This window comes from Salvelinus sp. IW2-2015, linkage group LG1 (genome assembly GCF_002910315.2).
Source record: "Salvelinus sp. IW2-2015 linkage group LG1, ASM291031v2, whole genome shotgun sequence".
NCBI classification, from domain to species: domain Eukaryota; kingdom Metazoa; phylum Chordata; class Actinopteri; order Salmoniformes; family Salmonidae; genus Salvelinus; species Salvelinus sp. IW2-2015.
The window spans coordinates 13,161,817-13,233,905 of NC_036838.1; the positions used below are offsets into that span (position 1 = coordinate 13,161,817).

A 72,089-nucleotide genomic window follows, 5' to 3' on the forward strand; every position below is an offset into this window, starting at 1 on the left:
TGAGACTGAATTGAGTTAAAGGGACAGTTCACCCAAATTACCCTGTAGGCAGTCTATGGATAAGGTAAGACAGCAAGGTAAAGAAAACCAAAGCATAGATTGCTGTCTTACCATGTCCATAGACTGCTTGCAGAGTAAGGAAACTTTGTCATTTTGTAATTTGGGTGAACTATTCCTTTAAGATTGGTTTAACCTCTCTAGGGTACGTGAGACAGTAGCGTCCCACCTCTTCAACAGCCAGTGAAACTGCAGGGCGCCAAATTCAAAACAACAGAAATCCCATAATTAAAATTCCTCAAACATACATGTATTTTACACCATTTTAAAGATACACTTATTGTAAATCCAGCCACAGTGTCCAATTTCAAAAAGGCTTTACGACGAAAGCAAACCAAACGATTATGTTAGGTGAGCGCCTATTCACAGAATAACACAGCCATTTTTCCAGCCAAAGAGAGGAGTCACAAAAAGCAGAAATAGAGATAAAATTAATCACTAACCTTTGATGATCTTCATCAGATGACACTCATAGGACTTCATGTTACACAATACATGTATGTTTTGTTCAGTAAAGTTCATACTTATATCCAAAAATCTGAGTTTACATTGGCGCCTTACGTTCAGAAGTTCCAAAACATCCTTTGATTTTGCAGAGAGCCACATCAATTTACAGGAATACTCATAATAAACATTGCTAAAAAATACAACTGTTGTGCATGGAATTTTAGATGCACTTCTCCTTAATGCAAGTGCTGTGTCAGATTTCAAAAAATCTTTACGGACAAAGCAAACCATGCAATAATCTGAGTCGGCGTTCAGAGCCCAATCAAGACACAAATATATCCGCCATATTGTGCAGTCAACATAAGTCAGAAATAACATTATAAACATTCACTTACCTTTGATGATCTTCATCAGAATGCACTCCCAGGAATCCCAGTTCCACAATAAATGTTTGTTTTGTTCGATAATGTCCATCATTTATGTCCAAATTCCTCCTTGTTGTTCTAGCGTTCAGTACACTTTCCAAACTCACGACGCGCGGGCAAGTCCAGGCGAAAGTACGGATGAAAAGTTCCAAAAGTTATATTACAGTCCGTAAAAACATGACAAACGAAGTATAGAATCAATCTTTAGGATGTTTTTAACATAATTCTTCAATAATGTTCCAACCGGAGAATTCCTTTGTCTTCAGAAAAGCAAATGGAACAGGAGCTAACTCTCWTGTGAAKGCGCATGGTCAGCTCGTGGCTGCTGGCAGACCTCTGACTCATTCCCCWCTCATTRGRCCCCACRTCACAHTAGAAGCATCAGACAAGGTTCTAAAGACTGTTGACATCTAGTGGAAGCCTTAGGAAGTGCAACATTACCAATATCCCACTGTATCTTCAATAGGAGCTGAGTTGAAAATCGACCAACCTCAGATTTCCCACTTCCTGGTTGGATTTTTTCTCAGGTTTTTGCCTGCCATATGAGTTCTGTTATACTCACAGACATCATTCAAACCGTTTTAGAAACTTCAGAGTGTTTTCTATCCAAATATACTAATAATATGCATATTCTAGCTTTTATGGCTTTGTAGCAGGCCGTTTACTCTGGGCATGCTTTTCATCCGGACGTGAAAATACTGCCCCCTACCCCAAAGAAGTTAACAGTCATTCATAAAGTAGAATTTGAAAGGTCTTGATTGTCGAATGTGATTTTTTTGTCTTGGAAACTGAATGGTAAATTATTTAAAGAGTGATTGAGTAGCTTTTTCAGGCCATTATGTATTACATAACTCAGTGGGCCTGATAATGAACAAGCATTGGAAACTGTGGTTGATGTTTCCAGAAAGCCAGAGAAGATCATTGACATATCTATAATGGAATTGACATTTTTGTCATAGCTTTCCAAGTTACGATGACTACTGCAATAGGTACTACAGGCCTGGTAAAAGCAAGCTTCGAAAATCAATATTTAGAAAAAGACAGAAAAATGCATGTTCATATTCACTCAATCATAATTGGCATGCTTTATACTTAGCATCATTTCGGAGGTCGAATGATGTCACAACCCCACCCCAGATGCCTAAGACAAATTGTCTATAAATGGAGAAATTTCAGCACTGTTGCTACTCTCCCTAGGAATGGCCGTCCTGCAAAGATGACTGCAAGAGCACAGCGCAGAATGCTCAATGAGGCTTAAGAAGAATCCTAGAGTGTCAGCTAAAGATTTACAGAAATCTCTGTTGACAAGTCTACAATAAGTAAAACACAAAACAAGAATTGTGTTCATGGGAGAACACCATGGGAGAACACCATGGAAGAAGCCACTGCTGTCCAAAAAAAACATTGTTGCATGTCTGAAGTTTGCAAAAGAGCACCTGGATGTTCCACAGCGCTACTGACAAAATATTCTGTGGACAGATGAAACTAAAGCTGTGTTGTTTGGAAGGAACACACAACACTGTGTGGAGAAAAAAAGCACAGCACACCAACATCAAAACCTCATCCCAACTGTAAACTATGGTGAAGGGAGAATCATGGTTTGGGGCTGCTTTGCTGCCTCAGGGCCTGGACAGCTTGCTATCATCGACGGAAAAATGAATTCCCAAGTTTATCAAGACATTTTGCTGCAGAATGTAAGGCTATCTGTCCACCAGTAGAAGCTCAATAGAAGTTAGGTGATGCAACAGGACAACAACCCAAAAGACAGAAGTAAATCAACAACAGAATGGCTTGAACATAAGAAAATACGCCTTGGAGTAGCCCAGTCAGTCCTTTCCTCAACCCGATTGAGATGCTGTGGCATGAACCTCAAGAGACATCCCAAGAGACACCAGACATCCCAAGAAGATTGTGAAACTGAAACAGTTTTGTAAAGAGGAATGGTCCAAAATTTCTCCTGGCCATTGTGCAGGTCTGATCCACAACTACAGAAAACGTTTGGTTGAGGTTCTTGCTGCCAAAGGAGAGTCAACCTGTTATTAAATTCACCTGTTCACATACTTTTTTCAAATTGCACTGTGAATGTTTACATGGTGTGTTCAATAAAGACATGAACAATGTATAATTGTTTGTGTGTTATTAGTTTAACTTTTACTTGGTACTCATCCCGGATCCGGGAGCACCCCCCACAGTAAAAAAGCTGACTAGCATAGCCTAGCATAGCGTCACAAGTAAATACAAGCATCTAAATATCATAAATCACAAGTCCAAGACACCAGATGAAAGATACAGATCTTGTGAATCCAGCCTCATTTCTGATTTTTTAAATGTTTTACAGGGAAGACACAATATGTAAATCTATTAGCTAACCACGTTAGCAAAAGACACCACTTTTTTACTCCACCAGTTTTTTACTCCATCAGTAGCTATCACTATTCGACTAAATAAAGATATATATAGCCACTAACAAGAAACAACTTCATAAGATGACAGTCTGATAACATATTTATGGTATAGGATATGTTTTTTTAGAAAATTGTGAATTTTTCAGGTATAAATCACAGTTGTACATTGCAGCTGCAATCTGAAATAGCGTTGGAAGCAGCCGGAATAATTACAGAGACCGACGTCAATTACCAAAATACTCATCCTAAAACATTTCTGAAAATACACAGCCTACAGCAATCGAAAGACACAGATCTTGTGAATCCAGACAATATTTCAGATTTTCTAAGTGTTTTACAGCGAAAACACAATATATCGTTATATTAGCATACCACATGAGCTAACATGACACCAGCATTAAATCAAGGCAAAAGGGCGATAACGTTATCGCACCAAAATAATATAAATTTTTTCACTAACCTTCTCAGAATTCTTCAGATGACAGTCCTGTAACATCATATTACACAATGCATATAGAGTTTGTTCGAAATGTGCATATTTAGCATCACAAATCGTTGGTTATGCAATGTAATCTGTCAAAACATGGCATGCATTCGGGCCGGCGCCATCTTGGAAAGGCACCTATGTTTACGATTATTTATCGATTAGATTGACAAAAAAAATACAGGTTGGACAGCTAATGAAAGATGCATTGGTTATTAATGCAACCGCTGATTTAGATTTTAAAATTTACGTTACTAGACATACATTGTGAGTTACAGCCAGACTAGTGCCGCAAAAAATGTCTGACAACTGCGTTTACATTTTTCCACATAAATACGGATAAAATCATAAATAACTCTTACTTTGGACGAGCTCCATCGTCCTGGCAAGCGTCGGAAAGAAGGGACATCTCACTCCATCCCTTTTAAAAACTCTGACAAACACGTAGAGACACCATTCCACTTCTCATTGGTTACTGACATCCAGGGGAAGGCGGGTGCAGTTCATGTCAAGCCATAGGGCACATACAGAGTTTTAAACTGATCCGAGATCAGATACTATTTTTCAGAGTTCGCATGTCATCTGAGTTTCGCTGTAGAAAGATTCTGGTTCACCCACAGACATAATTCAAACGGTTTTAGAAACTAGAGATTGTTTTCTATCCAATAGTAATAATAATATGCATATTGTACGAGCAAGAATTGAGTACGAGGCAATTTAATTTGTTGAAATGTAAAAAAAAAAAAAAAATGCTAACAGCTCCCCCTATTGACAAAAGGTTTTAAGCAGACTGTGTTTGTCTATTGTTGTGACTTAGATGAAGATCAGATAAAATGTTATGACCAATGTATGCAAAAATCCAGGTAATTCTAAAGGGTTCACATACTTTTTCTTCCCACTGTTTGTGTAGGTAATCCTTTCTAACACGGCTAAACAAAATACTCTATGCAAGTAACCATTTCAATAGGATTTTCTTGATATCACTGCGACAACGGTCGATAGATGTAGCTGGTATATTTGCTCTCGCTATCTACTCCGATTTTCAAAGCACTCTCGTCTGAGTGTACTAGAGCGCAGAATAACTGACAAATGTACAAACGTCAACACCCGTTGAATATGGCCGGTGTCAGTAAACATTGGCAAAAATGTTGAATTAAAGTTTTTCCAGCAGCACAGTTGCGGTCACCAACGCTCTGGATAACATAAAAACTGCCTAACCAGCTCTGCTAGGGCGTGTATAATGGTCAGAGTGAGCAGTTCTCTCATTTGTGTCTGGAAGTACACTACCGGTCAAAAGTTTTATAACACCTACTCATTCAAGGGTTTTTCTTTATTTAAACTTTTTTCTACATTGTAGAATAATAGTGAAGACATCAAACTATGAAATAACACATATGCAATCATGTAGTAACCAAAAAAGTGTTAAACAAATCAAAATATATTTAATATTTGAGGTTCTTCAAATAACCACCCTTTGCCCTGATGACAGCTTTGCATAAATAACTAAATTAACGAAAGAGGGGGACCTGTTTCATTGATAACCGCGCAACACAGAATAGCCGAATGTGCACACTCTCTCAAATCGTTTGGAGAAAATATCCTATTTTATTAAACTATGTTCAATTGAATTGTTCATAATATAAAATAATATAAAATATGGCCACGGAATTCTAAGCAAATCTTGTCTGCTAAATGAACTAGTGTAGTCTACTAGTGTAGATCAGGGCCTAAAATAAGGACAACTGGAGAGTGCTATTCTGTTCTTCTGAAATAGACTATATTTTATTCATATCATGTACGAAAATGTATGCATTCACTACTGTAAGTTGCTCTGGATAAGAGCGTGTGCTAAAAATGATTTATTTTTATTTTTATTGTGATGGTGTCGGCTATATTACATGGATTTATTAGACTTTTAAAATGTAGATGTTCCAAAGGTCATAATTGTCATAATTGTTCCAAAACATCTATTTTATTGACAATTATAGTCGTTTATGTGACAGAATTTCAAAAGTATTCCACAAATCCATCCAACCTCAGCCACCTCAACAGTGGTGTTTATAAGTAAAACCAAATGTGTCATTGTGGCTTCGCTGCTCTCATTTGGATCATTACTCTCTGTCTTCATCACCTTCATTTGTCTTTGCGTCTGTCTGTGCCAGCCGACCCATTGTCTCTGGTGGCAGTTTGTGTTAGCGAGGGCTCTCCTCATTAGTAACCTTAGTAGCGGATAGGAGAGTCCTGGCTTTATGGGATCTAATTACCTTGCCTCTTCCCCTCAGTCTCCACGTTGACAGCTTTGAGCTCCCCTTTAGCCCTTTAACACAATCAGGTCTTCCAGTCTTGGATGACTTCCCCTGGATAAGGAGTCAGCCAATCTGTCTAAATTAATCTACCGGTTCAAGGTTGCAAGAGGTTTCCCTGATGATGGAACTAGGAAGTATTATTTGGTGATGGTGCCTTGTGGTTTTCTAAATAAAATAAGAAATTGTATGCTGAACAGTTGAGGAAAAACAAAGAGACAATATCCCCATGATAATTGTCCAATAAAGCAAGTCGGAGGAGACATTCAGCAAATCAGAGCGGTGAGTTATTTATTATATGACAAACAAATGACTGAGGAAAAGGCCAAAAGGCTCAAAAGTCACTACTCCCTCTTCAAGATAATTAGCTTTGAATTGAAATGGACAAATTCACCCACATACTGTATTATATAATATTACAAGTACAGTTAGTATCATAAGTAGGGAAGTGGATGCCTAGTCAGCTGCAAAAGTGAATGCATTCAACCAAAATGTGTCTTTCACATTTAACCCAATCCCTCTGAATCAGAGAGGAGCTGGGGGCTGCCTTAGTCGACATCCACGTCATCCACGTCATCGGTGCCCAAGGAGCGGTTGTTGTTGGGGGTTAACTGGCTTGCTCAACGGTATATTTTTCCACCTTGCCGGCTCGGGGATTTGAACCAGTGACCTTTCAGTTAATTGCCCAACGCTCTTTAACTGCTAGGCTACCTCACCTCTTTAACTGCTAGGCTACCTCACCCCCCTTGAATTCACATTTCGTAGATTTTTTTTGTCATTGATCTACACAAAATACTCCATAATGTCAAAGTGAAAAGAAAATTCCACAAATGTTTACTAATTTATACAAATGAAATATACTAATTTCATAACTACTGAAATAAATTAGTTCAGGAGTAACATTTTGCATAACAAATCAAGTTACATGGACTCACTCTGTGTGAAATAATATGAGTCAACACGATTTTTGAATGACTACCCCTTCCTCTGTCCCCCATACCTTCAACATCTGTTAGGTCCCTCATTCAAATATTGCATTTCAAGCACAATTTCAACTGCAAAGACCAGGAAGCTTTTTGCAAGCCTCATAAAGAAAGGCAGTGATTGGTAGATAAGTCATAATAACAAATCAGACATTGAATATCTATTTAAGCATGGCCAAGTTAATAATATGCTGTGGATGATGTATTAAACCACCCAGACACATCAAAGATACAGTTGTCCTTTGGAATTGAGATGCAGGACAGGAAGGAAACTGCTCAGGTATGTCGCCATGAGGCCTTGGTGAGGATGGATCAACCACATTGTAGTGACTCCACAATAATGACCTAAATGAAAAGACATGCATCAGGCACTAAAGTAACACTGCAAAAACACAGCAAAATTACAATTAAATCCTTTTTGATCCAACTTCGTGACACAATAAAATGTGAAGAAATCCAAGGTGGTTGAATACATACCACTGTATATTGTTTTGCTTAACTATTTCAACCAAGCTGATTCAAACAGACTGTCGGTCTGGCCTAGCACAGGACATAAATATCAAATGAAGCCTTATTTTGGTCTCCACATTACCTATAATGTGTGCAATACTGTGTGTTAACACACATGCTCTCTTTTCCTTTCAAATCAAAACTGGTAATTGCTGAGTAATACCTTACATATTCTTAACATATTTGTGCGGATTTGCTTTATTGATCAATGAGTTAGAATTGTTACCAACTAATTAAAGTAAATGCTAATTTAATCTCGGCAACCAAACCAAAATCTTGCAAAAAGACCAGCTTCTCAATTAGGTTCTGCGGGGAGAGGTATGAGATATGAAACTAGGGCTACTGGTGGTACCGGAGTGTATCCTCTTTGGTAGCTCCACCCACTTTTCTCTGCAGGTCTAATGGGCCAAGTGTCCCCTCCCCTTCCAATATTCAAAATATGCCAGGTAAAATAGTTATTTGTAACACAAAACCAGAACAATTATTCCTTGTTATTCGTTGCATCTCACAGTCCTGGGACAGACAATTGTACTTGAATTACTTTCTTCTGGTCCAGTTGTAGAACAAAATTTCCCAGGGGTACCTTGGTCTTATTTTCAGCTAAGGAAATGACCATGCACCTCCAGTCAGACAAACAACGAGTCAGTTTCCACAGGTACTAGAAACAATAACTAAAGTATCTTTGTGTAATGACAAAAAGGCCGATTTTGTCGCATTACGCCAACAAAAATACCAGAAAGTGAGAATGCACACATCATACCAACTGAGGAAAACACCCTACACACTATGATTTCATAAGGACATATACAGAAAAAGTTACCATTTGGGGAGAACTCTTAATTTACCAGATTTTAAGTTGGTGGTTATACTTTCATTTTCTAGATTTGTTATTTATTTAAATGTATTGAGGTACATATTCCCATTCTAAATCAACTAATATGGCATCTTAATGACTTTAAATAATTTTTACCATTATGATAACATTGTGTCACCAGCATGAGTAGTAACGCCAATGACAGCAACTAACAGCAACGATACATGTTTGGTAAATGAGGATTTTCTGAAATGGAGGCCACAGATGCTCAAATCTAAGGTCATTAACCCTTTAAATTAATAATTTAGCTGACAATGTAATTTCCCTTTAAATTTAATAACACCGAAGTGACACTTAGGATTTAAACCCCAAATTATCAATGGAATCCTCAAAAATTATGTTATGATTAGCTAATCAAATTCTTTAAGGGTCCAATGCAGCCTTTAAAAAAAATAATTTATGGGTAACAATTAAATACCTTACTTTAATTGTTTTTATTAGCAAACAGCCATTTCTCAAGCAAGACTTTTGCTAGGACTGTCTGAGTGTGGAGAAGAAAACGGAAAACTAGCTGTTATTGGCAGAGAGGTTTTGAACTCGCTTTCTTATTGGTCACCAGGCAGGCCAAAACTCCAAATACACTGAGTGTACCAAACATTAAGCATTAAGAACACCCTCCTAACATAGAGATTTTAGATTTGTGTGTATTGTGTGTATTGTTGTGAAATTGTCAGATGTTACTGCACTGTTGGAGCTAGAAACAAGCATTTCGCCACACCCACAATAACATCTGCTAAACCAATAAAATTAGATTTGATTTTAGTTGCACCCCCCTCCCCTTTTTGCTCTCAGAGCAGCCTCAATTCGTCAGGGCATGGAGTCTACAAGGTGTCGAAAGTGTTCCACAGGGATGCTGGCCCATGTTGACACTAATGCTTCCCACAGTTGTATCAAGTTGTCTAGATGTCCTTTGGGTGGTGGACCATTCTCAATACACACGGGAAACTGTTCAACATGAAAAACCCAGCAGCGTTGAAGTTCTTGACACAAACTGGTGTGCCTGGAACTTGCTACCATACCGCGTTCAAAGGCACTTAAATATTTTGTCTTACCCATGACCCTTAAAAATAGCTTAATCCTTCTTTAACCTGTTTCATTCCCTTCATCTAAACTAATTGAAGTGGATTTAACAAGTGAAATCAATAAGAGATCATAACTTTCACCTGGTCTATGCAGTAAGTCATGTAAAGAGCAGGTGTTCTTAATGTTTTGTACAATCAGTGAATATATAAAACATAGGAAAATCTAGTTTTGGACTGCACTGGGTCTTTAATATAGACCCCTCCCACAATAACAGTTTGGCAAAGGAGGGAATGCTCAAGGTCCTTGCATATCTTTGCAATGAGTAATTTTCAAGGCGTTAACATCAATTACATTAAACTTAGGAACACACATTATACTAGTCAAATACAGGTATTTTAATAGCCTTCTTTGTTTTTATTGATCTATATCAGTGGTTCCCAAACTTTTTATAGTTCCATACTCCTTAAAACATTCAACCTCCAGCTGCGTACCCCCTCTAGCACCAGGGTCAGCGCACTCTCAAATGTTGTCACACACACACTATACGATACATTTATTAAACATAAGAATGAGTGAGTTTTTGTCACAACCCGGCTTGTGGGTCCTCTTTAGGACCAGGGCACAAAAAATTATTTAATAATAATCAAGAATTTTGCTCTTTATTTAGCCATCTTACATATAAAACTTTATTTGTTCATCGAAAATTGTGAATAACTCACCACAGGTTAATGAGTGCTTGAAAAGATTCACATACCTCTGCAATGTTGGGTTGTATTGGAGAGAGTCTCAGTCTTAAATCATTTCCCACACACAGTCTGTGCCTGTATTTAGTTTTCATGCTAGTGACGGCCGAGAATCTACTCTCACATAGGTATGTGGTTGCAAAAGGCATCACTGTCTTAACAGTGTGATTTGCCAGGGTAGGATACTCTGAGCGCAGCCCAATCCAGACATCTGGCAGTGGCTTCTGATTAAATTAAATTTTCACAGAACCGCTTGTTGCAATTTCAATGAGGCTCTCTTGTTCAGATATCGGTAAGTGGGCTGGAGGCAGGGCATGAAAGGGATAACGAATCAAGTTGTTTGTGTCATCCGTTTCAGGAAAGTACCTGCGTAGTTGCGCACCCAACTCACTCAGGTGCTTCGCTATATCACATTTGACATTGTCCGTAAGCTTGAGTTCATTTGCACACAAAAAAATCATACAATGATGGAAAGACCTGTGTGTTGTCCTTGTTAATGCAGACAGAGAAGAGCTCCAACTTCTTAATCATAGCCTCAATTCTGTCCCGCACATTGAATATAGTTGCGGAGAGTCTCTGTAATCCTAGATTCAGATCATTCAGGCGAGAAACTCATCATTATGCAAGCGGTCAGACAAGTGAAAATGATGGTCAGTAAAGAAAACTTTCAGCTCATCTCTCAATTCAAAAAAACGTGTCAATAATTTGCTCCTTGATAACCAGCACACTTCTGTATGTTGTAAAAGCGTTACATGGTCGCTGCCCATATCATTGCATAGTGCAGAAAATACACAAGAGTTCAGGGGCCTTGCTTTAACAAAGTTAACCATTTTCACTGTAGTGTCCAAAACGTCTTTCAAGCTGTCAGGCATTCCTTTGGCAGCAAGAGTCTCTCAGTGGATGCTGCAGTGTACCCAAGTGGCGTCGGGAGCAACTGCTTGCACGCGCGTTACCACTCCACTATGTCTCCCTGTCATGGCTTTTGCGCCATCAGTACAGATACCAACACATCTTGACCACCAAAGTCCATTTGATGTCACAAAGCTGTCCAGTACTTTAAAAATATCCTCTCCTGTTGTCCTGGTTTCCAGTGGTTTGCAGAAGAATATGTCTTCCTTAATTGACCCCCCCCATAAAGGTAATGGACATATACCAGGAGCTGTGCCAGGCCCGCCACGTCTGTTGACTCATCCAGTTGTAACGCATAGAATTTACTGGCTTGTATGCGGAGCAGTAAATGTTTCAAAACATCTCCTGCCATGTCACTGATGCGTTGTGAAATAGTGTTGTTTGATGAAGGCATTGTCTGTATAGTTTTTTGGGGCCTTTTCCCCCAGCATTGTCCTAGCCATATCCGTGGCAGCAGGAAGAATTAAGTCCTCCACAATAGTATGGGACTTGCCGGTCCTAGCCACTCGGTAGCTCACTATATAAGACGGTATCTGTTGCTTTTATACATGTCTTACTACTCGAAAGTCATCTTAATTCTCGCTCAAAAAAACGTGGCTTATTTTTCAAATTGGCATGTTTTGTTTCTAAATGTCTGCGCAAGAGTGAAGGTTTCATCAAGTTGTGAGATAGTACTTTTGCACATACAACACACTGTGACTGAGGAAAGGCACTACTCCCAATATAAGTGAACCCAAATCAATGTAGTTCTCATCATATTTGCGCCTCTTCGATGGTCCAACGTCCCTGTCTGTTGTTCGGTGCTTTCCCGGGTAAGGGGGCATTAGCTCTTCGGCTGCATCAGATTCACAACTGTCAGTGTCCATGCTAGCTGGGCTAACAACAAATGTAGAATTACTGATCCTGGCATTGGATGTGCTTGTGGAGGCAGAACAACTTGTGTCGTCAACAGGTGCAGGTGTAGTATTGCTGGTAGTAGCAGTACTACCAGTAGAGCTGGTACTGTATGTGTCTCTATGGACACGGGCCTTACTTTTTTTTAACCATTTGTCAATTTTCGAGCAAACGGAATGAGCAGCAGCTATGTTTGGCTACATTCGGACCGTTAGTGGAATTCCCGCAAGAGAGTAACGGTTAATGTGATAGGATGTTAATTATTTGACTAGGCTACCTGTATTTGACATTGTGTTATTTCGCTGAACACTAGATGGTTTCATTTTATTTTTGGCAGTGAAACGAGGCTACTCAGGCGAGAAAAAATGTGAATCACAGTTTTATTTGGCGTACCCCCGACGGAATTGCGCATATCCGTACCCCAGTTTGCGAATACCTGATCTATATAATACAGTGGAGGCTGCTGGGGGGAGGACGGCTCATAATAATGACTGGAATGGCGCAAATGGAATGGCATCAAAGACATGGAAACCATGTGAAACCATGATATCATTCAGCGGCAGTCAGTGCTGTTTAAGATGTGGGAGGACAATAATGGCCTTATTTCTATTACAGCATATTGGATGACTGTCATTCATATTTCACTCACCCAGTTCAATGTAACAGTGATAGGTTTACTACCACTTTCCCTACACCCATCATGAGATTGCTACAACATAGGTGCACACAGATCGAGAGTAAAATACCGCCTTGCACACTCTTGCCTGCATCTAGCTGATATAGGGTGTAATCATTAAACCAACAGTTGAAAACAAGTTTCCACTGGACAAATTGTTCCGTTTCCTTCCGTTTAAGAAATGTTTTTCAAGAATACACCCCTGATCACGGGTAAACACAGTTCACTTTCATAGCAGCTACGCTGTATTTCTTCTCGCATCTATGCGCTCTCTGCCGCTCACCTTTTTCCTTCTCTTGTGGACTTCAATCCACAACGAATCAGCTGTCTGTGACCAGGCAAAAAAAAACTTTCCAAGCCAAACCATATCATAACCGCTACACAGCCCACATAGTTGTCACCATACTAGCTAAAGTAACGTCATAGTAAACAAAGCTAATAAAACTAACATGCTAGTAAACTGCTACAATCATGCAGTAATGTTAGTGTACAGTCAGTAAACAGTTTAGCACTTACACCGGCAGGTGTACAATACATTTGTAAGACCAAAAGCGTAACTTGACTTGGAAGAGTTCCAGTGTTGTGTTGGATAGTCATAGCCAGCGAGCTTAGCATCCCTCTGTTTGACCCAGGTGTTTGAGTAGGCTGAACTAGCTGGCTGCATTTGCTAGCTAAGTAAGTGAAACTGAAAGTGAAAAAAATGACACTTGCTTCTCCTTCATTTCAGAATAAATTAATTTGTTAAAAACTATTCAACTATTGTTTTTCTCTTTGAGCCAACTACTCAGCATATTTTATGCACTGCAGTTCTAGCTAGCTGTAGCTTATGCTTTCACTACTAGCTTCACTCTGAGCCTTTGATTGGATGGACCACACGTCAGTTCATGCTGCAAGAGTGCTTTCACTACTAGCTTCACTCTGATCCTTTGATTGGATGGACCACACGTCAGTTCATGCTGCAAGAGCTCTGATAGATTGGAGGATGTCCTCGGGAGTTTGTCATAATTACTGTGTAATTCTATGGAAGCGGGTGAGAACCATGAGCCTTTTAGATTTTGTATTGAAGTCAATGTATCCAGAGGAGGACGGAAGCTAGCTGTCCTCCAGCTACACCATGGTGCTACCCTACAGAGTGCTGTTGAGGCTACGGATCTATCATAGTAATTGGTGGTGAATGTTCTCTGTCTTAACAATAGTCATAATGTTAGTCTTCTGTAGCTCAGCTGGTAAAGCATGGCACTTGCAACACCAGGATAGTGGGTTCAATTCCTGAGACCACCCATATGTAAAGAAAAGTATGCATGCACAGCTAAATTGCTTTGGATTAAAGTTTCTGCTAAATGTCATATATTATTTATACCCTAATAGTATATCATCCATTTAGGCAAATATCCTTTGTTTTTATGTAGACAAATATGGATTGTACTGACCATTTCAACATTCCAGACATGGGTCTTTTGGGAAATTTAGGAACACCTAAGGAGGATGCATCAATCCACTGTTTGGCAGTCAGTCCAGATAAAAGAAATACACAAGGGGATATAAGGTGAGACTTCTCCTTTGACTATTTCTTTGGATAGCCTACATTCCCTGTCAAAATGCACTACCCCATAATTCTCGTCTTTCACAACAATTACTGGTACAGAAAAAGTACGTGTTACCAGAAGCGATTGGGGGTTTTCAGGGTACAAATGATGATGATAATGATGATGATGTGGGGGACCTTTGTACTCCTCAGAAGTCATAAGCCATACAGAACCCAGAGCATTTGTCATTGAATGTTGAAGCCTTTCCTGAAACTTTTTGTGTGGCCTATTTTGCGCATGATCTTTAACACTGTGCAGGGAAATCTACTTCTGAGGAGAAGCTATTTCACAGAGGATGTGATGAACAGCTGCCATGACATAAAAGTGTGTCTTTTTTTAGGTTGGCCACGTCTCAGATATTATTTTGTATTTACTTATTTTTATGAAATTCAATTCAAATATCAAATAACAGACAATATAGGACATAATATGCAGTACACAAACACACTTTTATTTTAAGCATCAGTAGGGGTACTAACTGACAATAACATGACAAGTATCAACAAACATCAAACCTGTAAAAGAAAGTAATTTTTCTAATACATACCACAACCCAAATCCACTGCTGAAGGCTTTATTCCCAAGGGTGCATGGCATTCTCTAACCAATTCCATAGGGACACACCACACTCTAGCCATGGCAGTAAGCTGTCAAGTATTCTGTTCCAATCACCTCTTCCCGTCTCTACAAATGAGAACAAACATACTATATTAATGGCAAGACTTGGTCCCTACATTGCATTGGGAAATAACAAAAAATGCACCTCATCATTATTAAGATGGATGAGTATATCTGTTGCCATCAGGAAAGCATGTGTAGGCTATACTAAAGTTGCTGTATGTACATAACCACTGTGATCAGTGTATTTATTTAGTATGCTATCCATATTACTTATCAGTCCAACAACTGGATATAACAGTCTATTGCCCTTTCATTGGGTTTTAATTCAATGGCTAATATTTAGTGTGAAGAGTGCTTTTCAATGCGTGAAAGTGTGATAAGAGTGCAGGAACATCTCGTATTTCATTTGTAGAAGTAAAATACATGAAAACCAAGACTTGCTGGTCATGAAATGTTGTCAGCCGGTGTTTATCAAGCAAATAACTGCCAGTCTCACGGTAATTGATTATTAATTAACATAAAAACGTTTAGCATCTCCTGGCTTCCACGCATAGGCTACAAGCCACTGATGCAAACCTTTGGAACATCACATTTTAAAAAGTCAAAGAAATCAATGTAAAATAGCCTACACCACCACAATCAATCCATTATTTATTTTAGACATGTCTAAAGAAACATGATATGAAGAAAATGTAGTCTATTTCAAAAGAACAGAATAGTATGCTCTGAGTTGTCTTTATGTTAGGCCCTGATATGGCTATGCCATATGGCTGTGGGCTACACTAGTTCATTTAGCAGACACGATTTGCTTAGAATTCCGTGGCATTAATTTTTTATTATTTTATAGTATAAAGAATACAATTGCACATAGCTGAATAAATAGAAAGGATATTTTCTCCAAATGATTTCCAAGGAAGTGCGCACTATTCTGTGTTGAGCGGTTAACAACAAAATAGGTCCTCCTATATGCTTAATTTAGAGTTATTTATGTAACTTTAGTTGTGATACAAACGTTGGGCTTTATGTTTAGATTTTTAATACATTTAAGGCTGCATGATGCGACTCTAATGATGAGAGGCTCCGGACTAGAGGGCGTCGCTGGAGGCTCCGGACTAGAGGGCGTCGCTGGAGGCCTCGTGCCATAACTCCTCACTGGAGGCTTCGTGCCCTGGATCTTCACTGGAGGCTTTGTGCCATGGATCATCACTGGAGGCTTCTTACCATGGATCATCACTGGAGGCTTGCCGTGCCTGTGGGATATCACTGGAGGCTTCGTGCCATGGATCATCACTGGAGGCTTCGTGCATGGATCATCACTGGAGGCTTCTTGCCATGGATCATTCCACTGGAGGCTTCTTTGCCATGGATCATCACTGGAGGCTTCGTGCCATGGATCATCACTGGAGGCTTCGTGCCATGGATCACCACTGGAGGCTTCTTGCCATGGATCATCACTGGAGGCTTCGTGCCATGGATCATCACTGGAGGCTTGGCTCTGGGAGAAGGCACATGACTCACCAGGCTGGGGAGACATGCAGGAGGCCTTGTCCTTGGCCGAGGCACCGGATACACTGGGCCTTGGAGGCGCACTGGAGGTCTCGAGAAAAAAAGCCTGCACAACCCGTCCTGGCTGTATGGTGATTTTGGCCCTGCACCTGCGGGGCGCAGGCACATATGCTGCTCACCTGTCCAGGAGTCCCTTTCACCACGCTGCTTGGTCCTTTGGTGGTGGGTGGTTCTGTAACGACTGTCGTCGGGAGAAAGAGAAGAGGACCAAGGTGCAGCGTGGTAAGTGTCCAAAAAGATTCCAAGATGGCGTAGGAGTCGGACGTGTGTTTGTCTTGTCCCGTGTAAATAGTCCTCGTTTTTTTTCCGTATGCATTTCGTATATATTTTAATTTCACTTTCCATTTAGGAACTGAATATACATTCCGCCTCACCCAATGTGGTACGGATCTGCTATTTCTTTTATACTTTAGAACCGTAACCCAATCAGAAGCTAGCCAGATAACTAGCTACTAGCTAGTAGTCAGTTAGCCACTGCTGCGGTCTTCACCCTTAACTCGGACACCAGCCAGCTTCAGCTCGGGCCAATACCTGCCAGTCTGCAAGCGCGATATCAACCCAGAGCATATAGGACTGCTTTTTCACTACCAATCACCGGATTTTTTTTCTTCTATTCATCCCCGGATTTCAGCCGCAGGCTCTGGACATTTCACCTTGATTTCGCAGCTAGCTAGCTGCAAACCGTGTGTCTATTGGCTTACGTGATCCCGGAGCAAACGTAATTTATTCCGGAGCTAGCTGAGGAGCTCCATCAGCCATTCCTGGGCTACAGTCACCTATCCGGACCCGTTTTTTTGTTTTTTTTTGTTGTTGCTGCAGATACGGAGCCCCACCGGGCCTTCACGACTGACTGCCGACGTATCTGCCCGAGGGAGTTATCCAACTGGCACCCCGTCCCGACGTTACCTGAACGCTCATCTGGGGCCCGCTATCGTTAGCTGTCTTATCGGCTGCTATCTGAATAAGTATATCGGACAATTATTATTATTATTATTATTATTTTTTTTTTTTCTTGGGCCACTATATCTATTTTGCCAATTTGGATTGATCCCCTCTACCACACGGAACCCACTAACCTACCGACGGAAACGCACGAGGTATCTACAATTAGACCTCCATCCTATGCTATCTTGCTAGATAGCCTCTACCCGGCTACTGTCTGGATCGCCGTGACCCCAACCAACCTCTACTCACTGGACCCTTATTGATCACTCGATTAAGCATGCCTCTCCTTAATGTAAATATGCCTTGTCCATTGTTGTTCTGGTTAGTGTTTATTGGCTTATTTCACTGTAGAGACTCTAGCCCTGCTCACTATACCATATCCAACCTCTCAGTTCCACCACCCACATATGCGATGACATCACCTGGTTTCAATGATGTTTCTAGAGACAATATCTCTCTCATCATCACTCAATACCTAGGTTTACCTCCACTGTATTCACATCCTACCATACCTTTGTCTGTACATTATTCCTTTAAGCTATTTTATCGCCCCAGAAACTTCCTTTTACTCTCTGCTCTAGTAGCTCTAGACGACCAATTCTCATAGCTTTTAGCCGTACCCTTATCCTACTCCTCCTCTGTTCCTCTGGGATGTAGAGGTGAATCCAGGCCCTGCAGTACCTAGCTCCACTCCTATTCCCCAGGCGCTCTCTTTTGATGACTTCTGTAACCGTATAGCCTTGGCTTCATGCATGTTAACATTAGAAGCCTCCTCCCTAAGTTTGTTTTGTTCACTGCTTTAGCACCCTCTGCCAACCCGGATGTTTTAGCCGTGTCTGAATCCTGGCTTAGAAAGACCACCAAAAATTCAGACATTTTCATCCCCAATTACAAGATTTTCAGACAAGATAGAACGGCCAAGGGGCGGTGTTGCAATCTACTGCAAAGATTGCCTGCAGAGTTCTGTTTTACTATCCAGGTCTGTTCCCAAAACATTTGAACTTCTACTTTTAAAAATCCACCTCTCTAAAAACAAGTCTCTCACCGTTGCCGCCTGCTATAGACCACCCTCTGCCCCCAGCTGTGCTCTGGACACTATATGTGAACTGATTGCCCCCATCTATCTTCAGAGCTCGTGCTGCTAGGCGACCTAAATTTGAACATGCTCAAACACCCAGCCACCCTACAATCTAAGCTTGATGCCTCAATCTCACACAAATTATCAATGAACCTACAGGTACCACCCCAATTCCGTAAATACGGGTACCCTCATAGATATCATCCTAACAAACTTGCCCTCCAAATACACCTCTGCTGTTTTCAACCAAGATCTCAGCGATCATGCCTCATTGCCTGCATCCGTAATGGTGTCAGCGGTCAAAGACCTCCACTCATCACTGTCAAACGCTCCCTGAAACACTTCAGCGAGCAGGCCTTTCTAATCGACCTGGCCGGGGTATCCTGGAAGGATATTGATCTCATCCCGTCAGTAGAGGATGCCTGACATTTTTTTTAAATGCCTTCCTCACCATCTTGAATAAGCATGCCCCATTCAAGAATTTAGAACCAGGAACAGATATAGCCCTTGGTTCTCTCCTGACCTGACTGCCCTTAACCAACAGAAAAACATCCTATGGCGTTCTGCATTGCATCGAACAGCCCCCGTGATATGCAACTTTTCAGGGAAGCCAGAAACCAATATACACAGGCAGTTAGAACAGCCAAGGCTAGCTTTTTCAAGCAGAAATTTGCTTCCTGCAACACAAATTCAAAAAAGTTCTGGGACACCGTAAAGTCCATGGAGAATAAGAACACCTCCTCCAGCTTCCAACCGCTCTGAAGATAGGAAACACTGTCACCACCGACAAATCCACTATAATTGAGAATTTCATAAGCATTTTTTCTACGGCTGGCCATGCTTTCCACCTGGCTACCCTACCCCGGACAACAGCACTGCCCTCCCCTCTGCTACTCGCCAAGCCTTCCCCATTTCTCTTTTCCCAAATACAGCCAGCTGATGTTCTAAAAGAGCTGCAAAATCTGGCCTTACAAATCAGCCGGGCTAGATAATCTGGACCCTTTCTTTCTAAACTATCTGCTGAAATTGTGGCCACCCTATTACTAGCTCTCCACCTCTCTTTCGTGTCGTCTGAGATTCCCAAAGATTGGAAAGCAGCTGCGGTTATCCCTCTTCAAAGGGGGGGAGCACTCTTGACCCTAACAGCTACAGACCTATATCTATCCTACCCTGCCTTTCTAAGGTCTTCGAAAGCCAAGTCAACAAACAGATTACCGACCATTTCGAATCCCACCATACCTTCTCCCGCTATGCAATCTGGTTTCAGAGCTGGTCATGGGTGCACTCAGCCACGCTCAAGGTCATAAACGATATCTTAACCGCCATCGATAGGAAACAATACTGTGCAGCGTATTCATTGACCTGGCCAAGGCTTTTGACTCTGTCAATCACCACATCTCTCATCGGCAGACTCGACAGCCTTGGTTCCTCTAATGATTGCCTCGCCTGGTTCACCAACTACTTCTCTGATCGAGTTCAGTGTGTCAAATCGGAGGTCTGTTGTCCGGCCTCTGGCAGTCTCTATGGGGGTGCCACAGGGTTCAATTCTTGGACCGACTCTCTTCTCTGTATACATCAATGATGTTGCCTTGCTGCTGGTGATTCTCTGATCCACCTCTACGCAACGACACTATTCTGTATACTTCTGGCCCTTCTTTTGACACTGTGTTAACAACCCTCCAGGCGAGCTTCAATGCCATACAACTCTCCTTCCGTGGCCTCCAATTGCTCTTAAATAAAGTAAAACTAAATGCATGCTCTTCAACCGATCGCTGCCTGCACCTGCCGCCTGTCCAACATCACTACTCTGGACGGCTCTGACTTAGAATATGTGGACAACTACAAATACCTAGGTGTCTGGTTAGCCTGTAAACTCTCCTTCCAGACTCACATCAAACATCTCCAATCCAAAGTCAAATCTAGAATTGGCTTCTATTCCGCACAAAAGCATCCTTTACTCATGCTGCCAAACATACCCCTTGTAAAACTGACCATCCTACCAATCCTCGACTTCGGTGATGTCATTTACAAAATAGCCTCCAAAACCCTACTCAATAAATTGGATGCAGTCTATCACAGTGCCATCCGTTTTGTCACAAAGCCCCATATACTACCCACCACTGCGACCTGTACACTCTCGTTGGCTGGCCCTCGCTTCATACTCGTCGCCAAACCCACTGGTTCCAGGTCATCTACAGACCCTGCTAGGTAAAGTCCCCCTTATCTCAGCTCGCTGGTCACCATAGCAGCACCTACCTGTAGCACGCGCTCCAGCAGGTATATCTCTCTAGTCACCCCCAAAACCAATTCTTCCTTTGGACGCCTCTCCTTCCAGTTCTCTGCTGCCAATGACTGGAACGAACTACAAAAATCTCTGAAACTGGAACACACTTATCTCCCTCACTAGCTTTAAGCACCAGCTGTCAGAGCAGCTCATAGATTACTGCACCTGTACATAGCCCATCTATAATTTAGCCCAAACAACTACCTCTTTACCTACTGTATTTATTTATTTATTTATTTATTTTGCTCCTTTGCACCCCATTATTTCTGTCTCTACCTTTGCGCTTTCTTCCACTGCAAACCAACCATTCCAGTGTTTTTAGTTTTTATTTTACTTGCTGTGTTGTATTCACTTCGCCTCCATGGCCTTTTTATATTTTTAATTTATTTATACATATATTTGTTTGCCTTCACCTCCCTTATCTCACCTCACTTGCTCACATTGTATATAGACTTATTTTTTTCACTGTATTATTGACTATATGTTTGTTTTACTCCATGTGTAACTATGTGTTGTTGTATGTGTCGAACTGCTTTGCTTTATCTTGGCCAGGTCGCAATTGTAAATGAGAACGTGTTCTCAATTTGCCTACCTGGTTAAATAAAGGTTAAATAAATAAAAATAAAAAAATGAATAATTTAATCAAAACTGACCATATTAATAATTTAATCAAAACTGAACACTAAACAAAATAACAACGAGGAAAAAACGAAAACGAAACAGTTCTGCAAGGTGGCATACAGTAAACAGAAAACAACTACCCACAAACACTGGTTGGAACAGGATACCTAAGTATGGCTCCCAATCAGAGACAACGATAGACAGCTGCCTCTGATTGGGAACCACACCAGGCCAAACACATAGAAACACAACAACATAGAAAAAAGAACATAGACTGCCCACCCTAGTCACACCCTGGCCTAACCAAAATAGAGAATAAAAAGCCTCTCTATAGCCAGGGCATGGCATTCTTGACAGTGTCATAAAGTGTATTATTCTTAGTCCAAGTAAGGTGACACAGGATGGTCTTAATGCTTCATGACAGTGTCATAAAGTGTATATTCTACAAGTTTTTAAAAAATGTGATGAAAACACATGACTGTAAAGAATTCATTACAGCAACAATAAAGGATTTAAGAAACAAACCTTCAAACGAAAGGACATTTCTTGGTAGGGAAAAAAACTAACTTGAATAAATTTGGGTTTTGACACACTTTTTGTCGGTGATCAGGCCTACCACTGTTGTATCGTCAGCAAACTTAATGATGGTGTTGGAGTTGCGCATGGCCACACAGTCGTGGGTGAACAGGGAGTGCAGTAGGGGACTAAGCACACACCCCTAACGGGCCCCTGTGTTGAGGATCAGTGTGGCAGATGTGTTGTTGCCTACCCTTACCACCTGGGGGTGGCCCGTCAGGAAGTCCAGGATCCAGTTGCAGAAGGAGGTGTTTCGTCCCAGGGTCCTTAGTGATGAGCTTTGTGGGCATGATAGTGTTGAATGCTGAGCTGTAGTCAATGAACAGCATTCTCACATAGGTGTTCCTTTTGTCCAGGTGGGAAAGGGCTGTGTGGATTGCATTTGAGATTGTGTCATCTGTGGATCTGTTGCGGCGATATGCGAATTGGAGAAGGTCTAGGGTTTCCGGGATGATTGTTTTGATGTGAGCCATGACCAGCTTGTCAAAGCACTTCATGGCTACAGACGTGAGTGCTACGGGTCGGTAGTCATTTGAATATGACCGTGTCATATGACACTGAGTGTCAAGTAAAGTGTTACCGAAATGGTAAAAGATTAGAATACAAACATAGTGTTGATTGGTGACAGAATGCGGTCAGACCAACAGATAATTGGCATGTACATTACTCTTACTCAGTTTCTACATGGGTGAGGATATTGGAAATATAATCAATCTCTATTGGGTGATGTTTTTAACAAGTACAGAGGAATTTATATCTGAATTTTTCCGACATAACATAGGTACAGCAGATCCCCTTATTGTATGGGACACTTTTAAATGTGCCTTTAGAGGCCATGCAAGTCAGCTCTAAAAAGAATTGGGCCAAAATAGTCCAAATTAACAAAGGACAAAAAAGGTCTAACAGAACAGATAGATAGCAATAAAAACTGTACCATAGAGGCTCAGAATAAGTTAGAGGAAAAACAAAAATAAATGAAGGAACTTATTCAAGTTATTGTCACGCCCTGACCTTAGAGAGCCTTTTTATTTCTCTATTTGGTTAGGTCAGGGTGTGATTTGGCTGGGCATTCTAGTTTTTCTATTTCTTTGTTGGCCGGGTATGGTTCCCAATCAGAGGCAGCTGTCTATCGTTGTCTATGATTGGGGATCATACTTTTGCCACCTTTATTTTGTGGGATCTTGTTTTTTGGTTAGTTGCCTGTGTGCACGTCATTAGTTTCACGTTTCGTTTGTGCTTGATTGTTTTGTTTGGTGAGTTTCGATTAATTAAAAGATGTGGAACTCTACGCACGCTGCGCCTTGGTCCATTCATTTCGACGAGCGTGACAGTTATACAAATAAAGCAAACTCGATGAGAACATAGAAATGCAACCAAAAATAGTCACCCATAATTCATCCAATTATATGTTTTCGTTTCAGTCTCCTACATCTCCTCTAACCGAAGCTAATTGATTGGAATTCTTTTCTGTTAACAATAGGGGGGCGCCATTTCGACTTTGTAAAAATTTGTTCCCAAATTAAACTGCCTCGTACTCAATTCTTGCTCGTACAATATGCATATTATTATTACTATTGGATAGAAAACACTCTCTAGTTTCTAAAACCGTTTGAATTATATCTGTGAGTAAAACAGAACTCAAGTTGCAGCTAACTTCCTGTCAGGAAGTGAGAAATCTGAAATCGATGCTCTGTTCCAGGGTCAGTTTATTAAATTGCTAATTTATTAAGCTAATATAATGCTAAATTGTGTTTTCGCTGTAAAACACTTAAAGAATCTGAAATTTTGGCTGGATTCACAAGATCTTTGTCTTTCATTTGCTGTACGCTGTGTATTTTTCATAAATGTTTTATGATGAGTATTTAGGTAATTCACGTTGCTCTCTGTAGTTATTCTAGTTGCTTTGGTGAGAGTTGTGATGGTGGCTGCAATGTAAAACTATGATTTATACCTGAAATATGCACATTTTTCGAACAAAACATATACTATACGATAAATATGTTATCAGACTGTCATCTGATGAAGTTGTTTCTTGGTTAGTGACTATTTATATCTTTATTTGGTCGAATTTGTGATAGCTACCTATGCAGGAAAAAAATGGTGGGAAACAAAAGTTGTGTCTTTTGCTATGGTGGTTAGCTAATAGAAATACATATTGTGTCTTCCCTGTAAAACATTTTAAAAATCAGAAATGATGGCTGGATTCACAAGATGTGTATCTTTCATTTGGTGTCTTGGACTTGTGATTTCATGAACATTTTATTATATGATATCCCTGTGGCTTTAGGCTAGGCTATGCTAGTCAGCTTTTTTGATGGGGGGGATCCCGGATCCGGGTTTGTGACTCGTTAGAGGTTAATAATGTAAAATGAACAGCTGTACAGAAAGACTCATGTGAAGGTGAAATTACAAAGGAGGAACTTCTTGATGCAATTAAAGCCTTTAAGTCCAGGAAAACCCCAGGGCTGGATGGCATACCAGTTGAGGTATACCAAACCTTTTTTGATATACTCAGAGGACCGTTATTAGCATGTTTTAACCACTCCTATGTAAATGGTAGATTATCAGATACTCAACAAGAAGGTCTGATTTCATTATTACTGAAACAGGATACAAGTGAGAAATATAAAGATTCAGTCCATTTAATAAATTGGAGGCACCTTACACAGTGTTGCAATGAAAAAATTATAGAAAAATGAATAGCGCATAGAATTAAAAAGGTATTGTCGGGCATTATTAATTCTAATCAGACAGGGTTTTACATGGAGATAATATAAGGCAAGTACTGGAAACAATGGAACAGCATGAAAAATCTGGGAAACAAGGCCTGCTATTCATAGCTGACTTTGAAAAGGCTTTTGATAAAGTGTAAAGGGAATTTTAATGTTTGCGCTTTTCTTATAACTAATGTCTGTGTTCTGTTTATGCGCTGTTCTAATAACCAATTTCTGTGTTCATACAAGTGACTGATTTAATGAATCCTTACTTATCAGTAGCTGCAATTTGGCAGTACGCCCAGACCTTGTTTTGAGAACGAACGAAAGATATCAGTTTCAAGGTCTGTTTAGAGAGAAGAAGCCTCGTGATGTATTGGTTTGTCACATGTTATGAACCAGTATTGGTCGGTCACATCAATGAAACAAGATGGTATTGATTAATTAATTATGCTAAATCATGCAAATATAAATTGTCTGTGTATCGCCGTATATAAGACAACTGCTGGGACTGCCCAGGGGGAGGTCCTGATTGACATGTGTACTATGGTGCTTTGAATAGGTTGGGACCTCTCCAGAGCACTGACAAATAAACAATGATTCCTTTAAGATTGACTTGTGTCCCTGCACAAGAATATCCATGACAAAAGTACGACTGGAGTTTATATATTTTGGGGAATCTCTTATAAATTGGTTAAAATAATGTATAGAAACCCTAGGTGTAAAATAGTAAATAATGGCTACTTCTCAGAAAGTTTTAAACTGTCAAGAGGAGTAAAACAAGGTTGTCCACTATCGGCATATCTATTTATTATGGCCATCGAAATGTTAGCTATTAAAATCAGATCCAACAATAATGTCAAGGGATTAGAAATACAGGCCTTAAAAACAAAGGTGACATTGTATGCTGATGATTCAGGTTTTCTTTTAAATCCACAACTTGGGTCCCTTCACAGCCTCATAGAGGATCTAGCAAATTTTTGTAACCTCTCTGGATTACAACCAAATTATTACAAGTGTACTACATTACATATTGGATCACACAAAAATGGTCTGATGGGGATGTTTATATACTCGGTATACAGCGTACTGCAGCACAGCTTGTGTGGTGCCGCAGAATTCTATGGCACTTTATTTAAGTGCCAACCACTGGTACCATTAATGCTAGTTAGTGCTAGTTTGACCACCAGAGGGCATCTTTGAGAAGCATTTGATAGCCTTCAATAGTGGCTGTACTAGAGAATTTAAAACATTTTTTTGCAAGAACATAGTATATGGGATTGATTTTAAGAAATGTTGCTTAATTAAGTTGCTTAATATTATGGTGTTTCTATTTCAAGAAAAACATGGTGCTGTACAACATGGCAGTTGGGAGTAGGCTACAGTGCTGGGCAATTTAGCTAAAGAATTCCTGTGTCGCGCGGGCACGCGGGAGACCGGGGTTGAATTCGCCAATGGGGAGGAAGGAGTAGGCTGTCCTTGTAAATAAGAATTTGTTCTTAATTGATTCCATACGTGTTATTTCATAGTAGTGATGTATTCACTATTCTGCAATGTAGAACATAGTAAACATTTTTTTAAACCCTGGAATGAGTAGGCGTGTCCAAACTTTTGACTGGTACTTGCTTAATTAATTTGATTCATATTATGGTGTTTCTACTCCAATAAAAACGAAAAACCCTCTGTGTTTCTGTTAGGATGGAACGGAAAATATGGCGCTGTACAACGTGACGGTCGGGAGTAGGCTACAGTGCTGGGCTATTTAGCTAAATAATGCCAGTTTCGTGCGCTGCGGCCAGTCGTGTATAGTCGTAACATAAATTTTGGTTACCTTATTTGACCGTTTCTGCTGTTTTTGAGACACAGGCGATCCCTCCTTGGGGCACTACTTGATTGAGTAAATAAAACAATCACAATACATTTACATTTACATTTAAGTCATTTAGCAGACGCTCTTATCCAGAGCGACTTACAAATTGGTGCATTCACCTTATGATATCCAGTGGAACAACCATTTACAATAGTGCATCTAACTCTTTTAAGGGGGGGGGGGGTTAGAAGGATTACTTTATCCTATCCTAGGTATTCCTTAAAGAGGTGGGGTTTCAGGTGTCTCCGGAAGGTGTGATTGACTCCGCTGACCTGGCGTCGTGAGGGAGTTTGTTCCACCATTGGGGTGCCAGAGCAGCGAACAGTTTTGACTGGGCTGAGCGGCAACTGTACTTCCTCAGAGGTAGGGAGGCGAGCAGGCCAGAGGTGGATGAACGCAGTGCCCTTGTTTGGGTGTAGGGCCTGATCAGAGCCTGAAGGTACGGAGGTGCCGTTCCCCTCACAGCTCCGTAGGCAAGCACCATYGTCTTGTAGCGGATGCGAGCTTCAACTGGAAGCCAATCATACAACTAAATAGACTGAATGACTGTAGATTCAATCAGATCAAGCGTTAACCGGCGATTGCCGACACCCGCATAGCTGATGTTTTGGTGGTGTCTGAGGTGTAACTGTGTTGGATCTGTCAAATCGGTAAGCAGCAGCTCTTGATCATTGTCACAAAACTACACCCGTCCTACTCGCGTTACAAGTTCAGAACGAGAAAGTGTAGGTTATATAGAAATAATGACGCTCAAATTCAAAATCATTAAACTAAATAATGAGGATTTCTATCAGCCTACTCGAGGTGTAGATTACATCTCAAATTCCAGTGTTCTAACTTGTAAACAGGGCTGCATGAGATTTCTGTTAAAACGACTCAGTTTCTTCCAATGGCAATGTCCGCTTTAGGTGTAATGCCAGGAGCCACTTGTGAATTTGACAGCTCTAACACAGTTCCACCTCAGACACCGCCAAAACAACCGCTATGTGGATGTTGGCTAAAGCAGATGTGATTGAATAGAGCCCCAAGTGAGGGAGAGTGTGCATGTGATAATTACCTGTATCACCTGTCGTGGCCGGTGTATCAGATGCAGACGACTGCAGCTGTGAAGACTGTGGTTGAGCTAATAGGGGTGTCAGATCTAAAAGAGAGAGGAACAATATTCTTAAGTTAAAATAATTATACAACAAAACAGAGTGAATGATTGGGTGAGTGTGTGTACGTGTGTTTGATAAATACCTGGACCACATCACACCGCTTTAGGTCTACAAGCCTCTGGAAGTTCCAACGTGCCACTCCAGGCCTGGAACAGCTTGGTGGAAAGACGGTTACCTGTCACCCACCGAGCAGGTTGGCAGATCTGAAAAATAGGCACAATATAATTTTAATGACAAAGCCTTGATTGACTACACAATAACCTAAACAGAACAAACTATGGGAGGCGCCACAGTAGTACATAGAGCCATGACTACATGGAACTCTATTCCACACCAAGTAACTCATGCAAGCAGTTAAATTAAATAAAAAATATATATAAAAATACACCTTATGGAACAGCGGGGACTGTGAAGAGACACATGCATACAAACGATAACATATGCACTGTACACACACGTACACAAGGATTTTGTGCTGTAGATATGTGGTAGTAGAGTAGTGGCCTGAGGGCACACACTTAATGTGTTGTGAATGTATTGTAATGTTTTTAAAATTGTATAACTGCCTTAATTTGGCTGGACCCGAAGAAGAGTAACTGCTGTCTTGGCAGCAGCTAATGGGGATCCATAATAAATACAATACAACAAATGAATTAAGTTTGTGTGTGTGTATCTGGCAACCCACGCAGCAGACTTCATTTTCCCAACTGCTCATTGTACTTGCCCTTGCAATCTGATGTGTGTGTGTTCTGTGTTATTATGACTTAGAAGTGTCAAGCTGACCACATCCTTGTAGTAGGCCATTCAGTGATTAGCTTGGGAAAAATGACTATCAACAGTGTACAGTAAAAAGGATATCAAATATTCAGATCTGGATTGACAACTAGGCTAAATCATGTGAAGTTACAAACCTCTAGGGCTTAATCTACACTCAAGTTAAATAAAGGATGCAGGACATGAGCTCTAGGACCATGCCTCAGGACTACCTGGCCTGACAACTCCTGGCTGTCCCTGTCTCCAGTCCACCTAGTCGTGCTGCTGTCTCTGCTGTTTCTGTCTGCAGCTATGGAACCCTGACCTGCTCAAGGCTCACCGGAGGTACTAACTTGTCCCAGACCCGCTGTTTGATCCTGTCTTTCTCTACCGGACCTACTGTCTCAACTAGAGGTCGACCGATTAATCGGAATGGCCGATTAATTAGGGCCGATTTCAAGTTTTCATAACAATTGGAAATCAGTAATTTTGGACGCTGATTTAAAAAATATATTTTTACACCTTTATTTAACTAGGCAAGTCAGTTAAGAACACATTCTTATTTTCAATGACGGCCTAGGAACGGTGGGTTAACTGCCTTGTTCAGGGGCAGAATGACAGATTTTTACCTTGTCAGCTCAGGGATTCAATCTTGCAACCTTACGGTTAACTAGTCCAACGCTCTCACCACCTGCCTCACGAGGAGCCTGCCTGTTACGCGAATGCAGTAAGAAGCCAAGGTAAGTTGCTAGCTAGCATTAAACTTATCTTATAAAAAACAATCAATCATAATCACTAGTTATAACTACACATGGTTGATGATATTACTAGTTTATCTAGCGTGTCCTGTGTTGCATATAATCGATGCAGTGCGCATTCACGAAAAAGGACTGTCGTTGCTCCAACGTGTACTTAACCATAAACATCAATGACTTTCTTAAAATCAATACACAGAAGTATATATTTTTAAACCTGCATATTTAGCTAAAAGAAATCCAGGTTAGCAGGCAATATTAACCAGGTGAAATTGTGTCACTTCTTTTGTGTTCATTGCACGCAGAGTCAGGGTATATGCAACAGTTTGGGCCGCCTGGCTCATTGCGAACTAATTTGCCAGAATTTTATGTAATTATGACATAACATTGAAGGTTGTGCAATGTAACAGGAATATTTAGACTTAAGGATGCCACCCGTTAGATAAAATACGGAACGGTTCCGTATTTCACTGAAAGAATAAACGTTTTGTTTTCGAAATGATAGTTTCCAGATTCAACCATATTAATGACCTAAGGCTCGTATTTCTGTGTTATTATGTTATAATTAAGTCTATGATTTGATAGAGCAGTCTGATTGAGCGATGGTAGGCACCAGCAGGCTCGTAAGCATTCATTCAAACAGCACTTTCCTGCGTTTTGCCAGCAGCTCTTCGCAATGCTTCAAGCATTGCGCTGTTTATGACTTCAAGCCTATCAACTCCCGAGATTAGGCTGGTGTAACCGATGTGAAATGGCTAGCTAGTTAGCGGGGTGCCCGCTAATAGCGTTTCAAACGTCACTCGCTCTGAGACCTGGAGTAGTTGTTCCCCTTGCTCTGCATGGGTAACGCTGCTTCGAGGGTGGCTGTTGTCGATGTGTTCCTGGTTCGAGCCCAGGCAGCGGCGAGGAGAGGGATGGAAGCTACACAGTTACACTGGCAATACTAAAGTGCCTATAAGAACATCCAATAGTCAAAGGTATATGAAATACAAATCGTATAGAGAGAAATAGTCCTATAATAACTACAACCTAAAACTTCTTACCTGGGAATATTGAAGACTCATGTTAAAAGGAACCACCAGCTTTCATATGTTCTGAGCAAGGAACTTAAACGTTAGCTTTCTTACATGGCATATATTGCACTTTTACTTTCTTCTCCAACACTTTGTTTTTGCATTATTTAAACGAAATTGAATGTTTCATTATTTATTTGAGGCTAAATTGATTTTATTGATGTATTATATTAAGTTAAAATAAGTGTTCATTCAGTATTGTTGTAATTGTCATTATTACAAAAAGTTATACAAAAAAAAAATATATATATTTTTTAAATCCCCCCAAAAAATCCCCCCCCAAAAATTATCGAATCGGCCGATTAATCGGTATCGGCTTTTTTGGGTCTTCCAATAACCGGTATCGGCGTTGAAAAATCATAATCGGTCGACCTCTAGTCTCAACCTCTAAATGCTCAGCTATGAAGAGCCAACTGGCATTTACTCCTGAGGTGCTGAACTGTTGCACCCTCTATAACCCTCTATTATTTGACCCTGCTGGTCATCTATGAACGTTTAAACGTCTTGAAGAATAATCTGGCTAAATGGCTGTACTCTTATATAATCTCCACCAGCACAGCCAGAATAGGACTGGCCACCCATCAGAGACTGGTTCCTCTAGGTTTCTTCCTAGGTTCCTGCCTTTCTTGTCACACCCTGATCTGTTTCACCTGTCCTTGTAATTGTCTCCACCCCCTCCAGGTGTCGCTTATTTTCCCTGATGTATTTATCCCTGTGTTTCCTGTCTCTCTGTGCCAGTTCGTCTTGTATGTCTTTCAAGTCAACCAGCGTGATTTCCCGTACTCCTGCTTCTATTCTCTTTTTGCTATCCCTCCCGGTTTTGACTCTTGCCTGTTTTCTGGACTCCGTACCCGCCTACCTGGCCATTCTACCTGCCACTCTGTACCTCCTGGACTCTGAACTGGTTTTGACCTTTTGCCTGTCCACGACCACTCTTGCCTACCCCTTTTGGATTGATCAATAAACATCAAAGACTCAAAACATCTGCCTCCCGTGTCTGCATCTGGGTCTCGCCTTGTGCCCTTATATTTCTAGGGAGTTTTTCCTAGCCACTGTGCTTCTACGTCTGCATTGCTTGCTCTTTGGGGTTATAGGCTGGGTATCTGTATAAGCACTTTGTGACAACTGCTGATGTAAAAGGGGCTTTATAAAATACATTTGATAGATTGCTTGTATATGCTTCTATTCATGTCAGTAACTCTAAATATGACATTTCCTCAATAGGAAGTTGTACCTTAAGCCAACACTTTTTCCTGGTCTTTCCAGCTGGGGACAGGGGGCTTCAAGTTTGGGAATGGAGGTCCTAGAGAATTGGAATATTAACAATAATTAGTATCCACTTTTATGAATGAAATTCAATATGGGTTAGCTGTGTATCTCATCTGATTGAGAATTACTGATGATATGCCGTATGTCTATTTCTTTTGAAAATCTGCCACTAAACCACACAATTTGCTAATTTGTAATTACTCGCTACTATGGCCTATTTATTGCCTTACCTCCTTACTCCATTTGCACACACTGTATATAGATCTTTCTATTATTATTGACTGTACAGTCGTGGCCAAAAGTTCAGAGAATGACACAAATATACATTTTCACAAAGTCTGCTGCCTCAGTTTGTATGATGGCAATTTGCATATACTCCAGAATGTTATGAAGAGTGATCAGATGAATTGCATGGCAAAAAGTCCCTTTTTGCCATGCAAATGAACTGAATCCCCCAAAAACATTTCCACTGCATTTCAGCCCTGCCACAAAAGGACCAGCTGACATCATGTCAGTGATTCTCTCGTAAACACAGGTGTGAGTATTGACGAGAACAAAGTTGGAGATCACTCTGTCATGCTGATCGAGTTCGAATAACAGACTGGAAGCTTCAAAAGGAGGGTGGTGCTTGGAATCACTGTTCTTCCTCTGTCAATCATGGTTACCTGCAAGGAAACACGTGCCGTCATCATTGCTTTGCACAAAAAGGGCTTCACAGGCAAGGATATTGCTGCCAGTAAGATTGCACTTAAATCAACCATTTATCGGATCATCAAGAACTTCAAGGAGAACGGTTCAATTGTTGTGAGGAAGGCTTCAGGGTGCCCAAGAAAGTCCAGCAAGCGCCAGGACCGTCTCCTAAAGTTGATTCAGCGGCGGGATCGGGGCACCACAAGTACAGAGCTTGCTCAGGAATGGCAGCAGGCAGGTGTGAGTGCATCTGCACGCACAGTGAGGCGAAGACTTTTGGAGGATGGCCTGGTGTCAAGAAGGGCAGCAAAGAAGCCACGTCTCTCCAGGAAAAACATCAGGGACAGACTGATATTCTGCAAAAGGTACAGGGATTGGACTGCTGAGGACTGGGGTAAAGTCATTTTCTCTGATGAATCCCCTTTCTCATTGTTTTGGGCATCCGGAAAAAAGCTTGTCCGGAGAAGACAAGGTGAGCGCTACAATCAGTCCTGTGTCATGCCAACAGTAAAGCATCCTGAGACCATTCATGTGTGGGGTTGCTTCTCAGCCAAGGGAGTGGGCTCACTCACAATTTTGCCTAAGAACACAGCCATGAATAAAGAATGGTACCAACTTCTCCCAACCATCCAGGAAAAGTTTGGTGACAAACAATGCCTTTTACAGCATGATGGAGCACCTTGCCATAAAGGCAAAAGTGATAACTAAGTGGCTCGGGGAACAAAATATCGATATTTTGGGTCCATGGCCAGGAAACTCCCCAGACCTTAATCCCATTAAGAACTTGTGATCAATCCTCAAGAGGCGGGTGGACAAACAAAAACCCACAAATTCTGACAAACTCCAAGCATTGATTATGCAAGAATGGGCTGCCATCAGTCAGGATGTGGTCCAGAAGTTAATTGACAGCATGCCAGGGCGGATTGCAGAGGTCTTGAAAAACACTGCAAATATTGACTCTTTGCATCAACTTCAAGTAATTGTCAATAAAAGCCTGACACTTATGAAATGCTTGTAATTATACTTCAGTATTCCATAGTAACATCTGACAAAAATATCTAAAGACACTGGAGCAGCAAACTTTGTGAAAATTAATATTTGTGTCATCCTCAAAACTTTTGGCCACGACTGTACTTTTGTTTATCCCATGTGTAACTATGTGTTGTTTTTTGTCACACTGCTTTGTTTTATCTTGGCCAGGTCGCAGTTGTAAATGAGAACTAGTTCTCAACCGGCCTACCTGGTGAAATAAATAAAATAAAAATTATATCTAGTGAGAGTGCACACAACCATTAGCTTATTTTACCAAGTCAACAATGACATTTTGTCAAGGGACCCAACGTATACCAACGGCGCTACCCTACTGCACCCCATATCAACCAACATGCCAACTAGTAGTGACATGGCTATATTGTTGTCATTCAGTAATACTGTAACGTTGCTGTAGCCTACTGTACATCACATTATTATCCACCTAGCTAGCTAGTAATAACTTAGCTAGCTCCAAAGAAACAACCAGTGAATGACAACAGGCTTTTTAACAAAAATATCTATCTATCTAGTATGATTGCATGTAAAACAACTTTACAGATGATTACAAAGTTTGAAAGCAAAGTTGACTTACCAGTATGCTGCTCTATCGGGAACTAGAGTGAGGCATCCAGATATGAGGTTAGCTGGCTAGCATCGCCAGCATGTTAGATATGAAAGTATCTATCCAGCAACAACGTCGAGGTCAAAAACGAAAGAAACTGTTAAGCCATGCGGACTTCGTAAGATAAGTCAAATCGGACTGAAATAATTAACAGGCTGAACTACATTTCTATGACTAACTAGCTAACTTTAGCTTGCCAGCTCAGTGACCGGTGATGCACCTATTCCTGTTTACACAGGGTGAATCCCTCCCCCTCCCATGTCCTGCATGGAGTAGCGCCACTGAGTCAACATGTGGCCAGAATTATATAACATTCAGGTTGGTTTCCAAACCCAATTGACAATGCATTGGAAACTGTTTAGGGCCGTTTAGCTAAATAATCCCGGGTTGCCGCGCTGCACAGAGAAACTATGTTAAACCATGCACCTATTCCTGTTTACAGAGTGTGAGTCCCTCCCCCTCCCATGTCCTGCATGGAGAAGCGCCACTGAGTCAACACGTGGCAAGAATTATATTACATCTGGGTTGGTTTACAAACCCCATTGACAATGCATGGGAAACTGTTTAGGGTCGTTTAGCAAAAGAACCGGGGTTCAATTCCCCACGGGGAGGAAGGAGTAGGCTGTCCTTGTAAATAAGAATTTGTTCTTAACTGACTTGCCTAGTTACATAACGGTTACAAAAAGAGCATAACATTTCTACACTATAATTTTATATGAGGTTATTTCATTTTTAAAAAAATGAAAGTGAGCGATTGTAATCTGAATAAAGGCCAAAATAATATTTTGTAAAGGCCAAAAATGTATTTCTGTTTTTAGAGGGAGAGAAACGCTGGGACAATTGTGCGGCGTCCTATGGGACTCCCAATCACGGTCGGATGTGATACATAATAATAATAATACTTAACATAGAACCTAATTTAGAAAAACATTTGACGATAGAATTCTCCCCCTACCCTCCATCTAGGCAAGTCTATTGTCCAGCTACCTGCTAGAACAGCGGGAACGTTTCCCTAGTCAGCGCCATTATTAGTGTAATGCCCCTTAAAGTGTTGCTCTGTGCTACCCAGTGTGGCAGGTCAAATCAGACTGATTTGACCCACCACACTCCTCCTCCCTTCCCCATGGGCTAGGTCTGTCTTCTCTGAGGCCCCTCCTGTGCCCCCTGCCCTCGTGCCCCCTGCCCTCGGGGTTTGAACCTAGCGCTTTCAGTAGATACAACTGGAGAACTGCAAGACAATCCCATTGGGCACCACTCCGGAGCCAAGACCAATATGACCAATATATATTGTCCTGCTAATAACAGGGTTAATAATATATCTGTGAGAATATCCAAGGGGCTTTTATATAATTCTAAATTAATGATAATAATAATTGGAGATAATTTCGTTTTCAAATAACATAAAAGGAGTGAGAAAAAGGTCATTCTTGAACATGGGGTGAGACATTGTTACTAATTTGTAAATAAAGCCAGTTTGTTATTTAGAACTATTTATGTCTGTTTTTAAAGGGAGAGAAACCAAAAACCTACTGTCATCTCATGGGTCTCCCAGTCAAGGACAGCACGAGAATTGAACCAGGATCTAGCAGCAACACAGCTTGCACTACTATGCAGTGTCTTAGACCATTGTGCCACTCAGCACTGTACAATGTGCTAGGTCGGGAGTGGGCTACAGATCTACAGTAAGAGCAAAATAATCCTAACAAAATAAAATAATAACCTTAGTGTAACAACAGTTTTAGTAAGTAATACTGAAGTCGTGCACAGTTATCAGTTTCTATTTAGGTGTATGTCGTCCATTCATTGTCAGTTATAGACACAGCGGGACCCAAAGCATAACCAGTGTACTAACTTCCCCTTGCGCTGGTCTGGAGCAATGAAGTGGGGACGCAGGGTACCATACTAAACCACAAATTACCTCTAAGCGCTGTAGCATAATCGCAAAACTTTTAGTGGAGTAACCACTGTACATATCCCGAAATGATCTCACTCCAATAAATTTGAATAGAAAGTTAGCAAAAATAGATAAGATCGTGCTAACATGGAAAGGCAAATACCCTTCTTATTGTGGAAAAATCACCCTGATTAACTCTTCAGTCATAGCCCAGTTTATCTATTTACTTATGGTCTTGCCTACACTTAACAAACAGTTTTTTAAATTATTTGAGAAAAAAAGATGACATTTTATTTGGAACGGTAAGCCAGACAAAATTAAACGGGCCTATTTATATAATGAATATGAATTCGGAGGGCAGAAATGATTAACTATTAAAGCATGGACCTCTCACTAAAGGCTTCAGTCATACAAAAGTCATGCTAAACTGTTTGCTGTACACTGTACTGCATGATTGTAGCAGGTTTAATAACGCGCTAGTTCTAGTTAGCTATGTTGACTATGACGTTAATATGGTGAAAACGATGTAGGCTGTGTGTAGTGGTTAGTGGCTATGGTATGAAAGTTTGTCTTGGAAATGTTTTTTCGCCTAGTCACAGACAGCTGTTGTACTATGCACTGAAGTCCACAAGCAAGGGGAAAATGGGAGAGAAGGAGAGAGAGTAGGTGCGAGAAGGAATTATATATACAACAAGCAACGTGATAATGCGGTATATACGTGGCTGCTAGTTCTGTATTTGAGTGTGATCATGGGTGTATTCATTCCGCCGATTCTGTTGAAAAACATTTCTAGCTAGATGCATGCAAGAGTGTGCACGGTGATATTGAATGTGTCACTGTCTGTCACCTTCATTACACAAATTTCTCTCGACCTGTACACCTACAGTATGTTGTAAACTTTCATTCGTAGGCTAGGTTGTAGCAACCTCATGATGGGTATAGGGAAAAATGTTGTATCATATAGTAGCCTAAACCTATTGATGTTACATTGAGCTGGGTGAATGGAAGATGAATGACAGTCATCCAATATGCTGAATAGAAATAAGGCCATGTTCATAAAAAACTAAATTTGCGGCACCGACCGCCAGAGGTGTACACCAATATGCTAGCTCAATCTTGCTCACTCACAGACCTATAGCTAATTTAGGCTCCACATTTCCATTACCCTGTTAGGTTCCACCCTGTTAGGATTATGCAGGTTAGAAGGTGCACCTAAAAACATTAAGTGCCTGAGCTTGACCAATATGTTTTTCTCAAAGTCAAACATGTCCTTTTTCTGATTAGAACACTACAAAAACAAAAAATATAGACTTTCCCCCCCAAGAGTTATGAGGTCCAAAGGGCACCGCATAGCTAGCTAACAACATTGACTAGCTAACATTATATCCTGTCAGAGAAAGAAGCACCTTTGTGAGACTTTGCCTACCTGTAATACTTAGAATTTTGTAGCTTATTTGTGACCCGATTCAGGAAACTAGGAGTATGTCACAAGTCACAACTTCACAGGAGAGCCGTTTGAACGTAAAAAATATTTTTTTAATCAAAATGTGTTTTTTGGCAGAAATTTGAACTTTCATGTGCCTTAATAACAAAAATGTTTATGCCATCTGTAAATATGAATAAAGTTGTTAAATTAAGAGCCTAGTTGGTTTAGCCAAAGAAAAAGCCAGGAACCTTCCTGCTAGCCATGATTGGCTGAGATAATGAGTGGGCTGGACATGCCGAGATGAGTTTCAGATTGTTCTGCGGAGTAGCATCTTTTGCCTATAAAATGAGCTGCTCGTTATGTGTAGATAATCCTTTCTACTGCAGTTTTTTCTAAAGATATAACGTTAGCCATGGAGAAGTGCAAATATGTTGCTACTGCTCTCAATAACATTGCTGCTCTGAATTTATCAGGCACTACCGACAAAGGTCAGTGGGAAAAAGTTGTGATGGACTACTTTCTGGAGGACGATCGTGCCATGATGACTCTCTCTGACTCTAAAAATGAATCAGACAATGAGGAAATCCCTGATTTAGTTTGAAGACATTGCAGAGTCTTCTGATGACGGTGATGGGGAAGAAACGGCGATCAACAGTGATGTTGTCATGGAAGAAGTTGACCGAGTTTTGAAATCAGTGGAACACAACGGGCCAAACAAGCTGTGCAAACTAAAAAGAAACGACACAGGACATCTTATTTAATGAGAGGGTTGCAGTCTGCCGTGAAGCTTTCATCCATGTATAAGGGTAAGAATCTAGCTACAGTTTCAGATATTATACGTTTCAAATTTTGTCAGAAAGCTGCAAGTTAAGGATTGCTGTTAGCTAGCCAGCTGGAGTTCGATGGCTGGCTTGCTAGCTAATGTTAACATTGAAGCTAACTTATTTGGTTAACTTTAGCTATGACAATTGGTTTGTATTGCTAGTAACATTACTCTATGGATTGGGATTATAGTTCATTTTTAGCTAGCTAACGTTAATGTGACATGTCTAAACAAGTTAAAGCTTGCTGTTAGCTAGCTAACGTTAGCTGAGGTTAGATAGCTGGCTTGCTAGCTAACATTAATTTACGTGTATGAATTGGTGATGTTTTCTCAGAATGCCATTTCATATTGCTAGTTTTTGCCTAATGCTAAAATATTTGTATCTGAAATTTGTCTTTCAGCATCGGTAGAACACGCATGACTCTCCTCCACCAGTCATACAAGGAGAATGGTCTAATGCCTCCCATCAAAAAGACAGCTGGCCCAAGCAAGCAAAGGCAGTAGCGCAGTCATCAACTACATGCACCATTTCCTCACCAACTACGGAGTTGGGGAAACACATGTGGACCTGAGTTGTGATAACTGCAGTGGCCAAAACAAGAACAAGTTTGTGCTCTGGTTTTGTCCTTGGCAGACCATGCACAAGCTTACCACAGTCTGGATACAGGACACAGGCCATAGGCCACACCAAGTTTGCCCCCGACTGGTGCTTCGGCTTCATCAAGCAGCGCTTCAGAAAGACCAGAGTGAACACTGTCTGAGATTGCTGGTGTTGGGAAGGACAACACTGTGACAGGGGTCAACATCCCACAGCTGGTTGGACTGGAGGATGGTACAGTGCTGGTGGAAAGCTAAGACTGGCAACAACACCTGACTCCGTCCACAGATCAAGCAGTACCAGCACTTCAGGTGAAAATAATTTTTATTGCATTGCATGAGGTTGTTCTTCTTATCTAAACTTGTGAGGTGAATTGATGTTGTGCAGGGTTGTAATGTCTCTGGATTTTTTGTTGTTGATATTCCCTGTTTTACAGCTACGATGCTCTGGAGCCTGGTGTTGTTGTCGCCAAGCAGAGTTCGGACTGTCAGGACCAGGTTTCAGCTGCTGTGCAATGCTGACATCCTCTCATAGATGGTCTGCCTGTACAAGCACCACCTGGACTGGACACAGCTAGCCTTTTCTCAATAGGGGGTGCTGTTTACACTTTGAAGATTTTTCGTTCCCAGATTAAACTGCCTCGTACTCAATTCTTGCTCGTACAATATGCATATTATTATTACTATTGGATAGAAAACACTCTCTAGTTTCTAAAACCGTTTGAATTATTTCTCTGAGTGAAACAGAACTCATTCTGCAGCTCACTTCCTGTCAAGAAGTGAGATTTCTGAAATTGAGGTCTCTGTTCCAGGGTCGGTTTATAAATTCCCTTATAAGCTATGGGGCTACATGCACTGCATACGCCTTCCCCTAGGTGTCAGTAAGCGGTGAGACTTTGAATGGAGCGGATAGCACCATCTGGGGGAGTATAAAACCTCTTGGAACGGAAGTACCGACCTTTTCGACGAGGCGCCTGACGCAGGAGGGAAACCGGCATGGCGTCTTCAAAAGCTTTCGGTTTAGCAGTTCTTTATCTCCGGCTCTGATTTAATTTGTTTTTTGTCTTAAAAACTTCATAAGGTAGTTAATTTAAACCGACTTATAGCAGTTTATAGCAGTTTATTGCGATTTTCTGGAGTTTCTTTGTCAGGCGTTATCACGAGTTGGGCACCTCTCCGGTACATCGGCGTTAGCAGCTAATTTCTACAGGAGTAGAGTACATCTTTCAACCAAAAGACGATTGTTCTGGACAAAGGACCACTTGCCCAAGATTCTGATGGAAGATCATCCAAAAGTAAGAGCTATTTATGATGTTAATTCGTATATCTGTGGAAAGATGTAAAATTATTATATAATTAAAATTATTAGCCATCTCCAAGATGGCGCCGGCCAGATTGCCTGAAATGTTGCTACTAATCACATTGTATAACCACGATTTGTGCTGCTAAATATGCACATTTTCGAACAAAACCTATATGCATTGTGTAATATGATGTTACAGGACTGTCATCTGATGAAGTATATCAAGGTTAGTCAAAAATTATATATCTTTTGCCCTGGATTGTTACGATGGCTAACCTTTGCTACTGGTAAACAGCTGTGTTCCTGGCTATTGTGGTAAGCTAATATAATGCTATTTGTGTTTTCGCTGTAAACACTTAAAAAATCTGAATATTGGCTGGATTCACAAGATGTTGGTCTTTCATTTGCTGTACGCTGTGTATTTTTCAGAAATGTTTTATGATGAGTATTTCGGTTATTTGACGTTGGTCTCTGTAATTTTTTCTGGCTGCTTCGGCACTATTTCAGATTGCAGCTGCAATGTAGAACTGTGATTTATACCTGAAAATATGCACATTTTTCTAAAAAAACATATGCTATACAATAAATATGTTTATCAGACTGTCATCTGATGAAGTTGTTTCTTGGTTAGTGGCTATATATTATCTTTATTTGGTCGAAATTGTGATAGCTAGCTATGCAGGAAAAAAATGGTGGAAAAAGAAAGTTGTGTCTTTTGCTATCGTGGTTAGCAATAGATTTACATATTGTGTGTCTTCCTGTAAAACATTTTAAAAATCAGAAATGATGGCTGGATTCACAAGATGTGTATCTTTCATCTGGTGTCTTGGACTTGTGATTTAATGATATTTAGATGCTAGTATTTACTTGTGACGCTATGCTAGGCTATGCTAGTCAGCTTTTTTACTGTGGGGGGTGCTCCCGGATCCGGGATTGGGACCAATTAGAAGTTAAACAAACGTAACTTTTTGAGAATATCAGGGAGTTTTGCGACGAAGAGGCTATGGACATCACATGCCCTGCACCAAAGTCAAGGAAACAGGCTCTCCGAATATAGATTCCCTTGTTCATGCGTGGTTCGGACGGACCAGTCATCAGCACCATCTGCAGTGCCTCTATTCAAATTACTCTCTCCTAACTCACATGCCATACGTTGCTGCTACTATTTTCTATCCTGCTGCTCAGCCACTTTACCCCTGATTGTATCCATATAACTTCCTCGTCTATCACTGATATCGTTATTGATATTGTTCTTCTACATACTGTATATTATTCTGACACTATCTATTTCTGATATTGCTACTATGCAAGTAACCATTTGGCTGTACCGTTTACACCTTCTGTAGAGACCCATCCACTTAGCAAGACTTAGCAAAATATTGATATATAAAAATGAATATTGATATGTGTGGTCGTAACATGATTTGACCGTATCAAGTGTCCACCACATAAATATTTGCCGCATGCATCTGTTTATGTACTGTACATGTGCACCTCACTTAGGTTTCAACTCAGGTTGCATGGCCTTAACCTATGCATGGAATACTATGTGATAAGTGTGTGTGTAACAGTATATAAAGTATGCTAATGCATTGTTGTGAAGGCATTTGGGCAGTGGTCAAAAGTACTTTAATAATTTTAAGTAGTACTTAAGTATTTTTGGGGGGTATCTGTACATTACTTTACTATTTATATTTTTGGCAACTTTTCCTTCACTACATTCCGAAAAAAAATTATGTACTTTTTACTCTATACATTTTCAATGACACCCAAAAGTACTCGTTACATTTTGACAGGGAAATTGTCCAATTCACACACTTATCAAGAGAACATCCCTACTGCATCTGATCTGGCAGACTCACTAAACACAAATGCTTTGTTTGTAAATTCTGAGTGTTGGAGTGTGCCCCTGGCTATGCGTCAATTAAAAAAAATAGAAAGAAATTGTGCCATCTGGTTTAATATAAGGAATTTGAAATGATTGATACTTGTACTCAGATATGACAATTTAGTACTTTTCCACCACTGGCTGAGGGTAATAGCATTTCTTTCCCATGACACATCAATTTACACAAGGGTGTCATGGTAAGCGTCATCTAATATTGATAAAATATTTTTATCTGGACACTTTCTGTTTACCTGCAATTTTTCCTTATTGTAGGCTACTACCACTTTTAGTCTTAATCTTTACTACACTACTCACTGTTTAGTGCATGACCTCATGTGAATCCTTAAAGAGATGGGTGGGGCTGGCTTAAGAGGGTGTGAACAAATCCTGAATGTGTGTAGACAAAGGAGAGCTCTCCAGTAGGTACCAAAACATACAAAGGCCCTTTTCTCAAAAGTGAGTTTACAAGTGTATCAACTTTCAAAGCAGAATTACTTTCCCATAGTTCCTCAAAAATGCTGTGTATGGGGCCTCCCGGGTGGCGCAGTGGTCTAGAGCACTGCATCGCAGTGCTAGCTGCTATCTTATTTTCTTTTGTTTCTGACTGGCGCACGGCTGCCGCTTGACAAAGTGGCCTATCTCGGGCACCCAGTGAATGAAGCCGATGGGCAAATAAGCTGTCGCATGGCGCTCAACCACTATCGAGGGACACCAGCCTCATTGCTAACCGGGGACTTGTTTGTGTGACCAACATGGACTGTTTCTTTTTTTTTCTCCATTGGCATGTGCCATTAACAGTGCCTATATAGCACTAGAAAAAGCAATCTCTTGCTGTCACACCCTGATCTGTTTCACCTGTCTTTGTGCTTGTCTCCACCCCCTCCAGGTGTCGACCATCTTCCTCATTACCCCCAGTGTATTTATACCTGTGTTCTCTGTTTGTCTGTTGCCAGTTCGTCTTGTCAGGTCTTACCAGCTTGTATTCCTGGCTCCCTACTTTCTTAAGTTCTGTTTTCCCCGGTTCTGACCAGAATGGCCTGCCCTGAACCCGAGCCTGCCTGCCGTTCTGTACCTGCCTGATTCTGACCCGTTTACAAACCTCTGCCTGTCCTGACTCCGAGCCTACCTGCTGTTCTGTATCTTTTTGACTCTGCCCTGGATTACGGACCTCTGCCTGCCTTTGACCTGTCTTTTGCCTGCCCCCTGTTTGGGTCAATAAAAATCTGTGACTCTAGCTGACTGCATCTGGGTCTTATCCTGAGCTCTAATACTTGCAGTATGTTATGTTCCTCTTTGATGGCAGCAGTTATTACTGTAAACATGCTAAAGAAACAAAAGTAAGACAAAATTAAACACAGATCAGAGTAAAACAAGACCAACTACTGAGTAAAGTGAAGGAAAAAATGTAATAATCAACAATAGATAGCTGAAGAAAAGATGTGAACCTTAATTACTTTCCATGTCAAATACTTATTTTCCCATCAAAAACATGACACCTGAACATACTTAACTTTGCAAACGGATAAGGTCTTTAACAAACTGACATTCTACCCTTTCGTTTGATAAAATACATTAATTGTTTTAATACTCTTTCAGCGTGGGTCTATCTACTCATCTGACATTTAACAGGCAAGTTGTTGAAGGCACGAGCACAAGACCTCTCTATCTGTCAAATATTATTCATAATTTATGAGGCGGAAGAAAAAAGGGGACTACATGATGGGATGGTCAGGCAAAACGGAGAACCTTTTTTTCTTTTTAGCGTTTGATTACGTCTGATTTCACAACCCCTCTGTAAAATGTCAGAGCACTGCCCACTAATTGAGACATAGGCCAAGATTCTATAAGGCTCCGCGTTTGACAAACGGTGGATCACTCTCTGGACCTAGCAGCATGGCTTTGAAATCCAGAAGCAGCTATTTCATATGTATATCCCCCCTTGCTTGCCAACTCCTGCTGAACACTGGGTTTTGAACATCTTTGACTCAGCATCATTTCAACCTCAGCACATTCGCTAAAGGGGAAGATTTCCGATTTGTCCCGCTGATTGTTCACATGTGTCTAGCTAATGTGTGAAACGTACATTTTATTTTAGGAAAAAGGGACTTTTAAATTTTTCCCTATTCTACATTAGTCATAGAGTATGAGTATCTGTGTTCAACACATTTCGTGGGCCTTTCCAGCTGGGAGAGGAATAGATCTTAACCTGCAGGCTGCATGTGATCATTGAGGGGCAACATACTGTAGCTGTGAGGACCAGGATCATTTGACTTGCATTAGACCACCACTGTGAAGGCACAGAAATTGACTCTCCAGTAACGCATATCAATTTACCTCAGGTTGCAGGAGCAAAACTTCAGTATGATAAGTGACACCTATTTGAGGGTATTTTCCCCTTTCCCTTTTCCAAGACAGCAAGGTCTGACAATCTTTTAATGTTTATTGAGATAAAGTATCTTATTCAACAGGAGTCAAATGTTATTCTATGGTAGTTCTGTGGATCCGTTCTCTTTAGATATTCTATACTCGCTGTTAAGTTCCCCAGTTTCTATGTTGTGGGTTTGTGTACAGTCGTGGCCAAAAGTTTTGATAATGATACAAATATACATTTTCACAAAGTTTGCTGCTTCAGTGTCTTTAGATATTTTTGTCAGATGTTACTATGGAAAACTGAAGTATAATTACAAGTGTAAAAGGCTTTAATTGACAATTACATGAAGTTGATGCAGAGTCAATATTTGCAGTGTTGACCCTTCTTTTTCAAGACCTCTGCAATCTGCCCTGGCATGCTGTCAATTAACTTCTGGGCCACATCCTGACTGATGGCAGCCCATTCTTGCATAATCAATGCTTGGAGTTTGTCAGAATTTGTGGGTTTTTGTTTGTCCACCCGCCTCTTGAGGATTGACCACAAGTTCTTAATGGGATTAAGGTCTGGGGAGTTTCCTGGCCATGGACCCAAAATATCGATGTTTTGTTCCCCGAGCCACTTAGTTATCACTTTTGCCTTATGACAAGGTGCTCCATCATGCTGGAAAAGGCATTGTTCGTCACCAAACTGTTCCTGGATGGTTGGGAGAAGTTTCTCTCGGAGGATGTGTTGGTACCAATCTTTATTCATGGCCGTGTTCTTAGGCAAAATTGTGAGTGAGCCCACTCCCTTGGCTGAGAAGCAACCCCACACATGAATGGTCTCAGGATGCTTTACTGTTGGCATGACACAGGACTGATGGTAGCGCTCACCTTGTCTTTTCCGGACAAGCTTTTTTCCGGATGCCCCAAACAATCGGAAAGGGGATTCATCAGATAAAAGGACTTTACCCCAGTCCCCAGCAGTCCAATCCCTGTTCCTTTTGCAGAAAATCAGTCTGTCCCTGATGTTTTTCCTGGAGATACGTGGCTTCTTTGCTGCCCTTCTTGACACCAGGCCATCCTCCAAAAGTATTCGCCTCACTGTGTGTGCAGATGCACTCACACCTGCCTGCTGCCATTCCTGAGCAAGCTCTGGTGGTGCCCCGATCCCGCAGCTGAATCAACTTTAGGAGACGGTTCTGGCGCTTGCTGGACTTTCTTGGGCACCCTGAAGCCTTCTTCACAACATTTGAACCGCTCTCATTGAAGTTCTTGATGAACCGATAAATGGTTAAGTGCAATCTTACTGGCAGCAATATCCTTGCCTTTGAAGCCCTTTTTGTGAAAAGTGATGATGACGGCACGTGTTTCTTTCCAGGTAACCATGGTTGACAGAGGAAGAACAATGATTCCAAGTACCACCCTCCTTTTGAAGCTTCCAGTCTGTTATTCAAACTCAATCAGCATGACAGAGTGATCTCCAGCCCTGTCCTCATCAACACTCACACCTGTGTTAATGAGAGAATCGCTGACATGTCAGCTGGTCCTTTTGTGGCAGGGCTGAAATGCAGTGGAAATGTTTTTGGGGGATTCAGTTCATTTGCATGGCAAAGAGGGACTTTGCAATTCATCTGATCACTCTTCATAACATTCTGGAGTATATGCAAATTGCCATCATACAAACTGAGGCAGCAGACTTTGTGAAAATTAATATTTGTGTCATTCTCAAAACTTTTGGCCACGACTGTATATGTATGTGTGTATTTCAGGAAATGTCTTCCTGGACTCCCCCAAGCAGCTGATTGGTCGGCCCCATTGCAGATTGGAACTCTGATCCCACCCTCTCGTCAGGGAATACAGCTGTCTGCAATTACCGACTCCTGCTGCAGCTTTAAAAGCCAGTGTTCCTTTGTTAGGGGAGAGAGCTTCTTTGATGTCCTGTGTTGGTTGTTGCTCAGAGACAGTTTTTGTAAAGTATTTTGTACCTGGTCCTGCTGAGGTATGTGTATGCCAAAAGGACTGTGTCTGTGATTATTGAAATTGTTCACTTTAATTTAGTAATTATTCTGTCTTTGTTTCCAGGGGGGAAGGGGAAGGCATGTTGGGAGTGTTTAGGCAAGAGGCCTGCGGGCATACATATACCTGTAGTATGTACTCTGTCTATGCACATTAGGTAAGACTTGGGCAGACCACCCCCTGTAGTTTGGTTAGCGCGCCAGGTGGTGTTAAGGTTAGGTAAGTATTGGGTAGGCAGGTAAGGTAGGAGAGAGGACTCTAACTTTTATGTTCTTTGCTTTGGTTCCATCCAGCCCCTTTCCCTCACATTACCTTGTTAAGGAAATAAATTCCCACTAAATGGTAATACTCTCTTCCTCTGTCATCCTTACCCGCACCTACAATCACATACCTCTTTCACTCCACAGGGAGTTGAGTGTTGCGTTCCCTCCAAGAGGCGTGCGTAACATAATGGGGGCTCATCCGGGATACTTTTAACCCACCAAACCCTGCTGCTCTCTGTGATTAGTGATTGATGTGTGGTGGTAGGTTGTGAGTTTGGATGACTTGTTTATGTGTGTTCAGTAGGCTGCTGTGTACAAAATGGCTGCCTAAGCAGTCTCCCAGTTTATTGAAGCGCCCTCTGTTGATTGGTTGGTGGGTTTGTGTAAAGTAGACCTTTGCGCCATAGCTGACCATTGTGGACTCTTCATCCCCGAGAAAGCCCTAAAGGCTGAGCTTCTGGTGCTAGTTAGGGAGGATTTAAGGAGAAAACAAATTTTCTCGTTGAAAGATGAGGGAGGCGAGCCGACTCAATGTGGCCCATGCGCGGTTTGAGAAAATAAAAACTTTGAGGAAAAGATAATGGACCTACATTTATAGTATTTTCACTCTTTCCAGCTCACTATCACACACTGGTTAAATCAATGTTGTTTCCACATGTCCCAGTGGGCAATCACCAAAACGAAAGCTTAACAGTCAGGGAGCATCACATTCCAAAAAATGACAAGGGGGGGGGAAGAAAGAAAATGTTGGTGCGTCCTTCTGGACCTCAGTTTTTACCAACTCCTAACCCCAACCACTTGCTTACATACCTCAACCTAACCTGTTGCACCTGTATGTAAATATGGAAACATTTTGCGATTCAGAGAATATGAATGTTTCTCAGGCTGTTGAATTCAGCCTATGAGCATTTATTGTCAGATCAAGTTGAGCTTGACTGAGAAAGCATTTTCAGCATGGTTACATACACAACTGTCTCTGGTTTTTACTGCCACTGAGGCTAGTATAGGAACAAAGGCAACACAAGTTCCAACGAACTCGGCTTTCCAGAGACTTATTTTTTAGAATTCCACTCTGCCTCCCTAAAATCAATGTGACCAAGTTAAATCAGAGAGTGACAAACTACCCCTTCTCTGGGCACCTAAATCATTTTTGCTTGATCCAAAGGAAGTACATCTCTGTCCTTCTAGTCACTCGCAAAAGACTTCCAGCTGGATTACTGTATTAGGCCTTTGTAAATGTCTGACTTGACACAAGGGAGTGCTTACTGGCTGTGTCGCTCGCTGTAACATAGCCTCCCCTTCTTGGCTTCTGTGGGAAGCCATGTTGGAAGCGGCTAATGGTTCTAGTGGCAAGTTGTGAATCGGCCCGTGTGATGTGGGAAGACTGATGGAGGGTTGCGTTGATAGATGGTGTTGAAGGGAGAGAGTGCAGATGGTATGTGTAGATTGTTAGGATGTTTTTCTAGTCAGGGAGATTTGGAGGGTTTAACCATTGGGAGAGGACTAACCTTCCCTGTTTTACAAATCCCAAGGGTCATGTACTTACAAGGAGTTTCGACTGCACTGCCACAGATCATATTGCACAGATGAAGAAAGGATTCATTAGTTGGCTAATAAGAACAACCCCCCCCACCCCCAAGTCTCTTGCAGAAAATTACCCATCAACATTAATTGCACATTGTACTGCAGGAACAATACATAAATAGATACAAACAGGTGGTGTTTAAATCATTTCATCAAACCTGTTATGCTATTTCTCTCAATCACGTCTCAACTTGCAATATTCATTTCAAAAGGGGGGGGAAATGTTACTGTTGAGAATAAATGTGTTTACTTATCTGTCAGCATGCAGCACATACAATTATTCCAAGATCCATAACACAATTCCACTGACAGATTAATGGTGGAAGTAGAAAGGATTTGATAGTGCGATAATTAATTAAAAGCGAATAAGAGTATTAATCATCTTCAGACCCTGTCGTTAACAATACAAAGACAATCTACAAGGGAATGTGTGTGTCTGCCTGTCTGTGTGTACGTGTGAGTGAGCATTTTCTAACGAGGTTGTATTTCAGTTGTTTGTTCCCCATCCCCACTACTGTTTATTGGAATGATTGCCCCCAAATGGCATTATTAAATTTGTGGTGGTCTACAAGAGTGCTCCTTCCCCATACCTCAGACCACTCCCCTAGAAGAAAGGAGGATAGGAGAAGATGGAGATAACTAATATTGCAGATGTGGAATGGCTTAGGGCAACTGCATATTACTGCTTGGATGTGGAATATCTGGAATCCAAACCTTGAATCCAAACCGAAATTGTATAATTGCAAAAGAAAATACTAAATGAAAATATATACCACATGAAAAATGACACACAAACTGAACATATCTATGAACATGAAAAATGTTTCACTCTGCACTCGTACATTCCGCAATTTGGGATGAGTTAGCCGTTCAATAATCCACAGTGCAAGCTCTGCTGTAGAATGGGTTGTGGAGGTGTGTTCTAGTGGAGATTGGGGAAAGCTAGATAGCCTAAGTGCGTGCGGTGGATGGTCCACAACCAAGCAAAAATGTTGCAGACAAAGCAGAGGCAAATTGTGATACACTGTGTTAGAGAATGAGCTAAAGGTCTGCTGCGATGCTAATGACTCAAATCTGAGCATTCTGTGAGAGACTTCAAAGAGCCTTGTTTGAAATGCTTAAGGTAGTGTATTGGTAGCCCAAAGGGTGTCCCAAGTGCACTTTCAGTGTTTGTAGTGGGACATGTACATCTTTAGGGCCAATGATCCATGTTAATGTAAGTCAATTACAAGTCTGTGTGCATAGTGGACTTTGTAGACTTAATAAATATACCATAATGAGTGGGAGGTTAAACATGGATTGCTGGTATATGATCATCTACTAACAACATATTTTGACCAGACAAATTAAAGATTGTACATACAAGCCTGTTTTAAAAATATACTTATTCTTGCTATAAAAAAACACTACGGTATAAGAAGAACTGCCCAGAACAAAATACTGGTTAGATTTTCCCTCTCAAATTTAGCATAACAACAAAAGTTAACTATCTTCACAAAGCACTTTGTGAAATAGTACAGCGGAGATTAGAGGAAAGGGATCACATAAATATCTTGTTCTGCAAGGGCTCTCACTGTCATACTGTTTTATGGTACAAGTGGGTTTGGACCCTGTCTTATCACAGCAAAGGTGTCACACAGTGATGATGCTTCACACTAAAGGTTGGCATGGGAACAGGACTCTTACGGGTCCTGCAGAAACGGGAGTGATATTCTACAGTCAAGTTTGGGACAGGATCAACAGTCCACAGGAACGGACAGTACAGGAATTATTTTAAACTGAATTATTTGGTTGTTATAAGCAGTTTTTAGAATGACATATTGTTTTGAATGTTTTATTGCACCTGCTCCTCCTCCCAACAGTAACAAGCGTTCTTCAGTCTTCAATCACTATTTTCAAAAAATATAATAAGCCATTATAGCTGGGCGACAACAAAAAGTAGCTAGCTAACAGTTCAGTCTCTCGTCTCCAGCGCACTGAGCACGCAGCCCAAAACGGAGCGGTTGCTATGGAAACTCACACGCAGCAGAGTACAGAGAGGTGGACATACAGAAGAGTACTCAACGGAGAAAGTTATTTCTGCACGTTAAAATGAGCATGAGATGGGACAGGAGTGATTTTCTTATCGGGACAGGAAAGTTGTCTGATTATAGAACTGTTTTGTGATCGGGACAGTACGGGGGAAATAATGTCAGGACAAGCAGACCCAGGATATAGTGACTAAGGGGGCAGTTGAAATTGGTAAGGGGCACAATTTTGGGGGGTTCGTGCATTGGAATTATATTGAATATCACGCTATACCACAAACATAAAGTTCAAATGCGGAGACTCCGAGACTATTGATTGAGTGCTTATGAAGTAACAGGCTACAGATGTCATGCCAATCTCCGCTGTGCTGTATCTAAACTGGACACACTACTTTTTAACAACGCTTTTTTTCTGATAAAAACTAGTTCATTGCATGCGCAGTGGAGCCCCAGTTTTATAATATTACCATACGTCCCAGCTGCTTGTCGTAATTTTGAAGCAATCGCGAAAAACAGGCCTTATTTTAGGACATTTTGCCTGCTTCACTATTGTTGTCACTCATACCTGCCCACGTTGAATTTAGACACATACCTCAGCTAATTTATTATAATTGTTGTTGTTTATGAACAAAGTTACGGGTACTATGTAAACACGCTTACTGTTCGCCTTGGTAGACGTTCTTCTGACCAATAGAAATAACTATGGCTGGCCATACCCATCAAACGTTAAACATTTTATGGTCCTGGTTCACCATATTTTTTTTCAGAAAAAGGAGTAAACCTAAACAAAATGCATGTCCTTGTCCTCTTTTTCAAGATGTGGCCGATTTAAACAGCCAGAATACATTTTTTTATAATTTTTTAACGATATGTTGTTTCTGAATGGCTACTGGGTAATTTGATATACTTTGAAATCTGTTTGTTCATAGATATGAAATTTAGTTAATTCTGTGCCGGTTCACTGAGTTGCAAACCAAATGGATAGGTCTAGCTCCTTGATCTGTAGATCTGACGCAGTTGCTACCTCAGATTATGAACCTAATAACTGTCACGAATGAGTTATGTTGTACCCACCGAAGACCACAGGGGGAGCAAGAGAGCTATAAACCCATACTGTTTTTTGCCTTAAAAACCCTAACCCTAGGTATAACTTATTTTAGCCCTAACCCTAAACCTGACTTGTAACACAATGCACCTATAGCTGTAATGGTCCCCATTTTTCTAACCCTAACCCTGATTGACATAAAATAGCATGCAACAAAAGACTATGCCCCATGATTTTCTAAAATGGTCACTCATTACTTTACAGTTTTATACACTGCTCAAAAAAATAAAGGGAACACTTAAACAACACAATGTAACTCCAAGTCAATCACACTTCTGTGAAATCAAACTGTCCACTTAGGAAGCAACACTGATTGACAATAAATTTCACATGCTGTTGTGCAAATGGAATAGACAAAAGGTGGAAATTATAAGCAATTAGCAAGACACCCCCAATAAAGTAGTGATTCTGCAGGTGGTGACCACAGACCACTTCTCAGTTCCTATGCTTCCTGGCTGATGTTTTGGTCACTTTTGAATGCTGGCGGTGCTCTCACTCAAGTGGTAGCATGAGACGGAGTCTACAACCCACACAAGTGGCTCAGGTAGTGCAGCTCATCCAGGATGGCACATCAATGCGAGCTGTGGCAAGAAGGTTTGCTGTGTTGTCAGCGTAGTGTCCAGAGCATGGAGGCGCTACCAGGAGACAGGCCAGTACATCAGGAGACGTGGAGGAGGCCGTAGGAGGGCAACAACCCAGCAGCAGGACCGCTACCTCCGCCTTTGAGCAGGAGGAGCACTGCCAGAGCCCTGCAAAATGACCTCCAGCAGGCCACAAATGTGCATGTGTCAGCATATGTCTCACAAGGGCTCTGAGGATCTCATCTCGGTACCTAATGGCAGTCAGGCTACCTCTGGCGAGCACATGGAGGGCTGTGCGTCCCACAAAGAAATGCCACCCCACACCATGAATGACCACCGCCAAACCGTTCATGCTGGAGGATGTTGCAGGCAGCAGAACGTTCTCCACGGCGTCTCCAGACTCTGTCACGTCTGTCACATGTGCTCATGTGCTCAGTGTGAACTGCTTTCATCTGTGAAGAGCACAGGGCGCCAGTGGCGAATTTGCCAATCTTGGTGTTCTCTGGCAAATGCCAAAGGTCCTGCACGGTGTTGGGCTGTAAGCACAACCCCCACCTGTGGACGTCGGGCCCTCATACCACCCTCATGGAGTCTGTTTCTGACCGTTGAGCAGACACATGCACATTTGTGGCCTGCTGGAGGTCATTTTGCAGGGCTCTGGCAGTGCTCCTCCTGCTCAAAAGGCGGAGGTAGCGTCCTGCTGCTGGGTTGTTGCCTCCTACGGCCTCCTCCACGTCTCCTGATGTACTGGCTTGTCTCCTGGTAGCGCCTCCATGCTCTGGACACTACGCTGACAGACACAGCAAACCTTCTTGCCACAGCTCGCATTGATGTGCCATCCTGGATGAGCTGCACTACCTGAGCCACTTGTGTGGGTTGTAGACTCCGTCTCATGCTACCACTTGAGTGAGAGCACCGCCAGCATTCAAAGTGACCAAAACATCAGCCAGGAAGCATAGGAACTGAGAAGTGGTCTGTGGTCACCACCTGCAGAATCACTACTTTATTGGGGGTGTCTTGCTAATAGCCTATAATTTCCACCTTTTGTCTATTCAATTTGCACAACAGCATGTGAAATTTATTGTCAATCAGTGTTGCTTCCTAAGTGGACAGTTTGATTTCACAGAAGTGTGATTGACTTGGAGTTACATTGTGTTGTTTAAGTGTTCCCTTTATTTTTTTGAGCAGTGTATATATATATATATCATATTAGGCCTGTGTTGCTTTTGGGAGAGAAAAAAAAACATACAGTTGAAGTCGGAAGTTTACATACACCTTAGCCAAATACATTTAAACTCACTTTGTCACAATTCCTGACATTTAATCCTAGTAAAAATTCCCTGTCTTAGGTCAGTTAGGATCACCAATTTATTTTAAGAATGTGAAATGTCAGAATAATAGTAGAGAGAATGATTTATTTCAGCTTTTATTTCTTTCACCACATTACCAGTGGGTCAGAAGTTTACATACACTCAATTAGCATTTGGTAGCATTGCCTTTAAATTGTTTAACTTGGGTCAAACGTTTCGGGTAGCCTTCCACAAGCTTCCAACAATAAGTTGGGTGAATTTTGGTCCATTCCTCCTGACAGCGCTGGAGTAACTGAGTCAGGGTTGTAGGCATCCTTGCTCGCACACACTTTTTCAGTTATGCCCACACATTTTCTATAGGATTGAGGTCAGGGCTTTGTGATGGCCACTCCTATATCTTGACTTTGTTGTCCTTAAGCCATTTTGCCACAACTTTGTAAGTATGCTTGGAATCATTGTCCATTTGGAAGACCCATTTGTGACCAAGCTTTAACTTCTGACTGATGTCTTGAGATATTGCTTCAATACATCCACCTAATTTTCCTCCCTCATGATGCCATCTATTTTGTGAAGTGCACCGGTCCCTCCTGCAGCAAAGCACCCCCACAACATGATGCTTCCACCCCCGTGCTTCACGGTTGGGATGTGTTCTTCGGCTTGCAAGCCTCCCCCTTTTTCCTTCAAACATAACGATGGTCATTATGGCCAAACAGTTCTATTTTTGTTTCATCAGACCAGAGGACATTTCTCCAAAAAGTAAAATTTTTGGCCCCATGTGCAGTTTTTTTATGGCGGTTTTGGAGCAGTGGCTTCTTCCTTGCTGAGCGGCCTTTCAGGTTATGTCGATATAGGACTCGTTTTACTGTGGATATAGATACTTTTGTACCTGTTTCCTCCAGCATCTTCACAAGGTCCTTTGCTGTTGTTCTGGGATTGATTTGCACTTTTAGCACAAAAGTACGTTCATCTCCAGGAGACAGAACACGTCTCCTTCCTGAGCGGGATGACGGCTGCGTGGTCCCATAGTGTTTATACTTGTGTACAGATGAACGTGGTACCTTCAGGAGTTTGGAAATTGCTCCCAAGGATGATTATTTTTCTGAGGTTCTAAGGTAATTTTCTGGAATTTTCCAAGCTGTTTAAACGCACAGTCAACTTAGTGTATATAAACTTCTGACCCACTGGAATTGTGATACAGTGAATTATAAGTGAAATAATCTGTCTGTAAACAATTGTTGGAAAAATGACTTGTGTCATGCACAAAGTAGATGTCCTAACCGACTTGCCAAAACTATAGTTTGTTAACAAGAAATTTGAGGAGTAGTTGAAAAACGAGTTTTAAGTAGAATCTCCTCTTTGTAATTATGTAAGTCTGGGCAGCGAGCACGGTTGTTATCGATCACTAGAAAATAAAATAGAGGTTTTCATTTTTCCCCTACTTCCTCATTACGCAGACATAAGCACAGTTGACACCATCGAGGTACGGATGTTTACTTTCTACACAAGTAGTTTTTTTTCAGTTTCGTCCTAAGAACAGATTGTAGTGGTAAAAAAAAAGGGCTATGTTTTTTGTGCCATTTAGGCAAAATGGAATACAAAATACCATATCGATAAAGGCATGACACAATCGATCTTTAGGCTAGTTACATTAACAGTAAACAAACGGAGTAAACAAAAGGCGAATGGAAAACCAAATAACCAAAACAGCATACAGCCTACTACAGTGAGATGCAGCCATGCACAGCTGTCTTGCCAAGCAAATAGGCCTATGGGCCCGCTTAAAACATGGAAAATCTTGTCGCTCATGAGCACAGCAATGCGTTGTGATATGGCATAATACACTTCTGTGGATCAAATTTGACCCACGTAATCAATTAAGCAATGTCAGCCAATGCGTACAGTTCCATTTACAACCATGAAAACCAGCAGGCTACCAGAAAACCATAATAGAATGTATCTATTTCTATGATTAAACATACCGATATGTTTACACGCGGCGCTAGCTGGAGCTCTGCAGCATCATCACTGCTGGGCTTGGCGGCGGCCTCATGGTTTGAAGCTACTGCCGCTCATCAGTTTCCTTTGGCTTTGTTTGGGTATTCTGGCGACTCCAATTTCTGATATCCATCGTGGCAGTGGCAGATGAGCTGGTTCGAGCTAGCTAAATAGGCTAAAGCTAGTAACACTAACGCTTTTTACAACTAGCTAAGAAGCTGACATAACTCTGTGGTGGTGGGGCATGAGGCAGAGTTGAGTGAAGCAGCTTCAAAGGTCAACTTGACCCCGCCCTTGTGAATCATAATCAAATATTACAGGCGTAGGCGTATCATATTATTCACTTACCACAGATGAGAAGTGTTTTTCACGCTTTTTATAGAAACTCAAAGGAGTCGTACCTAACCACCCCAGTGGCTTTCCATAGCCCCCTACACACATTGTGGCACGCTCTGTCCATTGTGCTGACACAACGCAGCAGACATACAGATTTTGCGTCAACCTGCCACTCTAACATTTTTGCTAAGCCCCTTTTTGCCCACTCGAGGAGCCGGGCCCAAGGACAAGACAGGAATACTTTTTAATTCCCATGTCAACCTCAACTTCATACTACACACCCAGACACACTGAATATCAGTGTGATCAGCATGACTAATACCGATGACGTAGGTTATGGATTATACTCAGTGGATATCAATCTTCTTAAACCACGTACACTGCGTATTCACGCCTGTACGCTGATATTCAAATGACTCACTGACTGCACCGCCCTCAACCTCAAGGCTCTCCAGAGGGTGGTGCGGTCTGCACAATGCATCACCGGGGGAAAACTACCTGCCCTCCATGACACCTACAGCACCCGATGTCACAGGAAGGCCAAAAAGATCATCAAGGACAACAACCACCCGAGCTGCTGCCTGTTCACACCGCTACCATCCAGAAGGCGAGGTCAGTACAGGTGCATCCATGCTGGGACCGAGAGACTGAAAAACAGCTATCTCAAGGCCATCGGACTGCTAAACAGCAATCACTAACTCAGAGAGGATGCTGCCTACATTGAGACCCAATCACTGGCCACTTTAATAAATTGATCATTAGTCACTTGTAATAATGCCACTTTAATAATGTTTACATATCTTACATTACTCATATCACATGTGTATACTGTATTTTGTACCATCTATTGCACCTTGCCTATGTCGCTTGGACATCGCTCATCCATATACTTATACGCGCATATTCTCATTCACCCCTTTAGATTTGTGTGTATTAGGTAGTTGTTTGGGAATTGTTAGATTATTTGTTAGATATTACTGCACTGTCGGAACTAGAAGCACAAGCATTTCGCTACACTCACATTAACATCTGCTAACCATGTGTATGTGACCAATAAAATTTGATTTGATTTAAAATAGCAAATATTTCCAGAGATGGAAACGGTTTGGCTTACGTATTTAGAGGATTCTTCCAAACGTTCATGTGATTGCGATTTCATGTCTCAGCATCTTTTTGGCATATTTTCCCACCACTTTATGTAATCTGGTCAGTATTGCTGTTGTTATTAACAAGGATATGTATGAGCATATTTTTCTACTGTACTCCTCTCAGTGGTCTACTTTTATCACAATCCTATACTCTCATCCAAAGAGCAAAAGGGTTTAAGTGATGATCTTCAGTTGGGTAGGCTTATTGTTCGATGTTTGTGCTGAAGATCCTTCTTCCAGTGAACTGAAACTTGCTACAACTTTTTATACTCTTTCATAGCATTCAGATTTTTTAGGCACACTCTTGTTTTATAACGTGTGGTCCTGTCCAGAGTGAGTGAACTGTCTCGTGTGTCTCACTATGACTTGAAGCCTTCAGAGCTGCAGCGGAGGTCAGCCGTTGATTTAGGTTATCGATTCTCTCACTCATGCTCTCAGCACTGCTAGTTTGACTGACAGAAATAAAGTGAGAAATTATCCCTCCTTTGGACAAGAAAGCATGTGCAAACCACCACCACTTTAAATGTTTTAGATTCCCAACAAACATGGCACTCTGGGAAGTCCTGCAATTAGATTCTGTGAAAAAGTAATGACTCTGATGTGTGTGTGCAGGCATATACGTACAGTACCCAGGTTTATTCATCCCTGCAAAGCAGTGGACTATGGGTGCTCATACCGAAGGCTGGACAATTAGGACAATTAAAAACCCATCGGTTTGTCCCCTGATAAAATATTGCACTGCAACGGATTGACTGTTCAGAATGCCAATGCAGCGTAAGATAAATACAGACAAGTGGGGGTAGCCATTCCATTTATATTCCCATACATGTACAACCTGATGATGCCCTGGGCTACGTTTTAATAGAAAATATTCACTGGCATTACCTGGAATATTGATTTGATGAGGAGAGGTAATAGAGATTGACTGCTACAAAGGTTAAAGCCAAGCCAATCTACACTACATAGCAAAAGTATGTGGACACCTGCTCATCGAACATTTCATTCCAACATCATGGGCATTAATATGGAGTTGGTCCTCCCTTTGCTGCTATAACAGCCTCCACTCTTCTGGGAAGGCTTTCCACTAGATGTTGGATCATTGCTGCGGGGACTTGCTTCCATTCAGCCACAAGAGCATTAGTGAGGTCGGGCACTGATGTTGGGCGATTAGGCCTGGTTCACAGTCTGCGTTCCAATTCATCGCAAAGGTGTTCGATTGGGTTGACGTCAGGGCTCTGTGCAGGCCAGTCAAGTTCTTCCACACCGATCTCGACAAACCGTTTCTGTATGGACCTCGCTTTGTGCACGGGGGCATTGTCATGCTGAAACAGGAAAGGGGCTTCCCCAAACTGTTGCCACAATGTTGGAAGTACAGAATCCTCTAGAATGTCATTGTATGCTGTAGCGTTAAGATTTCCCTTCATTGGAACTAAGAGGCCTAGCCAAAACCATTAAAAACAGCCCTTGACTCTTATTCCTCCTCCACCAAACCTTTCAGTTGGCACTATGCATTGGGGCAGGTAGCGTTCTCCTGGCATCCGCCAAACCCAGATTCGTCCGTCGGACAGCCAGATGGTGAAGTGTGATTCATCACTCCAGGGAAAGCTTTTGGCCAATGGTGGTGAGCTTTACACCACTCTGAGAGTGGTGAGCTGCAACTGAGGATAGACAATTTTTACACTCTTCAGCACTCTGCGGTCCCATTCTGTGAGCTTGTGTGGCCTAACACTTTGTAGCTGAGCCTTTGTTGCTCCTAGACGTTTCCACTTCACAATTACAGAACTTACAGTTGACCAGGGAAGATCTAGCAGGGCTGAAATTTGACGAACTGACTTGTTGGAAAAGTGGTACCCTATGACGGTGCCACGATGAAAGTCCCTGAGCTCTTCACAAAGGCTGTTCATACTGCCAATGTTTGTCTATGGAGATTTCAGGTCTCTCCAAAGATGGTCAATCGGGTTCAAGTCTGAAATCCAGCGTGCTCTGGAGCAGGTTTTCATCAAGGATCTATCTGTACTTCTTTTAGTCTCCCAGTCCCTGCTGCTGAAAAACATCCCCACAGCATGTTGCTGCCACCACCATACTTCACTGTAGGGATGGTGCCAGGTTTCCTCCAGACATGACGCTTGGCATTCAGGCCAAAGTGTTCAATATTAGTTTCATCAGACCAGAGTATCTTGTTTCTCATGGTCTGAGAGTCTTTAGGTGCTCCAAGCGGGCTATTGTGCGCCTCTTACTGAGGAGTGGCTTCCGTATGGCCACTCTACCATAAAGGCCTGATTGGTGGAGTGCTGCAGAGATGGTTGTCATTCTGGAAGGTTCTCCCATCTCCACAGAGGAACTCTACTGCTCTGTCAGAGTGACCATCTGGTTCTTGGTCACCTCCCGGAACAAGGCCCTTCTCCCCCGATTGCTCAGTTTGGCCGGGCTGCCATCTCTAGGAAGAGTCTGGGTGGTTCCAAACTTCTTCCATTTAAGAATGATGGAGGCCTCTGTGTTCTTTGGGACCTTCAATGCTGCAGAAATGTTTTGGTACCCTTCCCCAGATCTGTGCCTCGACACAATCCTGTCTCGGAGCTCTACTGACAATTCCTTTGACTTGGTTTTAGTTTTTTTAGTTTTTTGCAGAGGGACCTGTGGGACCTGATATAGAAAGGTGTGTGCCTTTCCAAATAATGTCCAATCAATTGAATTTACCACAGGTGGACTCCAATCAAGTTGAGGAAACATCTCAAGAATGATCAATGGAAACAGGATGCACCTGAGCTCAATTTCGAGTCTTTTAGCAATGGGTCTGAATACTTATGTAAATAAGGTATTTCTATTTATTTATTTTTAATACATAATACATTTTAATACACTTTGTCATTATGGGGTATTGTGTATGGATTGTTGAGGAACATTTTTTATTTAATCCATTTTAGAATAAGGCGGTAACATAACAAAACGTGGGAAAAAGTCAAGGGGTCTGAATACTTTCCGGAAGCACTATAGTGAATCAAAAACTGCTTTGGACGTCTACCATTAAAGTTTTTATGCTCTTCGAAACTTGAATGACTATCTATCATATACTGCATTTAGCATGTATCTAGAACATGTACATGATTGACTAGAGGTTGTGTTACTACAAACCCTTAGTTAAACCATTTAGTCACATTATCCCATTGAGCAATCAGCATTTAACATTGACTTTATGGCAAGGTTTTGTGAGAACTCGACAGGTATTCTATGGCATCTCTGGGAACAATGAACCCATAAAGGATTTTCTAAAATGGCAGCCCAGTGTTGCGGGTGGAGTGCCTGCAAGGTAGTCTGTTGGAAAATGAGCTCATCTCGCCGTAATTCCCCCCATAATTAGAGACACGTTATTGAACTAGCAACATTAATGATCAGCCATCAGTAACATTTGCGCATTTCAACTATCGGACTCATTGTGCTGGAAAAGCCATTAATATCATTGACTTTCTCCCTGTCAAACGGACTCAGATGAAGAGGCCTAGGAGGAGTGAGTCTCGTTAATGAACACCAAGTCATTATCAGAGCTACCTAAGGAGTGGTGATAGGTGCGTTACACTAACCCATCTATTTTGCATGAAATTGATGTATAGGGCTCACTTAAGTGCGAGCATTTAATGAACTTTGTCTGCCGGGCTACGGACGTTCACACATACAGATACATTTCCAGACTGTTTTCACTCTCCTTTTGCGTTTTTGGTCTTCTCTCTGCATGGATATTTTCTTTTATTGTAGTAAAAGTCAAACGTGTGACTGAAATAAAGCATTTTCAGGTTCACTGATTCAAAGACCCAAGAGGCGGTTCAGTATTGTGCTGTTTCTGATGACTCATTCCCATTCATAGTTTTCACATTTATTTTGTGGATTGCTTTATCCAACTAGAGTCATTATACAGACAACAACAATGAGTTCCTGCATGTATGCAGTTAATGCCACTGTGCCCCAAGGGTAATTTTGACATTTTACATGTAATATCCTCTACAGAGGTCTTTGTTTGACACTTATTTTAGGGGGAAAAGAGGCTCATCCTCAAACTGATTTATGTATTTAAGATAAACAAGTGCACAAAGTAGATTGTTCTAAAGAGAGAAGCCAAATCTGTTGTGTTATTTACAGTTCTACGAAGCATTATGCCTTCTAATCTGCTCTTGCTTAGCATCCGGTTATTGTCATACGATAGTCTAAAGAGGGATTTTTTGTGTCTTTTCATAAAGGGCTTATGTTAAGCAGTTAAAAAGACGTATAATCTTTAAAATGTGTCCGGCGAGTACATTAGGGGCCCTCTCACACATGGGGATGTGTCATTGGCGTGTTGGCAGCTGGACCGACTGACCCAGAAACAGTGCTATTGTGTTAAGCCATCTTTAACCTACTCCACAGGGGGTTATAGAGAAGGAGACAGGCCTATGCATGTTTCGGGTTCTTTCAAGGTTTTCCGCACACAATGGAGTGCTTTCAGACAATACCATCTGCCTAAAGTGCCTGAAAAGTCTGATTATTGAACTTTGTTAAGATTGTTAAGGAGGGTAATGCAGCTTTAACTCTGTGGTAGAATTAAGGCATGTCGCTAAATACATGGCAAAATCTCTGACTAGACTAATATGTGTTATTATCTTGTTGATTTATGTCACTAATGCATGTTTCAATCTTCAGATGATAAGATTAACATGCATGGTACTGTTTGGTGAGGTGACAACATGCAAGGATCTTCCATGTCCTTGTAATTCATGCATAGAAAATGAAATATGAAAAATGTCACACAGAATTAGGATGTAGAACATCAGTACACTGAATGTATAACTAGTGAATAGCATCCTTGCTGCTCCAAGGATTGTTTCCAATACAACAACACATGCAAGACCAAATAACTCCTTGCTCCTTCTCCCACTCACCTCAGAGTATCTCGACACCATCTAGTAGTTGTTGTCAAGGCCCCGTTCATAAGTCTAGCAGTGTCAGTAATGGAGGAAGAGGAATTTACGTGCGGGAGAGGTGTCAGGTGGAAGATTACTTCACACACTGGAGATGTGCTGTGAGTAATAGTCAAACAGTAGTCAAGTTGTCTCCTCTGAAGAATGACGCCGGAGGGGATGGCTGCCGTTTTATGTGCTCCTAACCAACTGTGCTATGTTGTACGTTTTTTTCGCGTTGTTTGTAACTAGTTTTTTTAGTTACACTACCGTTGAAATGTTTGGGGTCACTTAGAAATGTCCTTGTTTTTGAAAGAAAAGCAAAAAAAATTGTCCATTTAAAACAACATCAACTTGATCAGAAATACAGTGTAGACATTGTTAATGTTGTAAATGACTATTGTAGCTGGAAATGGCAGATTTTTTATGGAATATCTATATAGGCATACAGAGGCCCATTATCAGCAACCATCACTCCTGTGTTCCAATGGCACCCTGTGTTAGCTAATCCAAGTTTATCATTTTAAAAGGCTAATTGATCATTAGAAAACCCTTTTGCAATTATGTAAGCACAGCTGAAAACTGTTCTCCTGATTAAAGAAGCAATACAACTGGCCTTCCTTAGACTAGTTGAGTATCTGGAGCATCAGCATTTGTGGGTTTGATTACAGGCTCAAAATGGCCAGAAACAAAGACCTTTCTTCTGAAACTCGTCAATCTATTCTTGTTCTGAGAAATGAAGGCTATTCCATGCGAGAAATTGCTAAGAAACTGAAGATCTCGTAGAACGCTGTGTACTACTCCCTTCAGAGAAGGGAGAAATAGTACCCGCAAAACACCATTCTCAACATCAACAGTGAAGAGGCGACTCCGGGATGCTGACTTTGTAGGCAGAGTTGCAAAGAAAAAGCCATATCTCAGACTGGCCAATAAAAATAAAATATAAAACTGTGCAAAAGAACACAGACACTGGACAGAGGAACTCTGCCTAGAAGGTCAGCATCCTGGAGTCGCCTCTTCACTGTTGATGTTGAGACTGGTGTTTTGTGATTTAAACTAAACTCAGCAAAAAATTGAAACGTCCCTTTTTCAGGACCCTGTCTTTCAAAGATAATTCGTAAAAATCCCCAAAACTTCACAGAGCTTCATTGTAAATGGTTTAAACACTGTTTCTCATGCTTGTTCAATGAACCATAAACAATTAATGAACATGCACCTGTGGAACGGTCGTTAAAACCTCTTGCCACTATAGGGGGTGCTGTTTCAACTTSGACATTTATCGTTCCCAAATTAAACTGCCTCGTACTCAATTCTTCCTCGTACAATATGCATATTATTATTACTATTGGATAGAAAACAATCTCTAGTTTCTWAAACCGTTTGAATTATGTCTGTGGGTGAAACAGAACTCWTTCTGCAGCGAAATTCATGACAGGAACTGCGAAGGTCTGAAAACGAGGCTCTGTTCTCAGATCAGTTTAAAGCTCTGTATGTATCCTATGGGTCGACATGAACTGCACCCGCCTTCCCCTGGATGTCAGTAACCAATGAGAATTGGAATGGAGTTTCTACGCAGATCTCAGACCTTATAAAGCCCCAAGGAACGGAGGGAGCTCTCTTTTCGACGTTCGTCAGGACGCAAAGCAAGACCTCAGGATGGCATTTTGAAACGCTCAGTTATCGGCCTTAGATATATCCGTCTGTAATTTAATTCGATATAGGTGTTAGAAACATCACAACGAAGTTATTTTAAACCGAGTTATATCAGTTTATGCGAGTATATTGCGATTTTCGGAATTTCCTTAGTATTGCGTTTTGAACATTTGGGCATGTCTGCGCCACATAGCTATTGTTAGCTGCTAGTTCCAAAGTTGAAGAGGACGTTTTACAACCGAGCAACGATTCTTTAGGACAAAGGACAACTTGCCCCAAGATTCTGATGGAAGCTCGTCCAAAAGTAAGAGCTATTTATGATGTTATTCCGTATTTATGTGGAAAAATGTAAAAGGATTTGTCCGCCATTAATTGCGGCACTAGTCTGGCTGTAACGCACACTGTATGTCTAGTAACGTTAATTTAAAAAATCTAACACAGCGGTTGCATTAAAAACTAATGCATCTTTCATTTGCTGTCCAACCTGTATTTTTTAGTCAAGTTTACGATTATTTATCGATTAGATTAGGTGCCTCTCCAAGATGGCGCCGGCCAGAATGCATGAAATGTTGCTACTGGTCACATTGTATAACCACGATTTGTGCTGCTAAATATGCACATTTTCGAACAAAACCTATATGCATTGTGTAATATGATGTTACAGGACTGTCATCTGATGAAGTTTATCAAGGTTAGTCAAATTATATATCTTTTGCTGGATTGTTACGATCGCTAACATTTGCTGCTGGTAAATGCGGTTGTGTTTCTGGCTATTGTGGTAAGCTAATATAATGCTATATTGTGTTTTCGCTGTAAAACACTTAGAAAATCTGACATATTGGCTGGATTCACAAGATGTTGGGCTTTCATTTGCTGTACGCTGTGTATTTTTCAGAAATGTTTTATGATGAGTAATTAGGTATTTGACGTTGGTCTCTGTAATTATTCTGCCTCGACGCTATTTCAGATTGCAGCTGCAATGTAGAACTGTGATTTATACCTGAAATATGCACATTTTTCTAACAAAACATATGCTATACAATAAATATGTTATCACTGTCATCTGATTAAGTTTTTTCTTGGTTAGTGGCTATTTATATCTTTATTTGGTCGAATTAGTGATGGCTACCTATGCAGGAAAAAAATGGTGGAGAAAAAAAAGTTGTGTCTTTTGCTATAGTGGTTAGCTAATAGAAATACATATTGTGTCTTCCCTGTAAAACATTTAAAAAATCGGAAATGATGGCTGGATTCACAAGATGTGTATCTTTCATCTGGTGTCTTGGACTTGTGATTTAATGATATTTAGATGCTAGTATTTACTTGTGACGCTATGCTAGTCAGCTTTTTTACTGATGGGGGTGCTCCCGGATCCGGGTTTGGGAGGAATTAGAGGTTAAGACACTAAAGCAGCTTAGAGACGGTAGGCAATTGAGGTCACAGTTATGAAAACTTAGGACACTAAAGAGGCCTTTCTACTGACTCTGAAAAACACCAAAAGAAAGATGCCCAGGGTCCCTGTTCATCTGCTTGAACGTGCCTTAGGCATGCTGCAAGGAGGCATGAGGACTGCAGATGTTGCCAGGGCAATAAATTGCAATTGTAACTCAGGTGATGAAGATGGAAATATTCTAAGCAAGCGGAGGAAATCTCATCACTGAATCACTCGCTCCGTACTCAAGACCTCTATCTGCAAACAATGACAGATACGTTTGAGACCGAAAGGAGCAAGTGCGACACTCAAGTGTCCAAAATCAGTACTCTAAGCGCTCAAGTGGACCTTGCAATGCAGCAGAATACCACACTTAGGTGCAATCTGGTGGAATTCCAGAACGGTCACGAGCTACAGCGTGACTACCCAACCAAGCAACCAGAGCCCGGTACTCAAAGGAGTGAAGACGATAGAATGTTTCAGACTTTGCCTCCCTCATGTGTCCCTCAGTCTTCTCCTCTTGGCCATTCGGCACTGAGTAATATGGCGCCTTTTCGCCAACAAAGCCAAAGCCTGGCTTCTCCTCTTGGCCTTTCGGACCCAATTTCTCCACAGGATGAAGCCTACCCCCTCCGCTCGCTTGGCGCGGAACACCTTGACAAACTCGTCAAGAATTTCCCCACCTTTGACCCCGTTCCAGGTCAGCCAAACGATACCAAGACGTTCCTAGCTGACATAGAGGACGCATTGGATGGCTACCCGTACGCTATGGGTTCTGAAGTAAACTGCCTGTTACTCGGCCCCAGAAGCCAGGATTTGCATATAATTGGTAGCATTGGATAGAAAACACGTTGATGTTAAAATGGTTAAAGCGGTTAAAATAAGGTCTGAGACTAGAACAGAATTGATATGGCAGGCAAAAATCTGAAGAAAATCCGACGGGATTAAAAAAAAATATATATATAAAAAATATATATAACAGGAACCTATTGTTTCTATGTAAATCCGTCTCCCAGATTGCAATTCCTATGGCTTCCACTAGATGTCAACAGTCTTTATTCAAGGTTTCAGGCTTGTTTTTTGAAAAACTGAGTTTTTATAGTTTTTGTGAGAAGAGCACCGGCACAATATCAGTCTGTCGGCGCGCGAGGGAGAGGGTGCGCGCTTACTAATTTTCCTTTCCTATTGAACATACTACTTTCCGTATGAAATATTAAAGTTTATTTACATTTTAGAGTACCTGAGGATTAAAGAGAAACCTTGTTTGACTTGTTTGGACGAAGTTTACCGGTAGCTTTTTGGACTCCTTTGTCTGCATGTTGAATGAGTGGATTACTGAAATCAATTTCGCCAACTAAACAGTCTTTTTGGGATATAGAGAAGGATTTATTCTAACAAAACGACCATTCGTGTTGTAGCTGGGACTCTTTGGATTGCAAACAGAGGAAGATCTTCAAAAGTAAGTGATTTATTTAATCTCTATTTGTGATTTTATGAAGCCTGTGCTGGTTGAAAAATATTTTGATGTGGGGCGCCATCCTCAGACAATCGTATGGTATGCTTTCGTCATAAAGCCTTTTTGAAATCGGGCAATGCAGTTCAACTAACAAGAACTTAAGCTTTTAAATTATATAAGACACTTGTATGTTCATGAATGTTTAATATTACGATTATTTATTTGAATTGCGCGCCCTCCAATTTCACCGGATGTTGTCGGCTTGTGTCCCGCTAGCGGGATGCCTATCCCTAAGAACGTCAAATAGACACGTGACGAGGTTCATTCATCTACAACAGCAACACGTGCTAAACGACTACGCTAAACTTGCCACAGCTTTGAAATTAAAATCAGTGGCTCTGCGACTCGCAAACACGATAGCTCACTGGCTAACAATGTCAAACAAGCTCAGAATGAACACCCACAAGCTTACTATCATAGGCTTTGTTTAGCTTACTTTGGTCTACTCACTGAAACAGGAATGGAAGAGCTGTTATCATTCAAACAAATGTTTATGTCGAACATGTATCCCACCTTCATTACCTACTTGGGCCCTACAGCCCATGTTGGCTTGCCTATCTTACAACTCAGAGAGCTTGCAAGCACAGCTTTTGAGGCATCAAAGCTCATAACGCTAAGAGCCCTGACCACTCGGTTTTGAAGTTTGACCAGGAGAACTCACTACAGTTAGAGGGTGCATTATCAGGTATTGGAGCGTTGAGAGATGATGCACAACAACGGTTTCTACCACGAAACCACGAATCCAATAACCACTGCGGTCAAAATAACTATAAAGTACGTCGCCATCAAAACAACTACCGCTACAATCGACCTGTTTGCGACGTTCCTGCACCCAACCCACACAAAGTGTCAGAACACAAGGGTAACAAAGGGTTAATAACTTCTTATGGCTGAAGTCCCGTTAACGGGATCGATATGACAACAGCCAGTGAAACTGCAGGGTGCCAAATTCAAAACAACAGAAATCCCATAATTTAAATTCCTCAAGCAAGTATTTTACACCATTTTAAAGCTACACTTGTTGTAAATCCAGCCACAGTGTTCGATTTCAAAAAGGTTTTACGACAAAAGCACACCAAACGATTATGTTAGCCAAGTCACAGAGCCAAGTCACAGAGCCAAGTCACAGAAAAAGACAGCCATTTTCCCAGCTAAAGGGAGCCGTAACAAAAAGCAGAAATAGAGATAAAATTAATCAATAACCTTTGATAATCTTCATCACATGACACTCATAGGACTTCATGTTACACAATGCATGTATTTTTTGTTCGGTAAAGTTCATATTTATATCCAAAAATCTGAGTTTAGGCAAGACGCTACTGTATCACTTGGCAAAAAGCCTGAGAAAATGCAGAGCGCCAAATTAATATTAATTACTATGAAAATTACTATAAAATCAAACTTTCATTAAATCACACATGAAAGATACCAAATTAAAGCTACACTGGTTGTGAATCCAGCCAACGTGTCAGAATTCAAATAGGCTTTTCGGCGAAAGCATACGATGATATTATCTGAGTGTAGCACAATAGTAAACAAAGAGAGAGAAGCATATTTCAAGCCTGCAGGCGCGACACAAAACACAGAAATAAAAATATAATTCATGCCTTACCTTTGACGAGCTTCTGTTGTTGGCACTCCAATATGTCCCATAAACATCACAAATGGTCCTTTTGTTCGATTAATTCCATCGACATATATCCAAAATGTCCATTTATTTGGCGCGTTTGATCCAGAAAAACACAGGTTCCAACTTGCTCAAACGTGACGACAAAATATCTCAAAGGTTACCTGTAAACTTTGCCAAAAATTTCAAACTACTTTTGTAATATAACTTTAGGTATTTTTTAACGTTAATAATCGATAAAATTGAAGACGGGATGATCTGTGTTCAATACAGGATTAAAACGAAATGTAGCATGCCTTTTGTACATGCACTTCAATCAAACACGACACCTGGAGTGACTCGACTTCAAGATGGCCATATTTCTTCATTACACAAAGGAATAACCTCAACCTATTTCTCAAGACTGTTGACATCCAGTGGAAGCCGTAGGAACTGCAAGCAATTCGCTTAGAAATCTGGTTTCCCAATGAAAACTCATTGAAAAGACAATGACCTCAACAACAAAAAAAGTCTGAATAGTTTGTCCTGCTAAATAAGTTCTGTTATACTCACAGACATGATTCAAACAGTTTTAGAAACTTCACAGTGTTTACTATCCAAATCTACTAATAATATACATATCTTATCTCCTGGGGATGAGTAGCTGGCAGTTGAATTTGGATATGCTTTTCATCCAAACGTGAAAATGCTGCCCCCTACCCTAGAGAAGTTTAACAGGTCAACATTCACAAGGCCGCAGGGCCAGACAGATTTTCTAGGACTTGTAGGTGGAAAGGGTAGGTAACACATCTGCCACGCTGATCCTCAACACAGGGGCCCCTCAGGGGTGTTTGCTCAGTCGCCTCCTGTACACCCTGTTCACCCATGACTGCATGGCCAAGCATGACTCCAACACCATCATTAAGTTTACCGACGACACAACAGTGGAAGACCTGATCACTGACCTGGCCGTGTGGTGCCAGGATAACAAGCTCTCCCTTAATGTGATCAAGACAAAGGAGATGATTGTGGGCTACAGAAAAAGGAGGACCGAGCACGCCCCCATTCTTATCGACGGGGCTGTAGTGGAGCAGGTTGAGAGCTTCAAGTTCCTTGGTGTCCACATCACCAACAAACTATCATGGTCTAAACACACCAAGGCAGTCGTGAAGAGGGCACAACAATGCCTATTCCCCCTCAGGAGACTGAAAAGATTTGGCATGGGTCCTCAGATCCTCAAAAAGTTCTACGGCTGCACCATCGAGAGCATCTTGACTGGTTGCATCACCGCCTTGTATGGCAACTGCTCGGCGTCTGACCACATGGGACTACAGAGGGTAGTGCGTACAGCCCAGTACATCACTGGGGCCAAGCTTCCTGCCATCCAGGACCTCTATACCAGGCGTTGTCAGAGGAAGGCCCCAAAAATTGCCAAGGACTCCAGCCACCCTAGTCATAAAATCTCTGCTACCGCATGGCAAGCGGTACTGGAGCGCCAAGTCTAGGTCGAAACAGCTTCTACCCCCAAGCCAAGACTCTTGAACAGTTAATCAAATGGCTAGCCGGACTACTTGCATTGTCCCCACCCCAACCCCATTTTTCACTGCTGCTACTCTCTGTTTATCTATCCATAAAGCCACTTTACCTCTACTTACATGTACATATTACCTCAATTACCGTGACTAACCGGTACCCCTGCACATTGACTCTGTACCAGAACCCCCTGTATATAGCCTCGCTATTGTTATTTTATTGTTGCTCCTTAATTATTTGTTATATTTCAACAACAAAAAAGTTCTTAACTGCATTGTTGGTTAAGGGCTTGTAAGTAAGCATTTCACTGTAAGGTGAACCTGTTGTATTCGGCGCATGTGACAAATAACATTTGATTTGATCTCTCCTCTGTTTGTCCTTGTTTGTCCCGCTCAAACACAGACGCCTGTCATTCCTGCCACCTGCACCAGACAACCCCATAACACCAGTCTCAGTCAGCTCCATCTCCAGACCTTAACTCGGTTACTGTTACCCGGAAAGATGCGCTATCTTTCACATAAAGACTGATGGGTCACATGAAATGTATGCGTCATCTCCATCACCACACCTTAACTAATTTACTGCCAGAATGGTCTGATGGGTCACAAGGAGAACTACTGAGACAAACAGCAAGTGGTAGGATTGCTGACTGCTGGTGTGCATAGATTTTTGCTCATTATTTGCAGGTCAGAAATTGGACAACTTGAAACGACTTGGAACGGCTGTGTTTTCACTGGCTCAGTGTAGTGGCGTTACGTTGTTCATGAAAGTGAGCCAGATTAAACGTTGTGACGCTTTGCAAATGTCAAAGGTATTATGCCTATGTTCAGGTCTGGGTTGTGAAGCAGGTGCAATGGAAGGAAAATGCGAAAACAAATCCGAGATTTCAGACAATGAGCAGCTATGTGATTATTTTTTTAAAGTCTTCTCTCTACATGATTGGTTTCACTCTCATATTATGATGCTGTTAGTCAGTCAGTGATAATTGCCATCTCAATTTCAAGCTTGATGACTGGCAGAATTGGACATTTTTACAATAAATACAAGCATCTGTAAGCTACTCTTATTCATCATCGTTGTAAATTAATTCCCCATGGGAACAGTTTGTGTGAGGTCTTTTCTATTTTCTCATTATGAAATATCCATTGTAAAATATTATCTTTGTTTAATTATGAAGAGACATTTTAAAACATTTTTCTCCGCAATGGATCCTTCATGATATGTATTACTCTGATCTTTCCTCTTATCAGCTGCATGCCTGACCCTGAATTGGCTCAATTCTCATCTATTTTTATCTCTCTGGCAGATAAACACACCCTCTTTAAATGAAGCGTAAGAAATAGAATAAGAAATAGAAGAAATCCTTGGTTCTTTGTACAACTTTCAGATCTTGTAATTATTAGAAATCAGGCCTGGGCCAAAGCTAGAAGAACTGACTTGGTAGCTGAATGGCAGCTTTTCAGGCAATTGGGAAATAGATCTACCTTCTCAATTAAGAAAGCTAAATCAAGCTACTTTCTAAGTTCTATCTCAGACTCTGCTGGTGATCCGTCTACATTTTGGAAAACAGGTAATGCTCTGAAGTGTCTAAATTCCTCTTCCTCCCTGCCTAAGCAAGTTGTGTCAGACTACGCATTATCACTTTCAACAACTTTTTACTTGTGATGTGCTAGATGCCTTGCTTAAGATTGATGTAAAAAGAATCCCCTGAAGCTTTACTTGATCCTTTTTTTGCTGTAGCATTCTACTCCTTGGATTGTGGAATCCGTAGGCAGATTTATTGTTGCAAAAACAATCATTGCGATATGTGTCATGGACATGGCAGACATAGGATACATTTTCTAAAGAACTACAAAAATGTTATACTTTCGACGGGGGTGGATTTTTCTTTTATCTTACTTTCCTCATTACGACAAATGATGACGTAACGGTGTTTTTTGAATAAATGATGGCTGAAAAGTTGCCATGGAAAACAAATTATTTTTCTTTAATAAATACATATCCTAATATGTAAACAACGACAGTGAGCAATTGACAGTGAGCAATGAGCAAGATAAGCATAGACGGGAAGTTGACAATAGCTTATTATTAGTGTAAATAAATTGTATTTCTATGGTTGCAGTCCTAAAAGATTGAATTGCATTGAATCAAATTAATCAGATCCAATGATTTACTGCCCGTAGGGTGGGGTGCCGCTATTTTAATTCTAAATGCCTACTGCTTGCTAAATAAAAATAATCAAAAAAGAAATAATGTTTCTTTGCAGGACAAGGATATTCCTGACTTTGAAGAATGGCTGAATTGTTTTGCCTTGCTCTTCTGGTTGGCTGGAGGTAAGTTTCACAATCCAATTATTTCAGATCTACAGGAGTGCAAATTTCACCATGGCACGTGAGAATTATTAGAATATGGCAAATATTAGTCAATCATTGACATTTACATAAATTCTTGCATTCTATCCATGCTGGCTTTCGCGTGCTAACTGAGACATAAAACAGATAGGTGGGAGGGCATACAGGCTGTCGCCAATTTACCAATTCGCAATTTGGATAATGGAAACACTTCAACTTCATTTTGTATTTTTTTGGTGTTACGTCATCACGTCGAGCAGTTTTTATCGACACAAGATAGTTAAATTTAAACACACCGCATTATGCAATTGTCATAGCAAACTTTCAAAATGTCAAGAAAAAAAATGTTGTTGATGGAAAAACATAGCCTCTGACAAATATTTTTAACCTGGCGGTTATCTCAGATGCTATCCCTAGGGTTTGGAAGGCAGCTCATGTGCTCCCTCTCCACGAAGGTGGTGACCCCTCCAACCTAAATAA

General features: G+C 41.2%; 1 long non-coding RNA gene across 1 annotated transcript; it reads right to left on the bottom strand.

Annotated features, from left to right (window-relative positions):
- Positions 1 to 6,390: 6,390 nt before the first annotated feature.
- On the bottom strand, positions 6,391 to 34,215 carry LOC111961501 (uncharacterized). The gene is made up of 6 exons (XR_002877005.3): positions 33,916 to 34,215; positions 31,567 to 31,635; positions 27,834 to 27,954; positions 27,652 to 27,735; positions 14,867 to 15,003; positions 6,391 to 7,449 (listed from the first exon to the last, which is right to left on the bottom strand). It is a non-coding gene; the product is annotated as an uncharacterized lncRNA (long non-coding RNA).
- Between the last annotated feature and the right edge of the window lie 37,874 nt (positions 34,216 to 72,089).